Source organism: Callospermophilus lateralis, chromosome 2, assembly GCF_048772815.1.
Source record: "Callospermophilus lateralis isolate mCalLat2 chromosome 2, mCalLat2.hap1, whole genome shotgun sequence".
Lineage (NCBI taxonomy): Eukaryota > Metazoa > Chordata > Mammalia > Rodentia > Sciuridae > Callospermophilus > Callospermophilus lateralis.
In genome coordinates this window covers 103,346,456-103,400,658 of record NC_135306.1, presented here as the reverse complement: position 1 = coordinate 103,400,658, position 54,203 = coordinate 103,346,456, and the positions used below count along the sequence as shown (strand labels likewise).

Below are 54,203 nucleotides of genomic sequence, written 5' to 3'. Positions count from 1 at the left end.
GTATATTGTTTGCTTGGGTCCTGGTAATATTGGTCTCCCCCTTAAAGGTGAGGCTGGAAGCCTTCATGGACACTATAAGACTACAGCATAGAAACTGTACTGCCTCAGATTCATACAGCTAGATGGGAAGACACAAAAACAACATGAAAAAACAAGGCAACATGAACCTTAAACAAACCAAGATGTTCCAACAACAGAATCCATAGATGACACAGTAGATGAAATGTCAGAAAAGGCATTTGGACAATTCATAGATAGGCTAATTTTCTATAAAAAAAATGACTGGCATCTGAGAGAAAATGCAGGAAGTGAAAGTTTATTTCAATAAAGATGCAGAGATTTTAAAAAGGAATCAAGTAGAAATCCTCAAAATCAAGGAAATAATAAACCAAACTAAAATTTCAGTGGAAAGTATCACCAGAAGACTAGGCCACTTAGAAGACAGAACCTCACACAATGAGAAAAAATATATACACTTTTGAAAATAAAGTCAACCACACAGAGAAGATGGTAGAAAATTATGAACAGAACTCTCAAGAAATATAGAATAAAATGAAAGATCAAATTTATGATTTATTGAAACAGACAAAGGTGTGGAGATACAAACCAAAGGAACGCACAATTTTTTAAAGACATAATATCAGAAAATTTCTCATATCTAAAGAATGAAATGGAAAATCAACTACAAGAGTCATACATGACACCAAATGTACAAAATTACAGCAGACCCACATCAAAGCATATTATAATGAGAATTATTAACATACAGAATAAGGCTACAAGAGAAAAAATCAAATTACATATAGTGGGAAACCAATTCTGATTTTGGCAGATTTCTCAGCCTAGACCCTCAATGCCAGGAGGTCCTGAAATAACATATATCAAGCTCTTAAAGAAAATGGATACCAACTGAGAATTTTGTATACAGCAAAATTAAGCTTTGGATTTGAAGATGAAATAAAAACTTTCTGTGATAAACAAAAGTTAAAAGAATTTACAGCAAGAAAGTCTGCACTATATTATTCTCAGCAAAATATTTCATGAGGAGGAAATGAAACAGCAATGAAAATCAGAAAAGGGAGGGACTACACTAAAGGAAAAGCCAATGAAAGGAGAAACCAAGTAAGTTAAAAACCAAAAATAAACCAAAATGTCTGGGAATGCAAATCATATTTCAATAATAACCTGAATGCGAATGACCTAAACTCATGAATTAGAAGACACAGACTGACAGATTGAATTGTAAAAGAAGACACAACAATATGCTGTCTTCAAGAGATTCATCTCCTAGGGAAAGACATCCACAGACTTAAGATAAAAGGTTGGGAAAAAACATACCACTCACATGAACTGCATAAACAGTCCTGTATTACAGGGGTTTCCATCATCTTATCAGACAAAGTGGACTTCAAATAAAAGTTAGTTAGAAGGGATAAAGGAGGACATTTTATACTGCTTAAGAGAATCATACATCAACAAGATATAACAATAATGAATATTTATGCCCCAAATAATGGAGGATCTCTATCCATCAAACAAACCCTTCTCAATTTCAAAAATCAAATAGACCACAACGTAATAATATTGGGTGACTTTAACAATCTCTCTCACCACTGGATCTTCCAAACAAAAACTAAAAAAAAGAAACTATGAACTAAATAATACAATCAGTGATTTAGACAATGGGCATATATAGAGTATTTCATCCATAATTGAGCAAATATACTTTTTTCACAGCAGCACATGGACCCTTCTCTAAAATAGACCATATGTTATGCCACAAAGCAACTCTCAGCAAATATAAAAAAAAGTAGAGATTATACCCTGCATTTTATCAGATCATAATGAAATGAAATTAGAAATCAATGATAAAATTTTTTTAAAAAAGCTACTCCAACACCTGGAGACTAAATAATATGCTATTGAATAAACAATAGATAGCACATGACATCAGGTAGGAGATAAAAAAAAAATTCTTAGACGTAAAAGAGAATACCAGTGCAACATATTAAAATCTCTGGGACACTATGAAGGCAGTGCTAAGAGGAAAGTTTATTGCATTGAGCTCATTCATTAAAAGAATAAAAAGTCACAAATAAATGACTTATTGCATCTGAAAGCCCTAGAAAAAGAAGAACAAATCAATACCAAAAGTAGTAGAAGACTGGAAATAATTAAAATCAGGGCAGAAATCAATGAAATTGAAACAAAAGAAACAATTGAAAAAATTGACAAAATGAAAAATTGGTTCTTGGAAAAAATAAATAAAATTGATAAAACCTTAGCCATGCTAACAAAGAGAAGGAGAAAGAAAATTCAAATCACTAAAATTGGTGATGAAAAGGAAATATCATAACAGACACTATTGAAATACAGAAGATAATTAAAAGCTATTTTGAAAATTTATACTCCAATAAAATAGAAAATCTCAAAGACATCAACAAATTTATAGAGACATATGATTTATTTAAATCAAATCAGGATGATATACACAATTTAAACAGATCAATTTCAAGCAATGAAATTGAAGATGCCATCAAAAGCCTACCAAAAAAGAAAAGCCCAGGACTAAACAGATTCTCAGCTGAGTTTATAAGACCTTTAAAGAAGAATTATTACCAATACTCCTTAAATTATTCTATGAAATAGAAAAGGAGGGAAACCTTCCAAACTCATTCTATGAGACTAGTATCACCCTGATACCAAAACCAACAAAGACACATCAAGGAAAGAAAACTTCAGACCAATATTCCTGATAAACATAGATACAAAAATTCTCAATAAAATTCTGGCAAATAGCATACAAAAACATATTAAAAATATAGTGTACCATGATCAAGTGAGGTTCATCACAGGGATGCAGGGTTGGTTTAATATACAAAAAAATCAATAAACATAATACATCATATCATATCAATAGGCTTAAAGACAAGAATAATATGATTATCTCAACAGAGGCAGAAAAAGCATTTGAAAAAAAAACAGCACCTCTTCCTAGAAAAACTAGGAATAATGGAAAATACTTCAACTTTGTAAAACTATCTATGCTAAACCCAAGGCCAACATCATTCTAAATGGCATTCCCTCCAAAAAATGGAACAAGACAGGGATACTCTCTTTCACCACTTAAATTCAACATAGTCCTTGAAACTTTATCCAGAGCAATCAGACAGACCAAATAAATTAAAGAGACATGAATAGAAAAAGAACTCAAACTATCACTATTTGCCATTGACATATTCTATATTTAGAAGGTCCAAAAAATTGCAAGAGAAAACTTGTAGAACTCATAAATGAATTCAGCAAATTAGCTGGATATAAAATCAATACCCACAAGCAATGAAGCCACTACAAGAGAAATTAGGAAAACTATCCTATTCACGATAGCCTAAAAAAATAAATTACTTGGGAATCAATCTAACAAGAGAAGTAAAAGACTTTTACAATGAAAACTACAAAACACCAAAGAAAGAAATTGAAGAAGACCTTAGAAGATGGAAATATCTTCCATGCTCTTGGATAGGCAGAATTAATATTGGCAAAATGGGCACTACCTAAAATGTTATACAAATTTAATGCAATTCCTATTAAAATCCCAATGACATTCTTCATAGAACTAGAAAAAGCAATCATGAAATTCATTTGGAAAAATAAAAGACCCAGAAGAGCCAAAGCAATTCTTAGCAAGAAGGATGAATCAGGAGGCATCACAATATATGAAATCCTTAACTAGTGAAAGACATATAAGGACTTGTAAACAAATAGCAAAGTCTTATTGATTAAAGAAACTCTAGATAAACTGCATTCCTACATCAGAAGATTTAATACTATTAAGATGTAAAACTTTCTCCAATTTATTTATGGATTCAATGCAATCCAAATTAAAATTCTAATAGGCATTTTGTCAAATTTGATAAGCTGAAACTAGAGTTCACAAAGAAATGCAAAAAAAAAAAAGTTTAGAACAAGATAAAAGCAATTATGATACAGAAACAATACTGGAGAATTTACATGACAGGATCCAAAGCACATTATAAATCTAGATTTAAGAAGACACAGTGCTGTGGACATCAGGCTGCCCAAGAATAGGCCCACACTTTGAGGGTCAACTGATCTCAGCAAAATGAGTATTGTCAACATAACTGGATGGCACAATGCATGCAAGCATATGGGTGAATTTCAAAGTACTGTGCTGAATTTAAAAAAAAGGCAAGCAGAAGTATATTCTGTATGGTTGTCTAAATACAAAATTCTTGAAAGTGCAAATATCTGCAGGTGACAAGGGGGGATTCCTGATTGCCTAGGGAGGGGTGAAAGAAGGTTCAGAGCAAGGGACCACAGAGCATGAGGAAAGTTTTTTGGGGGTGTATATGTTCATTTTCTAACTTTGGGGGTAGTTTCATGGCTAAATACATATGCCAAATTTATCTAGAATCATACTGCTTAAGTATGCTAGTTATTGTGTGTCAATTATATCCTGATAGAGCTCTTAACATTTTGATAAAGGAAAAGACAACTCACAATGTATTAGATTGGCAAAAAAGTTAATGTCTGACATTAGATCTGAACTAAAAATTTGCATAGGAGACCAGAGCTGGAAAATTTCCATAGATACACAACATTTTGAGAAAATGCCTCAGAACCTGGTTATATTCACATTACAAAAAAGAAATTGGCCACTTATTCTTTTTCTTCACATATTATTCCAAAATGCCAGATGGGTTAGCAATTAAATAAATTGCTCCTATATTTGGAGAAGATCAAGTGAGTTTGGGCTAATTTACAGAAAATTTAAAATGCTAAGGAGAAAGTACTTTTTGTTTTTTTATTAATTTAATTTTTTACATGTTGACAATTTTCCTAACACTCGGGAGAAAATGTTGTTATCTTATGTTTTAAATCCTTGAGGGATTAATAGGAATGCTGCTATATTGACAACAAACACAAACTTTTGTAATTTTTTCCTTCCCTATAGCACCTAACTACTGGGATGAGAAGTCCCTAAAGGGACTATTGGCTCACAATCATCTCAGGAGGTTCAAACAAATCCAAATAAAATCTTCCTTTAATAATAGAAAACTAAAAGTCTGAAGAATCATTCTTCTTACTCTGTTTGGATGGATCTTAAATTCTTCATTAATAGTCCTTGAATTCTTATTCAGAGTCACTTCTACTATTTTTCCAGGATCTGAAAGGTACTTGGCTCTTAGTATTTGATGATAAAACTATTTGAAAATTGTATTATGGGTGTGTGCAAGTATGTACGTGGGTGTGTGTATTTATATATATATATGGATTAGGGTTAAAAACTCATAGAGGACCAGCAGCACTTTCCCTAGTGACAATATTCAGGTAAGTCAGAAAGTTCTACCTGGCTTTGTTAAAAATAGGTTGGTTAAAATTGAACTTCCAAAGATGGTTAAAAATTCTTCTCATCTATGCTGATAGGACTATGGATTTGTCCTTGATGGACAAAACTGAGCAGGCAGGCACTCTCTGCTTCATGGCAGGCAGGTGGGCACAGACTGCTTTCCTGAGACCATTTCTCCTTCCACTTACTTGGACACTGTCCTGATCTCAAACTCTTGGCTTCCTTCCCTATTATAAGTCTATTCCTATTAATATCTCTTATTGTATTGAACTTTGACATTTACATTCTCAGATGCATTAAATAGCGTAATATTACAATGCTTACTCTGATCAGAAATCTGTTACTAAAAGGATACTAACATTAATCTACTAATCCACTTTCTCTAAAAAATTGGTCAATCTATATATAAAAATTCAAGCTTCTGACTTCTAGCCCATCTCATTAACCACTACATCCAGGGTTAAAAAATGATGCTTTCTCCACTTTATGTTTTCCCAACAGTGAATTCAGAAGAGTCTGGAAAGCTAGCCTGAAAAGTGAAAGGGTGGCATCCCTGACATTGTCATTGTTTGCTCTATTCCAGATAATCTTTCTATCTGTTCCTCTGTCCCTTATTTATGAGAAACCTCTGCCAGGGTGTTCAGTAAGTTAGATGTTTTTCATCACAAATGATAAAAAACCTTTGAGGTTGACTCTTACTCTATTAGGAAAAGTCAAAGAATCTTTGTATCAAATAACTTGTCCAGCAAAATAATGTCAAATCATGTTTGTTAATGGCACATACTCTATATAGGAATATGTTTTAATATTTGTTAGAAGTACATCAACGTGAAAACATGATACTGTATTCAATCTTTTCCTTTATTTGTAACAATTGTTATATAAAACTGTCTAAAAATTAAACATAAAAATGTTAAGAACATAACCAATGCAAAGACAAAGAATTGAAAAAAATATGATAATTTTGTGTATCTTGGGATGAGTTACTTCCTTTGAATTTTGTAAGAAATTAAGAATTAAGAAGTGTGCAGAAGTCAATGTATACGTAGAAGTTGAAAGAAGATAGAACAGAGAACAAATAGGCACAGGGTCTCCACTAGGTCCCAGATTCTGTGTTCGAGGCTTCCAATCCACTATAACAGGTGTTCAGTTGGATTACTACTCTGGAACTACAGCAGTGGGGAGTTATTCAAGAAGGTAAAGGAGTAAAAAGGAATAGAAAAGAGAACAAAGAAGAGGCTCTAAACATCCTTCTATCCAGCACAATTTCTGATAATAACAGTAAAAATAGCAATGCTAAAAATTTATTGATGACTTGCCAAGTACCCACCATTGGTGTAGGGTCTTTGCAAACAGAGTCCCTGGGGGATCTCTTCCAGTTTCATAGTTTTAAATGCCATATATGCACTGATGACTCAGAAAAACCGTGTCCCAGATACACATCTCCCTTGAACTCTAGACCTATATATCAAATTTTATATTTAATATATGCATTTGGCTTTATAATAGGCATAAAAATACCTCCCAAACCTGCTTGTCTAACACCATTATTGGCCATCTTAAGTCCATATTGTTGATCCAAAACTTGCTACTCTTCTCAAGCACCATATTCAACATGTGCCACCCCCACCAGATTACTCTGCCTTTGTTTTCTTTGTTAAAGATGTTTGGTTAACATTTCCACCATTTCTGACTCAAGCAATCCTCTCAAAAATGGAGCACATTTTGTTTATGTGACTCCTGAATATATTCCTATGATTCTTCTTAATGAATAATCTTAATAGAATAATCAAAGACTGAGTGAGCCTTTGAGAAATATGAGTCACAGCACACAGTACTCTAACTTCTGCAAATTCACCAATAGTGCCTCATCACTTCTAGAACGAGATTTGTAGTTTTTCACCAAGACCAAGCTCCACTACTATCCTTCTCCTGTTTGTTCTCTCTGCTGCAACCACATTGGTCTCCTGGCTGATCCTCAAAGATGCCAATCACATGCTCTCTGAGCCTGACTGAAACAAGGAGGCCATTATCCTGAATTCAGGAATGCAACTCAAATGTCACCTCTTTAGAGTCCTCACCGGACTGCCCTCCCTAATTACCAACTATGCCCTTTACACTGCTATTTTATTTATAATATTTCCTCACTAGTTGACTCTAAATTCTATGTTTGTGCTTTTATTGATCTTCTCTATTAGAACATAGGCTTTATGAGAGGAGCAACTTGTGTCATTTAATATTGTATCTTCTGGACACAGAAGAGTCTCAGCAGCTTGGATAAATAAACAAGTGAACCATTTTAAAAATTAAATATGATAGAAATTATTTTTCTTTTGCAGATGAGGAAACTGAAGTTTAAACAGGAAAAATAACCTCTTCAAGGTCACAAAGCCAAAGCTACCTAAATATGAATCCAGTTTCATTCAACTTTAAAACCTGAGCTCTTTACCACTTCATATGACAAAAACACAACTCTAGTATATGTGTTCCTAAACAGTTACAAAGTAGCTTTGAGGAAAGAAAGAGATCATAGCAAAAGAAACTTCATGTACTCAGAAAACTCACCTGGAGAGAGAGACTTTTTACATAGCTGAGAAAGGTGAATGGTTGCCTGGGTATAAATGGGAGCAGGCACAGGAATAAGAGCAAAAAAAAAAAAAAAACAGAGAGAAAAGAAGGAGATCTGTGAAGCACTGCTGAGCTTGGCTTGACCAGAGGGAGTTGTTTTGAAAAACGTTAGAGATTAAGGTCACTCACATACTGCCCAAATATTATTTTTCACAGTCCTTCTTTGTACTTGCTCCAAAGTGTCACTCATGCCCCACCAGATCTTTGTATATTCAGTCGTGTTTTATCTAGTCATAGTAACCAGAGGTCTATTTTCTTTTTATTCCACTGATTCTTTTCAAAGAGACATGTTTTTATTTTATATCACTTTTATAATTGAAAAGCTAAAGAAAGAGTTTCCATGCCCCAAAGAGTTTGTCGTTATTATTTTATAATACATCTACATTGTAGGAAATTGAGGGGCAGGATAGCATGTGTATGTGTGTGTGCATGTGTCTATGTGTGTGTGCACACACACACACATGTCTTCCATTTCTGATTTTTTCACCTTAAGGGTATTAAAGGGACAAAACAATATTATTTTCACATGAGAACAAAATACTCTCAATGCTTCAAAAGTATATAAAACTACCCTGGTATTTTCTAACTTCAAGAAAAAAATTAAAGGAAATAATTTAGAACTAATAGTAATGAGTAACATAATAATGGAGTTGTGCAGAAGTTACCAAGTATTAAGGTACAGGTGGAAAAAAATGTTTTACCAAGCACATTGGTTTTTAAATAAGGCTAACTAGATGCAAGTCCTGGCTCTTGTGCTTACCAGGTGACTTCAGAAATTTCACATAAACTCGTCTGTAAAATCATAAAATAATATTACTTTCAAGCTTTGTGACATAGAGCAAGTGCTTACTTAATCTGTTTCTCACTCAGTACATCTGTGAAGTGGAGACAACAGCTCTATCTCTACCTTGGGTTATTTTGAAGATGCAATGAAGTGAACACCATGTTCTTCACCTTTGCCTGGCCCATGAGAGATCTCCATCCCTGCAGGCCCTTGCTTGGCTACTGCCCTCTTTCTCCACAGTCTCTGAGTACATGACAACAGCTCTCTTCTAACACTGCCTTCATCCCTTATCCCCAGCCTGCTTCACTCCTCTCACATCTGTATCAGAACATGAGTAGGAAGAAGGAACAGCAAATTCAAAACCAGGAACCCAGAGGAGAAGTGAGAAGTTTGGAGGAGAGCAAAGCCCTTTGAGATTAGAGTCAGGGCTAAGTGAGCTGGGTACAGATACTGAAGTCAAAGGGGGAAACTCAAGGGGCAGCAATAAGACATTAACTTCCAAGACATCAGAAGAGAACACAATTTAAAAAAAAATGTTTATTTTCAGATGGACACAATACCTTTGTTTAATTTATTTTTAAAATTTTTTATGTAGTGCTGAGGATAGAACCCAGTGCCTCTCACATGCCAGACCAGTACAATACCATTGAGCCATAACTCCAGGCCCAAAGAACACGAATTTTTGTAGAAATAAAACCAACTAAATGGAACAACAGCTCTGTGAAGATATTTTTCATTCACAGGAACAATTAGAGCTTTATTTGTAGAGATTAAATGAGTTCTTCTTGTAAATAGTATATGGGAGTAATAAAAGCTGAAGTCAAATGAAGCATCACCATCTTAATAAGAATTAAATTAAAAGTAGATTATAGCCTATTGGGTTTAGACTATGAAATCTGGGGGCAGTTGGAAATTAGGTCATTCCTCAGTTCTCAAACTGCTAAATGTTGCCAGATGACAATGTGTGTCCAGTGAGAACGACCCCCTTGTACCACTCTACCTATAATAATAGGGAGAAGAATGGGCACAGGAAATGATTCCTCAGCAACTGTGTTTGTCCTTGAGGGACTAACAGATATCCCGGGGCTCCAGCTCCCTCTCTTCCTTCTGTTTCTATTGATCTACGTGGTCTCAGTGCTGGGAAACTTGGGCTTGGTCATTTTAATCAGGATCAGCTCTCAGCTTCACACCCCCATGTATTACTTTCTCAGTAACTTGTCCTTCATAGATCTCTGCTACTCCTCTGTCATAATCCCCAAGATGTTGGTGAACTTTGTGTCAGAGAAGAATTTCACGTCCTTTCCCGAGTGCATGGTGCAGCTCTTTGTATTCTGCTTCTTTGGCATTGACGACTCCTACATGCTAACTGCCATGGCATATGATCGTTATGTTGCCATCTGTAACCCCTTGCTCTACAGTGCCACCATGTCCCACAGAGTCTGTGTGCTACTGGTCACCAGTGTGTATTCGATGGGGGCCTTTGGGGCCTTGGTTCATACCAGCTACATATCTAGCCGCTCCTTCTGTGGAACTAACGTCATCCCCCATTACTTCTGTGACATCCTCCCCCTTCTGAGTATATCTTGCTCAAGAGACTACACCAAGGAGCTTTTGGTGATGGTTTTGGTTACATTTAATGTATTTGCATGTGCTCTAGCCATCTTTATCTCTTATGCCTTCATCCTTTCCAACATCCTGCGTATACGCTCAGCTGAGGGAAGGTCCAAAGCCTTCAGCACCTGCAGCTCCCATCTTGCAGCTGTTGGGATCTTCTATGGCTCCATCATCTTCATGTATTTTAAACCAATTACCAGTGACACAACTCAGGAGAAGGTGGCCTCTGTGTTCTATACCACAGTGATTCCCATGCTTAACCCCCTCATCTACAGTCTTAGGAACAAGGATGTCAAGGAAGCCTTAAAAAAAGTTTTGAATGGTGGATGCTTTCCAGATCTGTGTAGAAAATAACATATTTAAAATGATAATTTCAAACATATATTTTCTCTTTTATTTTTGCTTGTTTTTAAGAGAAACTGATTTTCAAGTTCAAGTACAATATCAACTTAGTGCATTTAAACATTAAAATGTCTAAATGGTTTACTTTTGGGTAACTTCACTTCTTTTTATTGCCCCTACTCCCAACACCCACTGTTTTTTCACCCTTCCTAGCCTCTCTTGCCCATTGGTATAAGTTTAAGTGTGCAACAACATAGCTTAGTATGGTATATTAACCTGAATCTAATCTTCAGGAAAAAAATAAAAGTCAAACTGAGAGCTAATTTGCAAAAGACATAACTGTGATTGTTTTTAAATTCCAATATCATAAAACAAGAAAAAATCTGAAAAAAAGTTTTAGATTAATACATACAAATGGAAAATAACAAATATTTGTTATGCTGGTAAGATCTGAGACAAAAAAAAAGTAAAAGAACTTAAATCTCCATTGTTAAGCTGATCACATTTAAATATGGATTATATATTCTGTAATAAAATTGAACCAATGTTAAACCTCCTGAATGCTGTGGGGTTTTTTTTGTTTGTTTTGTTTTGTTTTGTTTTTTGTGGTTGTATAAGAATGTCTTCATTCTTAGAAAATATATGCCTAAGTATTTAAGGACAAAGTGTCATGATGTATAATCATCTTTCAAACAATACTAAGGAAGGACAAAGAAATAAAAGTAAGTTGGAAGGATAGAGGTACTGTAACCTTTTAGGTTTACCTAAAACCTCCCTAAACACACTCCCTTTCACCCCCATACCTGTTTACCTCCAGGCCTGAATTCTTTAAAGATCTAATGAACCTTAGAATACTATGAATCCAGTTAATTAGTGCCTACATGCTTTGTTAGTTCACAAAATGCATTTTTAGGCTGATTAAAGAAGACTAAAGAGAGATATTGTTAAAAACCCATGACATGGGTACAGTCCAAGAGCTGTACATTCAATAGATACAACATTGGTTATTATCACAATCTAGTACTTAATTGTGACAATAGCTAGATAATATTGTAACAAGGCAGTGCCCCTGGGGTCCTACTTGACAAAATTCCTGTTGTTTGCCTTCTCTTTGTCCTTCCACAAGATTATTGCCCTACCTCATCCTCTTGCAAATATTATGCCCCCTCCCTGTTGCCCAACATTCTAAATTCTAAAGAGAAGCCCACTTAAATTGTTAACATATTAACTGCTAATTCTTTATAGTTACAGAAACTACAATATTTGGTTGTTAGGTAATAGGTAACAATGAGCAGTGAAATGCAGGAAAGGTCACAAGTGTTCTTTAAGTTACTTTAGGGCCCTTCCTTAAATTATTTCTAACATAGACGAGAAAGCAAAGGGTGGTAGTTAATTTGTTGAAAATTTGTTGAAAACAGAAGCAAGGGAGCTAGTTGGAAATCACATCAAGAGAACAGGATTAATTAATTAATTCTTGGCAGGGTCTATTGCTATTATTATGAAGCTAGGAATTATGACTATGAGTGTCTCCTACTGTCTGGGAAGGAAGATTCCTTCAGGAGCGCAGCTAAACCAAGGTAACTTCTAACCAGGAATTGACCCCAATGCCCACATTAACATGGGATTGACTGAAGTCCCTTAAGTAGGACGGCCACCATGATATCTCCTCAGAGGACCAACTAGGTTCAAAAACTCCACTGCTTGACATGAAGGAGGAGTTAAACACTTGATTGGTAAAGAGTACAGAAGGTGGTCCCCAGTTCTCCTGGTAAACATCAAACAGTAATAAAATTGGAGACAACATTGTCTTCTTTGTCATTCTCTGTTTGGAGATGGCCCACTCTCTCCCTTGAGAGTGCTTTTTGTTGGCGACTCACTTTTCTTTGACTTTATTTTCACTTTACTTTCACCTATAATAAAGTTCTCTTGCACGAATTTTGGTGTCTGACTTTACATTTTCTTTCGTAGGAAGACAACAGCTGAGGTTTGGAGTTTCAGCTCCCTGCTTTCCTGTGACATAGTGACCTTTATAACTGCCTTCCTTAGTCTTTACAAAGCATGCAAATCGATGTGCAGAAAAGTAATGTTTGTCTAAAAAGAATTATCTAACTCTAGGAGGTCGAGGTGACTTGCAAGAAAAAAACAGGGTACAGGTGCCCTGGATCCTGAAGTTCTATCTTAGCAGGGAGCCTTCCTGCCTTGCTCCTCCTCTCCCCTCTGAAAAAGTCCTTTGATTTTCTGAGAAGAAAAAAAGTAGCATTCAGGTCCGTAGCTCCTCATCTTCCAAGATATTTGCCCTTGAATAAACTGATTCCTATTAAATAAACTGATTCTCCCAAATATTGGCCTTTGGGTGGAAGTTATCCTGGACCTTATTCTGGCAACAGTGTAAGTTCACCCATCTAGAATGTAAGTGCTAGGACATCAGTGGCCATGTCTGTCTTATACATCTTCTTTCCAATTCCTAGAGCAATAAATGATGTGTAGATGTTCAAGTATTTATTGGATGAATAAGTTTATTAATTCCTATGAATAAAAATAAAATAGAAAGAGATCATGTATGTAGTCAAACCCCTAGATACATGTATTTCTTCTCTGAGAGCACTGGACTCTGGTTTTCATGCTTTTTATATCCACCCAAAGATTTTACTCTGGTTTTATGAACAAAATGTTTCAAGGTTTTTCAGGTCATACTGGGAGGAAGAGACTGAAAGATAAGAAAAAATTATGTTACCTGATAATAAAAATGTAAATAACTAACTTATTAAGTATCACATTTGTAGAAATGGGCTACAAAAGCCTATTGGCTGAAGTCCCCTGCTCCTTCTCTCTCCCTCTCTCTTTTTCCCTTTGTATGTAAATGGGAAATTTTAGACTCAGAGAGAAAATGTAGCTTGTCCAAAATCTCAGCTAATAAATGAAGAAGCAAAGATGGATTCAAGTTTAATCATTCAGGCTCTAGAGCTCAAGTTTTTTATTACATTGATTAAAACATGGAAATTTTTATAAAGAATTAAAAGGGTTCTTATAAAATATTTAATTTTCCTCAGTTAAGTTACATGAAGAAATAATAGTGTAACAGTGGTCCACTTTATACTTTGAATGTAGCCCTGCTGCTCTGCCGCTGCAACTTATTTTTTAAATGGACATATTTATTTCTCTTCCTCTCTCTCTGCTCCTCCCTAAACTTTCCCCCTCCCTAATCTCAGGGGAAATAGGATTACCTTTTTTCATCATCCTAGGTAGAATTCTCTGTTCTTAAGCATAAACCCACCACAGGAACAAAGTAGGTCTCAGAAATAACTACCTCCCAAATTAACAAGTGAATTACAACTCTGGACAGAAAACACATGGAATATAGCCTTTGAACCACCTCTTTAAAAGCCCCATGCTCCCCTGGCTGAGGAGAATCATAGTTTCTTGGACAGGAGTCCCCTGTATTTCTCCTTTGCTAGCAAAACATTAAAACTTATTTTTTCTTTTTCTCAAAACTGTATCCTGGCTATTGGATTGGCATCAGGGACAAGGACCAAGTTTTCAGTAAGAGTAGCATTTCTTTCCTAGGTTCTTACTCCTTACAAAAATACTTTAGAACTTCTTCCCTAGTTTATTAACCCTGATGCTATCAAAACCCATAAAATTCTAAAAAGATAAACTGAATCTCTTATTGGCAATGAAGTAAGTCTATCTAACTCAAACTATCATTTTCTTGATGACACAATGTGAAACTTAGAAAGATTAATGTTTTGTTCAAGGCCATACACTTAACAAATATTAAAATTAGTGTTACTGTTAGGGGACAGACAGACAAGGATAGTGGGAACACAAGGTTAAGAGAATAATTCTGTAAAATGGGCCCATTGTGCTCACCCTCACATGCTTTATTTTCCAAGAAACAATTTACCTGCATCCGTGCCTGGCCTAAGTGCACAGGATATGTCACATTCCCCAGCAATCTGTTAACTGCAGAAGAAATGCAGGCCCAAGATATTATCAATGGGAGGAACCCGGAAGATTTTTGTGAGTAGATTCTCAAACTCTGGAAGATAAAAGATACTTCCTCCTAACCATAAAATCTGTAAGAATGTATAGTTAAGAATCCAACTAGAATTGGATTTAGAACTCTAAGTTACAGGACAAAGTGACTTAGAGTTACTATGATGTCATCCTGCTGTCAGTCAAAGTTAAGAGGTGGACCTGGGCTGGATTCTCTGGAAACTTTCCCAGAATCCCCAATTAAACTGGAGGGCAGGAGAGACAAATAAGAAAACTTCTGGTCAATTTAGGGAAACTATTGGAGTTAGGAAGCCTGGCTCTTGCCCCTGGCAGCACCCCTCTTTATGATACTTTTAGGCCTGATATTTGTTTGCATTTTAAAATGCCTGCATCTGGTTTATTATGTCACACCTACAGGAAATAAAACTACGATGGTCTTAACTTCTGGGCCTACCTATGAGGCAATAGAACAGGAAGACCTTAAATATCCAGCCTTATAAAGGTTGATGCTTTATATAATATAAACAGGCATCAAAAGGGGGGGAATGAAGAGGGAAATATTACTTTATAGCTTTGGTCTTTGTAAGTGGGTTACTTAATTACTGTTCTGTGTAAGGGTGTTATTTAAACACTCATTTAAATCATAACACTTCTATGCTAGGTTTGAATTACACCTCTTAGGACTGTAGACTTGTAGTTATCTTGAGAAACTGCTACCTGTGATAAAGGCCACTTCCAGATATCACTTACAGATGTTTCCCTGTCTTTGATCTTCTTTGGTAAACTGATTGTCAGAAGAATTTCCTCTCGTGGTCCTTGGTCACATAGCCCAAGAGTTCAAACCTAACAATGTTTTAATGGTTAAGAAATAATGTCAAGGGGCTGGGGATATAGCTCAGTTGGCAGAGTGCTTGCCTTGCAGGCTCAACGCTATGGGTTCAATCCCCAACACACACACACACAAAAAAAAAAAAAAGAAAGAAAGAAAAGAAAAGAAAAGAAAGAAAGAAAGAAAGAAAGAAAGAAAGAAAGAAAGAAAGAAAGAAAGATCAAATTCCCTATAAAAGCCCTGTGTAACCTCAGCTCAGGGTCCAGAGTTTCAGAGCCATAGATCATTTGGGTCTGGTGGTACAAATAAACCTGAGTTTTCTAATCCTCTGAGTGGTGCTTGGTCCCTTGCTCACTGGGATTTCCACATTACCAAGTGGAAGAGTTATTGGGGAATGGTGATGAACTAGACTCTACTGCTCATCTTGTTCTACAAATACCCTTTGAGTCAAATTGGTATGAAGGAAAATAGAGAAAACATTTCTTTTCCAAACCTTCATCTTCAGAAAACTCAGGGCAAGAAAGTTTTTATAAGAGAAAAATAAAGTGGGAACAAGTTAGGAAATATACATACACAGATTTATCCCAGCATTAAACACAAAATTTTTCATCACCACCTGGCTGGTCCAGGAGTAGCTTCTATTCTCAATGTGAGAAGCTTAGAAGTTAAAACTATTTGGAGACCAGGCATAGTGTCACACTATAATCCCATTGACTCAGGAGGCTAAGGAAGGAGGATAAGTCAGGAGGATCACAAGTTCAAAGGCAACCTCAGCACTTTAGTGAGATAATTTTCAACCTAAGGACTGCAAACACACAAGGCATACTATTTTCTGATCCCAGGAAAATAAATTGGAATACTCAATGGAAAGATTTTACACATTTACTACTCAGGTGCTCCCAGCAGTGGCACTGTGCTGGAATACAATGGCTGTCCTACAAGCAGGGGGATTACATAGAGAATAGGTTATTTATATAGAATAGGTTGTATGCCCATGGCGCAGGTAGATTTCTTCAGATGCTTTTTGAGTACATTCTTTTCCTTTACAACCAAGTGTTAGCTAGGACTTCAGAGACACCAAGATGGCAGACACAGGGTATTAAAAAGAAGCTGCTACTTCTGCCACTGAGACTTATCACCATGACAATTCCTGCTACCGGTTCACACTTTAAAATGACCAATGAGGGTAAAGTGGACAATAATCTTATTAGGTTTTCTAAAATAACCAACAGGGGTGGGGGATATTGGAAAATATTCTAGTCAGGTATTATAAAATAACCAATGGGACCAACTGGGGTAAGGTCTTCAATCAGGTTCATATAGGGAAGAGAAGGCCAAACAGCTCAGGATATAACAGCCTCATTTTCACACACTGGGGCCGTGAGCTTTTCTTTCTTGCTCGACCCACTCCATTCTACCTAATAGAGTGCTACCTTCACCTTCAATAAATCTGTACTCTGTTACTCTGTCTGGGCTTCCGACACCTGCTTGCCCTTTCTCCTTGGCTTTATAGAAAGCCTTGCATGAGAATGCTCAGGGATTCTTGTGAATTATTTTGATCATCTCACCTGTTGCAATCTTTGTAGTTTCCAAAACAAAAAGAAGGAGAGGGTTTCAGCAAACCACATGTACCCAATAACATCAAATATATAGAGATTTCCAAGAAAATAAGAATATAAAATGTAATTTTACAAGAAAGTTCTTAGTTGAGTCAAAATAGATGTTCATATAAAAAAGTTCTTTATAAAACTCACCATGTGAAGATTCTCAGTGGTAACTATTGAAGGTTAGTAAAGTCCAGTTGTTAACAAAATGCAGTCTTTGTCCCCAGTGCCAATCCGGTAATAAGAACATGATTTAAAGAAAAAGTAAAAGAATTATTTAACAAAAATATAAATAGCATGTATCCACCATTACAGTATCATACAAAGTTGTTTCATTGCCCTAAAATTCCCCTGTGCTCCACCTATCCATTTCTGTATTGTGGGTACATCTTAGGACACTGATGAAATTAGGAGAAAGAGGAGACACATCTTTCTATGGTTCCACCCATTGTACATCACAAGCAAGAGAAAATTTGTTTCCTCCAACTTTAGTTGCATTTGGTGAATTAATATCCACATATATTTGAGCTAGATAGTTTTATTGGAAAAGAAATTTGCAAATATCCCAAAGTAGTTCTATTTTACAGCAAAACTTTAAGGAAGTGAGGCCTTTCCTATATGAGCACTTACTTGAATGCTCCTATATGGGTTATGTTTGCTCTCTTATGATGTGAGATGAATTCACATAGTTGGCTTTATGGAAAATATGCCCCACCTAGTGCCTTGCTGATCTGGTTTAGAATGTGGGTTATGAGCATTAAAAAACCCCAGAGAAACTATTAGAAATGAAGAAGAAATAGAGTGCCAGGTGATCATCTCTAAAACTTGCTTCATGCCACAGCTATGTTCTAATTCACTGTGTAACTTTTGGAAAGTCACTTTACTTTTACTTTTTTATGAAAGCATATATTAGGAGAGAGGATCTTCAAGGTCTCTTATAGCTCTAGGATTTAATGACACTAGATGAGAGAGAATGAGATTCCTTTCCATCCCATATCCTGATCAACCCCTTTTAAGCAAGGGAATACTCTACTTATTGATTGTAGGTCTTTGACCTCCAAGGAGATGGATGAGTAGAATATTCTCCAAGGAGCACAAGATTCAGAGAATACTATCAGAGATGAAATTATTCTGAGAACAAGAAGGACAGTAAGTGGTCTTTGCATCTGCAGTTATAGTATACAAAGATTTTTAGCATTTCCAATGTACAAAATTAAATTTTTAATTTTACTTTTTGGAGGAAGAAAATCTTATGCAAGTTATACTTTTGTGCAAGGCACCAAAAAATTGCATGTGTATTGCATTTCATTATTAAAAATAGTTGAAGGCAACCAAGATGCTTTAACAGATGGACGAATAAACAATGCAGTACATCTATACAATGGCATATTATTCATTGATTATTTTTTAAAATGAGCTACCAAACCACAGAATGACCTGTAGGAAATGTAAAAGCATATTTCTCAGGGAAAATGCTAAGTAGATGAAAATATTGCTTAACTCCAATTATATGACATTTTAGCAAAAATAAAGCTGTGAAGACAAAAGATTAGTGATTTTCAGGGACTTGGGTAGAGGGAACTTCAGATCAATTTGAAAACCTTCTTAACTTGGAGCATCAAGGTTGCTGTGCTTGACCTTGAACCCTGACCTTATGATATGCATTGTCTCCCAAGTTCTTTTTCAGTCTACAGTAAACAATCATCCAGTGCACATGCAGGCTTATTATTAGCCCTGAAGTTAATTTCTTAACAATCAATTTAACCTTGGTGTGAAAAGCATGGAGGATCCCAGCAGGCACTAGCCATGGAAAGGTCAGATGAAGTTCTAGCTCTAGCTGTAACTGCCTGTTTGTTCCAGACATCAGTATGCTCTCTGAAGGTTAAAAAAAAAAAAAAAAAACCAGAGGTAGGGGAGGCAAACTTGACCTGGTCAGATACGTCCCAATTATTTTAAGATCATATTGTACTTCTTCTCTATTTCTGTATAACATACAATGATAATTTACTAAAAGAAACTCAAAGCTTACATGAAAAAAATTAATTCTCCAGCTTAAAATTGACAATCATTAAACTGTTTTCATTTGATAATCAGGCTTTCTTTTCTTCTGTCACACAAGAAATAAAAGAATTTCCCACCCTGCCAATGGAGCTTTCTTACTTTCTGTGACTTTTCCCTTTTCTTAGGTTCATGTCCTATTTCCTGAAGGAAATAACCAGATGCAATTTTAAAACTATAAAGTTCTTGCTTAGCATCTTGATGGTCATCTTAAGTAGCAGCTGCCATTTTAAGGAAAAAGCATCACTTTCCTGCCCAGGGGCATTTCTGAGAAATGCTCACCACTCCCTCATACCAACCCAAACCCTAACCTCCAGCAATAGGACCTGCCTGGCTCTGATTCCTGAGCCTGCCCCATAGAAGTCCGGAAACCCAAGCCTTTTTGCCTTTCTCCACTATAGAGAGATAGCTTTTATTTATCAGCTCTGACAAATAAACTCTCTCGTGTGTTACTCTGCCTGGTCTCCATCTTTTATTTCTTGCTTACCTATCTCTCGTTCTTCACTTCAAAAACTATGACTAAATTTGTCCTTCAGGGATTAACAACAGACCAACCAGAGTTCCAGCTGCCCCTCTTCCTCCTGTTTCTAGGGGTCACTGTAATGGGAAACCCAGGTATGATCCTGTAAGCTTCAAAATTCCACATACAGTTTTCTTTGTAATTTGTCATTCTTAGATATCTTCTATTCCTCAAATTTTGGAAAAACTTTATATGGGAACAAAATGTTATTTCCCATTCTAGATACATGAGATAGCTCTTTTTCTATTGCATTTTTGCTGTTGCTGAGTGCTATATTCCTGCAGTCATGGCATATGAGAGATATGCAGCTGTAATCCACTGCTCTACAGTGTTACCATGTCCCAAAAGATATGCAGTGTGCTGGGACAGGAGTCTGTATCATGACAGGCTTTAGAGCTATGGCTCCTCCATGATCAGACTTTCCTTCCATAGGGACAATGACATCCATCACTATTTCTGTGACATAATTCCCCTCCTACAGCTAGCTGTCCCGCTCTAGCACCTCCTCAATGAGCTTCTGCTGATACTCAGGTTGATTCAACGTGTTGACACAAACTGGGCCCATCACCATCTCTTATTCCCTAAAATACCCCAATATTCTTTGAATACCTTCAGTTAAGGGCAGGTCCAAAGCCTTTAGTACTCTTGGCTTTCATCTGACAGTTGTAGGGGTCTTCTATAGATCCACCATATTTATGTATTTCAAGCCAACATGCAGCAGCAGCATGGTCCAGAAGAAGGTGGCCCCTGTGTTCCACACCACAGTCATCCCCATGCTGAATCCCTTCATCTACAACTTGAGAAATAAAGATGTTAAAAATGTTCTCAGCAAAGTATTTAGGAAGAGATGTGGCCTACCCCAGAGTTAGTGGTCACCATGATTAAGGGTCATGATGATAATTTGACCTCCTCTTTTTCTTAAAACTAATTTCCAAGTTTCTTAGAGTTAACAACCAATTCTCACTCCCCATACCACAGCTGCTTGTTACCCCTTTCATTAAAGTTTATGCAAATACTCTCTCTCTCTCTCTCTCTCTCTCTCTCTCTCTCTCTCTCTCTCTGTCTCTCTCTCTCTCTCTCTCTCTCTCTCTCTCTCTCTCTCTCACACACACACACACACACACATACACACACCCCTTGAGGATATCATTAGCAGCAAAACAACTAGCCCAAGGTAGGCCAGTGAGACTGTTTTATGAGAGGATAATTTATTCTAGCAAAATGCATAGACAACTGACAATTCTACCTTCAATTTAATAAATGATAAACTTCCCTTCAAAGTGGGAATGGGAATACCTTTATTTCAAAGGATTGTTTGGATCAACTAAAATAGTGGGTATAAATATTTGTTATCTAAAAGCACTCTAAAATTTAATCATATTTTAAAAATATGATTTAATATAGAAAGGCACATAATGTGGGAAGATGGAATTGCCACCTTTGTAGGGGGAAGATGGAATCCTATCTCCTGTTTATCCCAAGTCCTTCACCATGGTTTGAATAATAAAAATATGCTAAACTTTTGTGGGTGGCCAGGCTTTTAAACATTTGTGTCTCCATATTTGAAAACTTTGAGACAGATTAAAAATGTTGGACTTTTTCGGAAAAGATGAGACATCAAGGATATTCCTTTCAAAGAGGGTACTTCTAGCAAAGGCATGAGAGACCAGTAGCAAATGAACAATGGCTACTTGGGATGAATGGATCCTTTTTGTTTCCTATTGTCTAAACAATATTCTTTCAAGATAACGAGAAGTTAGAATCTTATGTTTAACATTCTGTGAAAAAATGAACACTCGGGATCATATCTTCCCTTGTTATTTCTTGGAAAATTCTATGTGCAGATTGGTGCTCAAGAAGACAAGGAATACCAATGAATGCAAAAACCAGGATTTCAGGGAAGCACACAGTTCAGAAACCCAGGGAGATGTCTGCATCAGTGTTGCTTACATTTAAACCTGGAATCATTCCCACAGATTCTGTGACCCAAGTCATAAAGAAGTGACAAGGCAAGATTGCTAGAAAAGTAGATGGAAAGACATGACCAACTGGAGAGGACAGTGGAGAAAATGCTCCCAATGTTGCATGGGGGTGGCACTGTTGCTGTCTCCAACTGCCCTCCTATTAGACATGACACAGTGCCATAAAAGAAGCTGGACACTTATCTGGATCCTGCACAGAGACTGATGTTCTTAGAAACTGCTCACTTTGCTAATGTCACAGATCCCCCTTACAGCTGACAAAAAAACAATGCTTTCCTACTGCCTGATGCACATGTTTATATGTCAAAGACAGAATTCTTTAGTTGGCTAAAACTAAAACATCAAACTATTTATCCAATGATAGAAACACTCAAGTAGATAACACTTAGATTCCCAGTCTGAAAAACATGAGGTGGTATGAAAAGCAGTTTTTTCTGAGATTTAGTGAGCTTAGGGAATTCATTAGAAATATAAAACATATATAAATCCCCCAAGACTACAGAATCCAAAATTAACAGAGTGATCAGTATTTAACAACCCTCTGTAAAAATCATCTTATCATGCTCTTAGCTCCCTGTTGATGTATGTCTCAAGAGAGGTGAAACAAATTCCTGATTTTATATTCTGAAGTTGTTGATGAGAATTCTATAAGGCAGAGAAAACAGATTGAATCAGAAGTCAGTTGCTGGTTCTTGACTAATATTTCACCAATTAGTTTTAAAAAATAGATGGGATTGAGATTAAGAATACTATAAAATTTTCTTAAACCTGAGTTTATTCAATTTAAAGACGTTTCTTCTTTGAGATTGTCACATTATTTTTTTAGAAGTCTTATTTATTTATTTATTTATTTGTTTGTTTGTTTGTTTGTGATGTGGTGCTGAGGATTGAACCCAAGGCCTCGCGTGTGCACTCTACCACTGAGCTACAACTCCAGCCCTGTCACGTTACTTTTAAAAATGTTTTCAAGATACAAAATATTCTCTCATTTTATGCTATGATCCTAATGAAGATAGTCATATATTTTGTTGCTCACATATTTATTTGTGTATTGTGTTTGAATTAGTTAGTTGGCAAATACAATTTTAGAAAATATTAGCTCTTTATTGAATTTCGTTGTCTTGGAAAATCTAAATTCTGAGAACTACAGAGTGGTTAACATAGGACACAATGGTGAACAGAGGAAAAGATATTCAATTAGCCCTTCCCATCCAAGGGCTTGGGTCAGAAATCTTCTAGGACCTTTAGAAAAGTTGTTCATGGACTCCTTCCTTCTGAACCAATCTTACTAGAACCCAATAACCCTTCTGCCTCTCTTCCTATACCATTTCCTGTGACTGCAATTTATGTCATTCAATGAGTTAAGTACTTGTTTTTGTTCTTGAAATTGTACTGGTGTTGGTCATAAATGACAGATGGGCTATAAATGTCTTTAACCATGATTCTCCAAGATGAAGAAAATGAATCAAAAAAAGATACTATTTTTATGTAATGACAGAAACTGATAATAACTTGAACTGAGCATATGATAATTTCTGACATTTGGACATGTATCTTAAAAGAGTTGAAGAAATGTGTCATGATTTTAGGACTAATAGAATCATTTTCCTGTGCCCCAGGCAATACTTTAAAAATCCTAGAGAGAATATGTAAATTTATTTTATTTTTACTTATTTTTAATTGCTTTTATTTTTTAAATACATGACAGCAGAATGCATCACAATTCTTTTTTAAAAAAAACAGAGAGAGAGAGGGGAGAGAGAGGAGAGAGAGAGAGAATTTTTTAATATTTATTTTTTAGTTTTCTGCAGACGCACATCTTTGTTTGTATGTGGTGCTGAGGCTCGAACCCTGGCCGCACGCATGCCAGGCAAGTGCACTACCGCTTGAGCCACATCCCCAGCCCTGCATCACAATTCTTATTACACACATAGAACACAATTTTTCATATCTCTGTTTGTATATAAAGTATATTCACAGCAATTCATGTCTTCATACATGTACAATGGATAATGATGTCCATCACATTCCACCATCATTGCTAACCCGTGCCCCCTCCCTTCCCCTCCCACTCCTTCCCTATCTAGAGTTAGTCTATTCGTCCCATGCTCCCTCTCCCTAGCCCACTATGAGTCAGTCACCTTATATCAGAGAAAACTTTTGGCATTTGTTTTTTGAGGATTGGCTAATTTCACTTAGCTTTATCTTCTCTAACTCCATCCATTTCCCTACAAATGCCATGATTTTATTCTCTTTTATTGCTGAGAATATTCTATTGCATATATAATGCCACATTTTTAATCCATTCATTTACTGAAGGGCATCTAGGTTGGTTCCACAGTTTAGCTATTGTGAATTGTGCTGCTATAAAAATTGATGTGGCTGTGTCCCTGAATTGTGCTGTTTTTAAGTCCTTTGGGTATAGACCGAGGAGAGGGATAGCTGGGTTAAATGGTGGTTCCGATTCAAGTTTTCCAAGGAATATCCATACTGCTTTCCATATTGGCTGCACCAATTTTCAGTCCCACCAGCAATGTATAAGTATGCCTTTTTCCCCACATCCTGACCAACACTTATTGTTGTTTGTCTTAAAAACAGCTGCCATTCTGACTGGAGTGAGATGGTATCTTAGAGTAGTTTTGATTTGCATTTCTCTAATTGTTTGAGATGATGAACATTTTTTCATGTATTTGTTGGTTGATTAAATATCCTCTTCTGAGAGGTGTCTGTTCATGTCCTTGGCCCAATTATTGGTTAGATTATTATTATTATTATTATTTTGTGTGTGTGTGTTTAGTTTTTTGAGTTCTTTATATACCCTAGAGATTAGGGCTCTATCTTTTGTGTGAAGGATAAAAATTTACTACCAAGATGGGGTCTCTTTTCACCTCACAGATTGTTTCTTTTACTGAGAAGAATAAGAGACCCAGAATAACTAAAGCAATCCTTAGCAGGAAGAGTGAAGCAGGTGGCATTGCTATACCAGACCTTAAACTATACTACAGAGCAATAGTAACAAAAACAGCATGGCATTGGCACCAAAACAGACTGGTAGACCAATGGTACAGAATAGAGGACACAGAGACTTACCAACAAAATTATAATTATCTTATATTAGACAAAGACACCAAAAACATGCATTGGAAAAAAAGGTAGCCGCTTCAACAAATGGTGCTGGGAAAATTGGAAATCCACAAGCAAAAAAATGAAATTAAACCTCTATCTCTCATCATGCACAAAACTCAACTCAAAATGGATCAAGGACCTAGGAATTAAACCAGAGACTCTTCATCTAATAGAAGATAAAGTAGGTCCTAATCTTCATCATGTGGGATTAGACCCCAACTTCTTTAATAAGACTCGTAGAGTGCAAGAATTAATACTAAGAATCAATAAATGGGATGGACTCAAACTAAAGAGAATATGGAAATTTAAATTGATCTCAGAGGTGTCCCTGAAGATCTATGGTAGATTGGGGGAAAAAAAAAGGGTCTCCTTAAAGATATCCATACCAGTGTCCCAATACCTGTGTCCCAATACCAGTGTCCCAATACCTGTGAACATTATTTGAATGTTACTTTATATGGAAAACAACAAGAAAAGACTTTTGCACATTTGAGTACATTATGGATACTAATATGGAGGCATCATCAGATGTTATTCAGATGAGGCTTACATGTAATTAAAGGTGTCCTGATAAGAGATAACCGACACTACATGACAGAAATTGGAGTGGCACACCCACAAGCTAAGACAGCCAGCAGCCTCAAGAAGCCAGACAAGGAAAATAATGGATTCTCCCCTGGATATAAAAAAACAGACAAGAACAATGTAGGCTCACAGTTTCAGAGGTCTGAGTCCACAGATGGCTACTCCACAGCTCTGGGCCCAAGGTGAGGCAGAACATCACGGCAGAAGGGCTTGGCAGAGGAAAGCAGCATGGCAATCAGGAAGCAGAGATTGACAGCTCTGCTCACCAGGGACAGAAGAGAAATCCCAAGGTATGCCCCCAGTGACCTACCTCTCCAGTCACAACCTACCTGCCTATAGTTACTACCTAGTTTATTCTCATCAGTGGAGTAATCCAATGATTAGGTTAAGGTTCTCATAACGCAACCATTTCACTCTAGAAACTCTTGCATTGTCTAACACATGAGTTCTGGGGGGATACCGCATATCTAAACCATAACACTTCAGAAGGAATGAGGCCCAGCTAAAACCTTGATTTGGGCCCAAAACACTATTTTTAATACTATTATTAATACTACTATTAAAACTATTCTGACTTCTAGCATTGTAGGTGAATAAATATCTATTGTTTGGAGCCACTACATTGATAGAAATTTTTACAGCAATGTTAGAAAACTAAAAAGTCTAAGACTATGATCCATCATTAGCTACCTACATGGAAGAGCTTTCCACTTTTTCCACAGGTACAGGTTTAGGCCATGTGCAGGTCAAGAGACTGACAAGCTGAGACTGGAGGCAGAATAGGGTCTCATCCCACACACTCATGGTCATAGTATGGAAATGTAATAGGGTAGAAAATGATAGAGGAATAAAAATGGGAATGTCACCTACAGTCATACTTGTCTAACCACTGAAATAATTGTTTCACTTACTTACAAGGAAGAATATATATTCCATTGATCATCTGGACTTATAGTCTTCAAATGACATTTTTTTTTTTTGGTACTGGGTGTTGAACTCAGGGGCACCAACCACTGAGCAACATCCCTAGCACTGTTTAGCACTGTTTTCTCACTGAGTTGCTTAGCGCCTTGCTATTACTGAGGCTGGCTTTGAACTCAAGATCCTCCTGCCTCAGCTGCCTGAGGCATTGGGATTACACTTGTTGCCACTGCCCCTGTTTGCAATCTGACAATTCTATCAAAGAGTGTCTAACTGAAAAAAAAAAAAAAATATATATATATATATATATATATATATATATATGTGTGTGTGTGTGTGTGTGTGTGTGTGTATAATGATTAAATTTAATCTCTTTTTTAAAGATATGACACCATCAAGGCTAATCATTCCCCCAAGACAACTTAGCTAGATAGTTCTGTACAATGTCTCTTCAGGCTGGATAAACAATATATAAAAAGTAGTAGTTTGAATTCCACAGATACTGGATGATTAACTGAATTTGCACATAATCTCCCATCTACATAATTTTGTTCAAACACTCAGACACTCCTTCCCATATAACTATATCATTTCTAGTTTCCAAGAGAACAGTATTGTTTTCATGATAATAAACTTCATAATGTTTATTTGTCTTCTCTCTTCTGCCAACTCCTCTCTCTCTGAAACATATCAGAAAACTGAATTGCTCAGTAAGATCCAAAAATCTCAGTCATTCTCAAGTATAGACTCTGTAGTTTGTAAATAAGAATGTTTTCTCTTTGGAAAACAGAAAGAAATGTCAAAAATCCTTTGACCCATTTCATCTGGTTCATTTCTTCTTGATTCCTTCAAGTACCTGCTTCATCAGGATGACTGCCTCCCCCCAACCACCCTTCTCAGTGCGTTCTTCACATCCTTGTTTCTCAGGCTGTAGATCAGGGGGTTCAGCATGGGTATCACCGTGGTGTAGAACACAGAGGACACCTTCTCCTGGTCCATAGTATTGCTGGAAGGAGGCTTGAAATACATGAATGTTATAGACCCAAAAAAGATGCCTACAGCCATGAGATGGGAGCTACATGTGCCGAAGGCTTTGGACCGGCCCTCAGTGGAGCGAATATGGAGGATACTAGAGAGAATAAAAGAATAAGAGATGAGGATGGCCAGAGTAGGACCTAACGTATTAACTCCTCCAATAATAAACAGCAGTACTTCATTGATGCGGGTGCTGGAGCAAGACAGAGTCAGCAATGGCAGAATATCACAAAAGTAATGACTGACAATATGAGACCCACAGAAGGACAGCATTGACATGCGGGAGGTGTGGACCGTGGCCCCAAACAAACCCAGGGAGTACACCAGAGCCATCATGATGGAGCAGACCCTGTGGGACATGACAACGTTGTAAAGCAGTGGGCTACAGATAGCAACATAACGGTCATATGCCATGGCTGTTAGAAGATAACCTTCTGCAATAACAAAAAAAAGAAAGAAGTAAAGCTGAGTCATGCACTCCAGAAAGGAGATGATGTTCCTCTCTGACACAAAGTTCACCAGCATCTTAGGGGTAATGACAGAAGAGTAACAGAGATCAATGAAGGACAAATGATTGAGAAAGTAATACATTGGAGAGTGAAGTTGAGAACTGATGGCAATTAAGAAGATCATGCCCAGGTTCCACACCATTGTGACCACATATATTCCAAGAAACAGGAGGAAGAGTGGCAACTGGAGCTCTGGGCGTTTTGTTAACCCTTCAAGGATAAAATTAATCATCAAAGAGTGGTTTGAAGTAGCCATTTTCTTACAAAATATTATCTGTAGAAAGAGATAGAGAAAAGTGGAACATTAAGCTTATTTTCTGATTTCCAAATTAGAATTCCATGCTCTTTTTTGTGATTTGCATTCCTTTTTAAAAAAATTTTTTTTAGTTATACATGGGCACAATATCTTTATTTTGCTTCTTTCTTTTTATGTGGTGCTGAGGATCGAACCTAGGGTCTCATATGTACGAGGCAAGTGCTCTACCACTGAGCCACAACCCCAGTCCTTGTGATTTGCATTTCGACACTCTCATGTGAACATAACTTAATCCTTTCCAAAAGGAAGCTGGATGGAAGTAGGCATTTGCTGAAGATCATGCCAGTGTGAATAAATAAGGGGCATGTGTGTACCCTGAATGCAAAAGCTCTTATGAGCCAGTCTTGCTTGTGGCAGTGATTGGCTGCCAATGAGGCCTATGTAAGAGAACAGGGCAAATGAATAGCCCAGCCCCAGGGGCTCTCTAATATTCACTTCCTCAGAATCTTTTTTAAAAAAGTTTTCATTAGTGCCTTATAGTTCCACATAATGGTGGGTTCATTTTTACATAATCGTACAATATTAAACATATTAAACAACACTCAAGGACAAAGACTCTGAATGAAACCCAGAGCCATGGTTCCACCCAAATCCAACCATGCTGAAAGTACCTCTTAAAGTCAATGTCCTTTTTTTTTTTCTTCATTCTCAGGTTTAAGCCTTCAACTACTACACTTGAGAAAAAACAAAACCAAAAACTTTCCATAAATAACTAGTCTTATGATTATACTATTAAAATAAGACATATTACCCTCTTTATATGCCAATAGAACCTTCCAACTTTGTGACCACATGGCTTTAGACCTAGCTGTGACCATGTGAGAACCATTCATTTCAGTTCCCAACCCACATCTATGAATCAGCATACTTAGCATCTCTAAAACTGAGGACTATGAAATGTAGAGAAGTCTATGAACAGATCATGAATACAGAAAAGAACTTATAGAAATGGCTCTAATCCTTTCTGACTCTCATTTGCTTACGTCATATTTCTGAAGGGTAAACCTGAGTGGGATGGTGCATTTTTCCCTTTCACTGGGGATTTGATTGTCAGAACAGTGGTGTCAAAGGCCATCCTTTGACTATAATTCAGATCTTTCCTTTACAGAAACAGCAAGATATAGTGTTAACATTCAGGTGTAATACTTCAGCCATCAAGAAATCATTGCATCTGTCCCTGTACCTACACTCCAAATTATCTTTCAAAGCTAAATGCTGATTAATATTTCTTTCAAAAATATTATATCAGAATTGCAGGTCTTCCTGTTCATTGAAGTTGTTTCCCCCAAACTTCAAGCAGAGATGAAATATTGATACTGCCTAAGGAATCAAGATTGATAATTTTTCATAGGGACATTTTAATATTACAACATGTTATTTTAATTCATGACTCTTAAGAGAGAAACATGAAAAATCAGAACCAAGATATGGCTTTAAATTTCACTTTTCCAAAATGAGAAAAAAAATATAAATAAAGAAAAAAATCCTATACACAAATGATATATTACCTTGCTTTATTTTTCACAACAAAATATTGTTTTCATTATCACAAACATAAAAATTGTGAAATTTGCTGCAATGTAGTTTCACTATATACCTACTATAGCATATTAATTGTATTCAATATATGTGCTGATTTAAAGGTTAAATTAGGTGGAATGTTATCTCCAAGAACACAAGAAGAGACCCAAGTCTCTTAATTTAGGAAATTAGCTAATATACTAAGAGAAAGGGAATCAGAGTTGCCAAAATGAAACAACAAGAAGCCCCATTGATAATGCCCAAGAAATTGGACCATCGTCACATGGAGGCTGTGAAGCTTTTCAATAAATTGTTCAGATGGACACAACATTTGTGATACTCTCAGAGAAACCAACAAACTGTGAAAGTTAGTAGAGACAGAGATGAAGCAGTTTGGGTTCAGACCCATTTCTTGGGTACCATAATTTTTGATAAGCTCAAATAGAACTAAATTTTATTTTGTAATCTCAGATAATATAGAAATCCTTTCCATTAGGAAGGCTTATCCACAAATCAGAACACCAGTAATCCTATCTCTCTGTGACTGAAAAAATGTTCCTGCTGATTTGAAGACGAAAATTGCTGATCTGTCAGAGTAAACAAAACACATTAGTTTATGCTTTGACAGTGCCCAGCAGATTAAGGAAATCACAGATGGGCAGGAAAACCTCATCTATTTGTAGATATCTACTCAGTGACTTAAAATCTCATTGTCACAAAATAACTGAATGTAAGTAAAACGTTTTTTAAAAAAATCAACTATAATTATCACATTATCCATTTATTAAAGTTCATTCACTTATCAGTCTACATTGGTCATCTCTTAAAACTATATCACCATTTTTGTTAGGAAATTATTTAGCATACCTGAAAGAGAGCAGAATGAAGGCACCAAATTTGAAAGGGGTAGGCAGACATGAGGAAGATGTCAAACAAAATTGAGGGTGGCAAAAAAAAAAAAGAGGCTTCCAGAAAAAAAAAGAAAAATCCTCAAACTGCCAGGCTATCTAAACATCCAGAAAGTTGGGTCAGGTGAAAAAAAATGAACATGAATACACAAAATAGACTATTTGCATAACCATCATTGCCCTGAATCATCAAAAGATTTTTTCTTTATTTTTAATATCTTCAACTCATCTGGGGAACAATGAATTGCAATATTTAAATTTCCTATCAAAGTAATTTAGTAGGTGAATCACTTTGAAAATGATTAAAAATAAAGTATTTTCATGTGTGAGATTTCACTGAAAATGAAATGTCATTACATCAAAAGAAAGCAAAAATAAGTGATTACCATTTGCATGGGTAGACGCTGTCCTAAAACATAGATAACATATGTGATATGGTTTTCTATAAGAAGGTACTGCTTTGATTCTCTACCAAATTTTTCCTATGTTTAGTGACCTACAATTCTACTGCCTTAAAGCTTTGTAAAACAGCCATACTGAAAGAAAAGTGCCTGCTCCTCCCATTGAGAAATATAAATGCATATCCAAGAAAAGTATCTGGTTGTTTATACCATCAGATATACAAGAATGTGAGAGTCCATGCAGTTTACCAAGAGCTTACAAGTTACCCATAGATTTGTCAGTGTGTACATGATTAAGATACATGCAAACATAATTATATGTGAGCCTAATTAGAATTAAAATGAAAATTTGAGTTTAGCTTCTTTGACTTAACATAGATGAACAAATTTATAACAATCCTTCTTATAAATCTCTACTTTTAAAATATACAACTATGTAAAGTAGATATTGATCTGTTATTTTCTTCCAGGGAAAATATGGTATTTAATAAAAATTTACCTAAACTAACCTGCTGAGTGCTACAGAATATAGAATACAGTTGTTGAAGAAATCCTGGGATTCTCAATTTGGGGATGTAATTTTATTCAATGGACATAACTAAATAATATTGGCTAGACATCAGAATCTCAAATGCCATTGCAGCTGAATCTTTGGACTCTGATAAAGCTGGTATTTTAACCAAGAGAACAGGGTTCATAAAGTTCAGTCTTCTGGGTTGAGAATGAGATCCATCTTTTCCAGTGATTCAAATACAATGAAAAGGAGATCTTCCAATGTTTATTAACTTATCTCAAGCAAATGTTACAAAACATCTGTATGACTTTCATCTGAATGAAATATTTGTTCATTTCACATCCTATCCCCTATGACTGAACAATGACAGAGGATTCTTGTTTGGGGACAGAAGAAGAGGCTGAAAGCAGGACTGTACTCCTTGGTGTAGAGTCTGTATAAGAGGTGGCAGGTCATTTACCCCTGAATTTATTTCCTCATCAATAAGAAGAGTCATTGTGAAGACAAAGTCTATATCAACATCTCCAAGTTTTAAGCCACTGTGTGACTTTGAAGAATTATTTTATTGTTTTTTATTAATTTATAATATAGTTTCTGAATTTGCTCTCTGATTGACTTGAATTCTCCCCAAAGGAGCGAGTAGCCTCAACCAGGGATATAAATGGGAAAGCAGGTGAGAGCATGTGCTGCTCAAGATCAGGGGGAGAAGCAGGTTTGTTCCTGCCTGTCACAGAACTGATCACATTCAAAACAAAATGCAGAAACCTTAGCTTTTATTTCAAGAAGCAGAGAGATCAAGAGATTTCTGAGGTGCCTATAGTGACATTGGAAAAATTATCAAAAATTTTTTAGCATTTTGCAGACCATGAACAGCATGACATTATGATTTACGATTTAAGAAGGAGCTGTTTCTGCTGTTGGGACATCTATGGCAGTAAGCTGCTCTAAAAAGCACTGAGAACAAAAGGAGAAAGAATTGAATGTCGTCAGCTTGGCCAGGCTTGTGGACCTTCCATCTCTAAAATAATACCAACGGTGTCTTGAACATTACAGTGATGGTTAGGAGCCCAGTCACAACTCAAGATTCATAATTGAGCATCGGGGTTGCAACTGTGCCTTTGCTGGAACATAATTTAAATAAGAAAAGTCATCAACACAAAAAAAGAACTTACAGGTAGCCTAATGTAACCAATTTTAGGGCAGCAGGACATTAGAATACTGAGCTCTGCAAGATTTGTTTCACTCACTTGTGGTTCTGAAAGAAATGCTAACACTGAAATGCAGATAATGGGAAATTAAATTATCCATGGTACATATGGACAAAAAATAAGCAAATGAGTATATGTGAAATTGTACAATAGTTGGTCTTTTTTGCAATGTATGTTTTGGATTCATATTAAAAAAAATAAGTGAATACAATCTAAAAAAATAAATGAATATAATAGCATAGTGCTATAAGTTTTAAAGCCACTCTATAGCCAGAATAGTCAGAATTGAATGACTTTCCTTATTAACAGTTGGGTGACTTTAGGAAAATGATGTTATCTGTGACTTAATATCCTCAACTATAAATCTTATCAGATAGGATTTATTTTGAGAATAAAATGAGTCACTAAAACTTGAAAAAAATTTAAATGGCCAGTACACGTGAAGCATGGTGCATTATCTTGAAGAACTAAATATTAATTACAGCATTAAAATACACAATTCAAACACCTTATAAGTCTTATATGACCTGGTGAGAAATTGATATTTACTTACCTTAAGGTTTTTTCTATCAGAAACCAGAATCCTGTATTATATGTAAGTGTTGCAATGGGGCTTAGAAATATACAATTAATTCCCAAAGGGTTACAAAATCTCCCAAGATTTGGCTTCACATACAATAACACAATTAACAAAAAAATAAATAAATAAGTTAGAGTACCATATGATCTCAAAAACATTTCATTACCCAAGGGATTGATCTCTGTTAGTAGATATCAATCATAAAATACATTTTGTTCTTCAGTAATACTTTAGAACTTACAAAGTGTTTTACCAAGCACTGTGTCCTTCCTAACAATTTTTTTTTGTCTGAGCCTCTATTCTAGTTGATCTCAGACAGCTCCAAAGAATTTGTAGTCTTGGGAAAGTTCCCATTTTTTTTTTCCTATTTCAGACACTATCTGTCTGTCATTAAATTAGTAAGGGAACATAGGGTCTTAATTACAGTTATTACTAGAACAAATTCCTATGAAGAATGACTTTAATATTTTAATTAGTTTAGGAAACTTCAAGTCTCAACTCTCTCCCTTGTTACCTAATACAAGATAATTTACATATTTCAGTAGTATAATGATGTGAATAAATCGTTGGCCTCATTTCATTGAGATGTAAGTGCTATTCATTAATTGAGATAGGATCTTCCTATGTTGCCCAGGCTGCATATGAACTTGCAATTCTCATGTTTCCATCTCCCTAGCAACTAAGATTACAGGCTGCACTGCCATCTCCAGATTTTACAAGTGAAATTTTAACAAATCAAGGGAGCTATTTCTACTACATACAAGTTTTAACATAAGTTACAAATAATCTCTTTTTTTTAGTTTCACTAGAATTTACATATAAAAATATCACAAGCATGTTTGGGGGAAGAAGGATTTCAAACTAACAATTTGATTTTTTATTGATTATAAGTTTATTCAGAACATTTTCAACCAGTTTTTGATGTTATGCTTTTCCAAAAAGCTGCCCATTTCATATATGAGTTTTCAAACTCAAAGTATTCTCAGGATGTATTTTGCTATATCTGAAATTCTGATTCATGTTTCCATTTTCTAGTCTTAATATTTATTTAAAACTTCTCATTTGTTTGATTAATTTTGCTAAAATACTTGTCTATTTTATTCATAATTTAAATAACCAGGTTTTAATTTTGCTTTCTTCTCTTTTTCTCATGTTATACAGCTGATCTCTGGATCTTACTCATTTTGTATAGTAGTAGCTTTTTCCTTATTAAACAAGATCCACATCATCCCCCCCTTCTCCCACCCTCTTGTAGCCACCATTTAATTGTCTACTTCTATAATCTAATTATTTTAGATGCCTCATAAAAGAGGAATCATGCAATATTTATCCTTCTTCAACTGACTTATTTCACTTAGCATAGTGACTTTCATGTCCATTCATGTGGTGAATAGGTTTTCCATCCTTTGTAATGCTGAATTATACTCCATTTTTGGTATGTGTTACATTTTGTTTATCTACTTCTCTGTGGTTGGACGCTAGGATTACTTCTACCTTGTGGCCATTGTGAATCATGCTGTAATGAACATGGGAATTTAAATTTCTCTTTAAGATTGTGGTCTTAGTTATTTTGAATATGTTCCAAGAAGTGGGATTGCTGAATCATGTGGCACCTTTATTTTTAATATTTTTACGAACTTCCTTGCAGTTTTCCATATTTTATATCTAGCAAAGGCCTATGTCATTCAAATCCCTACCTAGGCATTGTCATGCTGTGCTCTGAGAATACAAAGCATATCTTAGCTCTGAGACAGAAATTTACAAGTGAATTGTAAATTGTAGATATGATCAGTCACATTGGATGGGATTACTATGATAGACAACAAGACATAGTCTCTCACTTCACTTTCCTCATTTGTTATTCTCACAACCCATTTCTCTTCTTCATGCATCACCGTATCAGTTGGGTGGTGTCAAGATCTGCTTTAGCAAGTAGCTACTTGATGTCATATTTAATAGATGGAAAGAGACACTAAACAAGGAAAACAAACCAATAATAAGAATCTACTATAAATTAAACAAGATAGGCAAATATGTACTCACATGATCAAGTTCCTGATTAGATAGTAAGATTAGCATGAGTTACCAATAAAATATGTACAGTTTGAAATAAATATTCAGTAGTTTTATTGTTTACAAAAATATTGAATCCCATATCTGTATTTTAATTTTTTGATTTTTAAAATTTAAAGTTTAAAATTTTTTATATTTTTCTCTCTTAAATTCTATATGCAGAAGAACTTAAAACATTTTAAGGGACATAGCTTTGAAAAGGTTGAGCAACAACTGCTACCTGGAAGACTCTGGGAAGGCCAGGATAACATAGCTTCCTTATTTACCTTTGTATCACAGTACCTATCTCCTCAGACATTGCTATAGAGACACACAACAAGAAGTTCTGCAGGAAAGTGCAGCACATTTGTAATCCCAACTGTTCCAGAAACTGAGGCAGGAGGACCTTAAGTTTAAAGCAAGACTGGGCATCTCAGTGAAACCTTGCCTCAAAATAAATAAACAAAAAGGTCTGGGGATGTCCTCAGTGCTTGCCTGGCATGTGGGAAACCCTTGGTTTAATCCCAAGTAAAGAAAGTCCTGAAGAACTTATTTTCTTTCTTGATGGGTATTTTTTTAAATTTTTTTTATTAGTTGCTCAAAACATTACAATGATCTTGACATATCATACATTTGATTCAAATGGGTACATAATCTTATTTTTCCACATGTACAGATTGCAGGATCACATTGGTTATACAGCCACGTTTTACTCTGGACTCTGAAGAACTTATTTTTGACTGAATAAATGATACATTTTGGAATGCTAATTTATTGAGATTTTTTTCTGAATCTTCTTTTGTAAATGTACTGATGATTTAATTGTCCCTTATGTTTATTTTGGGTAAATTATTCTTTTTCTATTTTATGTAGGTAGAGAGTCACAGTCATAAATTTCAGGAATAAATATGCAGCCAGGTTACATCTTGTGACAGCTCAGGTTCACTAAATAAGAGGGAAAAATATGAACACCGTTGAAATATGAACTATGCATCAGGAAATAACAGGATTTCAAAACATTTGGTGACAGATGGGCAAATGGAGCAGTATGCTGTCTCACACCCAGTTTTTAATTGCATACTTTGGTTTAGTATCCTCTGAAAGCTATAGTGGGTCTAATGAGTCCCCATGCTTCCCAATCCCCTTGCCACCATAGCAGAGCCCTAATTCATCAGCATATAACACAAGGCATCCCACAAGATAAGACTTCTTTGTGTCCTAAAGGAAATAAATACTTTATGGATTTATTAAAAGTTTTTGTTTCCTTTGGGAATTTTTGAAGGTTTTTCTCTAAATGATACCAGATATAGAGAAAATTCATTTTCAATCACCACTTCCAAAAAGATTTCATTGTAAGGAATTATACTCAGATTGTAAAATTGCTAATTCTAGTTCTCAAAAGAAAGGAGTTCAAGAACTACTCTATTTTTTACTTCCAATGAACAATCTCTTTTGATCAGATTCTTTAGTTGTTTTATTTTTAATTTTCAAAATACCTAGAAGAGAAGGCTCTGAATATTTTCACATATTAGTGATCAGTCATCTGAGGTTATAGATGTGCCAATTATGCTGATTTGATTATTACATATAATAAACATGTATCTCTTTTGAAATTATTTTCTTTCCTAAATTCTTCCTCTGTCTCTCTTTTGATGTTTGAATGGTACTACTGTGGTTGGGCAAAAGCCAGAGAAGCAGGAAAAACATTCTATCTTCAAGAGGCGTCTATGTGAAGTGCTTTCTGAAGAGTTATGAAAAATAATATTCCTACAAGACAGCCCCCAGGAGACACAGAAAGACAGTATGGCTCAGGAGTATGGAGGGGAGCTAGCCAAACTTTAAACCTCTCCCAGTAAATGCTTTTCCAGGAACAATGGGTCCTGAAGGCAGGAGGTAGATACTGAAATGCTGGGCCCTGGACTTTTATCCTTCCCCATTGCTTATGAGTCCTGGAAAGAGAAAAGCAAATAGTGAAGCTCTGGGTAACAATGGGTCCCAGAGAAAGTGGTTAATAAGTGAACACAGAGTTCTGAACTTTTCCTGGTGACAATGAGTTTCAAACTTTTTACAACTGCCTGAGTTAAAATTTTAACCTACGCAACTAGGTCCCGGACTCTCCAAACCAGATGTCCACAGTCTCCAATGATTAATTCACCCTCATTGTAAACTATAAAACAGACTCCTTCTATAACCCAAGGGCCATTTCACACCCAGAAGATGAGCCCTTTCAGTGCCTGATGGATTGACCCTGCTGTGGAATAAAGAACAGCTTGCTGATCTGTTTGAGATCTGCTTCCACCTAGTTATTTGTGTTTTCATAATGATACCAAAACCATGTTGGTTATGTTTGCCTTCGCTCTCATGTTAAATAAGATACGAGGGTCTGTTCCTTAATTTTCAGAACTAATATATTCCATTTTTTTGGAAATGCACCAAAAACAGAAAAGAAGCTCACAGTTACTTGAATCATAAGAGACTAATAGGCTAAAATGAGTAGTAATTTAACATTTTTATTGAGAAATATAGCTGACATGTAGAATTCATACTATAAATGGTGATAATAATGCAACCGAGAGAAATAAAATAAATATCCAAGTCCACACACAGATAATTAGGCTGCAGATGGATTTCGGGTTCAGATTATACAGCATTTTTTCCCCACTATAGAAAATAATGTTCACCCTGCCATGATCCCCTTACTCCCCACCCCCTTTATTCAGTTTGCTATTGACTGGAAAATGAAATGTAAAGTTTAGCATTTAGAATGAGCTTGCAAAAAAGGATAATGTTGCTCTGAAATAAAGTACAGGTGTGTTATCATACCAAACACTAGTTATAATATCATGAAGTTGCTTTAAGTGCTTTAGTATATAGTCCATTGAACACTGACTGATGTCTATTGTGCACTGAGCTTATTTTAGATATTAGAACACAGTCTTTATACCTGAAGTGGCTGGGGAAATGCATAATAGCTAAGTATTTCATTTTATGATATGTTGCTTATACAATTTTTTATTTTTACTTTTATCAAATATATTTTTCTCACAAAATAGAAAATTCTCTTGGAGACATAATTATTAGGCGTGACATGCTGGGAAAATGTTGAGATGTGTGTGGGTGTGCGTATATGAGAGAGTAGGAGATAGAGACAATCCAAATACATGGTTAAACAATTAAATTTACATTTTATAGTTACATTTTGTCATTGCACAAAATGGATTTAAAATAAACTTTTATTAACTATAACCAGTAATTAGAAAACATTTACTGCCAACCAACATCACACAAACATGCAAAATCATTTAAGTAATTTAGGAAAACCAAACATTGCATCATGAAAAAAGTCCCAAATTCATTTCTTATTGAGTTGTATTATTACCATATGAATGGAATTTAAGTTGCACAGAGATACAGTTCTACCTTCAGCTTCCTGACTCCATTCCTCTCTTCATTCACACTCCATGAATTCTCAGTGACTTGCTTACTATTTTTGAGAAGCCAAGAGTCCCTTTGCTAAATGAACATCCTCCTGAAAATCAATTTCTTAGATTTCTCTTATAATTGAATAAATCGAATCAAATTATAAATATGTATTAACTGCTTGTTTTGTCAGGGATTTGATACCCTGCTAGGTTATAGAGATAAAATAGTGAATGGGATACATTCTACCCATAGACTAGTAGGGAACACTTTCAAGAGAAAAAGGAAATTTGCTAGCATAACTGCATCCTAGTGTATGCACATAGAGGGCTGTGAGAATGTACCCTAACATCCTCTAACCTGTATTTCTATACAGGAAAGACTCTCCATAGGTTGTGGGTAAACTCATTCCTGGAGGATGGATAAAATGAGCTAGGCAAAAATGACTAAGAAAGTGTTTCAGGCCAAGGGGACAGTAGTGGAAAAGTGTTTAATAGGACAAGAATGACTATATCTGGGCAAGGACAGGGAGTTGCAGTTGGATCTGGCTTTGTTCATATAAGGAAGACAGGCTCATGGGAGTTTAGTGATCACATCTGGAAATATCTGGAAACTGCTCAAGAGATAGGAGTTCCTGTAACAGTAGCACCAAGTGCTGGGCAAAAAGGTGTGAGCAGTGATAAGTAGCATGAGAAGGATGGAGGTGACACCCACCTGGGGTCTAAACAATTAGGTAGGAGATGATGCCTTCACTGTGATGATGATAGTGGGAAAAGCAGGGAGCTAGGCAATAATGGGGCTGCTGCTGTGATAAAAGAAAATTTTGATGTTTTGAGTTCAGGTGCATATGGAGAATTCAAATGTAAATATGAGGCAATTAAATGCATAATCTGAAGTTCATACGTTAATTCTGAGGTTATCTAGGAAGGGATTCTTTATACAATCAGAATATTTGAATCTGCAATAAATTAGTAAACCTATTTGAAAAATGCATGAAAATTATCTCTAAAATATAAGTGGGAAACAGTAGGGGAAAAGACAGAGCAAGCGTAAGGAAAGGAAGAAGGAAAGGAGATAAAGAGAGAATAAGGTCCCAGTGTTGAGCTACATATTAAATTGCATTAACTTTTTTTTTCTAATAATCCTATGAAATAAAATGATGTCCTTATATTTCAGAGGTTTCAATCCAGGCTTTCTGATTCCAAATCCAATGCTATTTCTGTTATGCTTCATTTCTTTGGATATGAAAAATCTCTAGGGTTATGTTGGAGTGAGAGAGTGACCACCACAGGGGCAAAGACCAATGCCTCCTGGGCCTAAAGGATAGGATCTGTGTTTTCTTTGCTCTCCTGCCTTAACTTGTAGCCTGTTAGTATTAAAAGCTTGCTGCTAAGTGACTTACCCATCCCCCTCAAACAACCTTATCGGCTTCAGAGTCCAGGTGCATCTTTAGCGCCAGGAAACTCTTGCCATGACTTTGTCCCAGGACAAACTACACAAAGGATAAAAATTATTGAGGAGACATCAAAAGGGAATATTCCTAGGGCTTCACTAGCTCCTTGCCAAGGTTTGTGTTCTCTTCCATTTCCCATCTCTGTGTTCTCTTCCCAGGTACAACTCATCCTAATCACAAGATAGAGATGTTGCTACAGAACGCAGCATCGTATGAAAAGCCAACATTTGGATCCAGAATGACCAACCTTGGTCCGTGAAACATCCTGAGTTCAAGTGCCCTCAAAGAAAAAAAAAAAAAGATCTAATGTATCTAAAGCTAATTAACATAACAGTCCCCTCTCTCCCAAGAATATCCCTTTTACTTGAATAAAACCAACTCTCTCCTCTTGATGAGGGAGACAGCCTAACACTCCCATGTGGGTGCTGTGTCTCTCTTCTCTTAGGAGCAGCCCTGAGAAAAGCCTGCCCTGTATGTTCTCCCCTGACTTGTTTTTAATAAGTACTGTCATCACTCAAAGTCCTTGTGTCTATTAGAAAGAGGGATGGTTTAAAGGGAAATCTGGTTTCTCCTATAGTAAGTAATACTGCTCAGAGCTCAAGAAAATATTTTCCTGCTCAAGGTTTTTTTCAGGGCAACCTTTACCTCCTTGTTCCTGAAGCTGTAGATGAGAGGATTGAGCATGGGTACCACAATGGTGTAGAACACGGTAGACACCTTCCCCTGGTCCATGGACAAAAGAGAAGAAGGATGGAGGTACATGAACGCCCCCGACCCAAAGAAAACAGATACCACAATTATATGAGAACTACAAGTGCTGAAGGCCTTGGATCTTCCTTCAGTGGAATGAATGCGAAGAATGCTGGTGAGGATGAATGTGTAAGAGACAGCGATGGTGACAGTGGGCACAGCAACATCAAAGCCCACGACAATAAATACCACCAGTTCGTTGATGTGAGTGCTGGTGCAGGAGAGCTCCAGGAGGGGAAAGATCTCACACATATAGTGGTTGATGGTGTTGGCCTTACAGAAGGTCAACCTCAGCATGCACCCTGTGTGGGCCCAAGCACCTATGAACGCTCCCACATATATGACCACAGCCAGTTGAGTGCAGAACTGAGGGGACATGGTAACCATGTACAGAAGGGGTTTACAGATGGCCACGTAGCGATCGTAGGCCATGGCCGTCAACACATAGCACTCTGCACTGACCAAGAGGCAGTAGAAAAAGAGCTGAGTCATGCATCCTGCATAGGAGATGGTGTTCCTTTCTGACACGAAGTTTACCAACAGCTTTGGGGTAATGACAGAAGAGTAACAGAGATCAATACAGGATAGGTTGAAGAGGAAGTAGTACATGGGAGTGTGAAGGTGAGAATTCAATCCAATTAGAGTAAACAAGCCCAGGTTTCCTGCCACTGTGACCACATAGATTCCCAAGAAGATAAAGAAAAGGGGGAGCTGGATCCCTGAATATTCTGTTAAACCCACCAGGATAAACTCAGTGACGAAGGAACTGTTTCCAATGTCCATTCTCTTCCAGCAGGTTCTGAAAGATAGGAGAGCAGAGTCTCATTTGATGTAGACCCAGATTTGCCAATGCAATGCCAAGCCCATTCCTTCTGGAGCCAGGGAGTCCAAAGACTCTGCTGAGGTTCAGCTATTTGAGAGAAAGTGGAATACCACATAGGTTGGAGACCGTGCACACTACATCTATGGCCGAGTTAGGGGAACAGAGACTCACAGCCGCTCTTAAGGGTTCCTGAGCATGCACAGCAACAAAGTCAGTAATCTGTCATGGGTCTCCTTCCTAAGAAAATCTCTATGAGGCAGAAAGGTTGGAGGCATGGCAAACACTGTCATCTCAGCACCATTTGTGATCTCTACTTTCCTCCCACTCAGATACTTTCATCACCGGCACCTCAGACCAGAACTGAGAAAAGCAGAAACTGCCATGGAAAAGCCAGTCCTGGCAGCCCATGCCTTTAATCCCAGCCATTTAGGGGGCTTAGTCAGGAGGACAGCAAGCTTAAAACCAGAAGGCAACTTAGTGACACCCTGTCTCAAAATAAAAATAAAACATTCAGTGGTAGAGTGCCCCTGGGTTCAATCTCCAGGACTGAAAAAAGGAAAGATGATAAAGAAAGTGAAGATAAAGGAAAAAACGAAGGAAGGAAGGAAGACAGGTAGGGAAGGGAAGGGAGGAAGCCAGCCGTGGAAGGCTGTAAAAACAGAAGATTCAATGCTCACCTTCTAGAGGCAACCAAACTATCCTTGTGGTCTCCTCTCCAATACTGTTTTCCAAACAGAAATGGCTCCCCTGTAGAGGTAATAGATCTGAAATAAAGCCTTTCTCTTCCTCCTGTGTGGAAAGGCTAGGGGCATTTATGAATCTATCTTTGACTTGCTCTGAAAGTTAGTCAGACGAAGATCATGATTTTTTATTATATTTTTCCCTCTGGTATTTATTAGACTACAAAATATCATAAGTGCACACTTTTTTCTTCAACATAATAACAGGTAGTATTGTGTAAATTATTTTATTTTGAGCAAAGATCTTTGGGATTTGATACTGAGGCTTTCCCAGGAGCCCCTCCATAATTCAAATCCTTTAGGAAAGGTGGATTTAACAACTTGTTTATACAGTGAAGATGCTTTTACCCCAGTGTCTTTGAAGGTGATATTCAATTCTATTTTTACACTAGGGATTGTACAATCCCCAGGGTAGATGAGGTAGAAAACTTTCCACTCCCCTCCACTTTTTTCTTCTGCTTTGATATAATTGCTAACCAAGCTAATGGCATTTAAAAATATCTCTCACAACTATTCCAGGTGCATACACACCCTTCCACACATATAATTTTATGTTGACATATAATGAGTATATAATGACTATATGATGCATAATGCCGAATATCTGTCTTATGACAAATCACCTTCTTTTCCTTTTTCTTAGGACTGCCTTTCCCTTGTCAGCTCCCCTTGTATCCCCCAGTCATTCTTATATTTAACCTAAGACACACATTCCCACATTTTCCTAGTAGTTTGTATAATCAAATGCATTTATTGGGACTTTGCATTTAAATTATAAAGTGCATATTTTTTCTATCTAATGCTTTTGTTATTTAAAAACACTTCATTGAAATATCTCCCATCTTCTAGGCTGTAGATATAGCATAACTTGCCCTCCCAGTCCATATTAATGGATTCACTCTTTTTCTAGTTTACACCAAAAACAATGCTCAGATAATCATCATTGTACACACATTGTGATATCCTACTTCTTTTATTTCAGTGGGATAAATTCCCAGCATGTCTTTTTTTGTTTGTTTTTGAGGGGGGGGGATTTTTTAATATTTATTTTTTAGTTTTCAGTGGACACAACATCTTTATTTTATTTTTTTTATGTGATGCTGAGGATCGAACCCATCACCCCGCGCATGCCAGGCGAGCCACTTCCCCAGCCCCCCAGGATGTCTTTCAGTTTCCTATCAGATGGGTTTTACAAAGGTAATGATCATATCGCCACAGGCAAAGTATAAAACTCCTTTTTCTTCTCTCAGCACTTCTACCAGCAAAAATGACATTGGCGTTTATTAAATGGGACAGTCTGATGGGTATAAAGTGAAATACCACTGTTACTTTAAGTTGTGTTCCCCTTTCTATTACTCATTTGAATATCTTTTCATTAACTTGTAATCCTTTTGCATTGTTTTTTGGAGACTTGCAGGTTTATGTCCTTACCCTATCCCCATGGGGTTGTTCTCTGTTTTCATGTCCAACAGAACAATATAATGGATGTTAATCTTGTTATCTATAATCTGCATTTGAACTGTATTTTTTCTAACCCATTGATTTATATAATATTTCTTTTGGTAAGCAAAAGTTTTAAAGCTTTATGTTCAAATATCTTCTTCAATATATGTAAGTCACAACCTTAACTTGACAGATCATTGTCTCTTACTTGCATTACTACCAGGCCCTCATAACTAAATTATTTCTGCACTCATTGCCCCCTACAGTTTTCTCCCAGAACAGCAGCCATGACTCTCTGAAACACCAGTCAGATTGTGGTTTAAGCTCCTATACTCCATTTCACTTAGAGAAAAAGCCCAAGTTTCACAAATGTCCACAGGATTCAACATGAACTTGTCCCTTGTTACAACGCTTTCTCCATCTCCTTTCTCTCCCTCACTACTTTCATTTACTACATGAGTCCTTACTGTATTTCCATCATGTACAATGCATCACCAGTCCTGTGGGGACAAGAGCATAGAGTACTGCATGCATGGCATACGTTAAGGGCATCAGAGTGGCAAGCCACTCCCCTTGTGCTAGGCGTGTGAGTGGCAAACTACTTACCTCTGTTAAGCACAGCCCTGGGTATGAGGCCATGTGTTGCAGTCTCTGTGCTTGCTCCATGGCCTGCTCCTTGATTGGTCTCTAGAAATTGTATTGGTGGCTACCTGTAATCTGCTTAGCTACTGTCCAAGTATATATACATGGTAACTGCACATTAAAATCAGACCTGCTTCCTGGTCTTGATTAGCGACTCTGCAGCCACACTCTCTTCTACCCTGTTCTGTGGACCTCCTGGCTGAATGAGAGAGAACCCATGCACAGTCCCAGTTCTACTACTTGTAAATTGTGATTTGGAACAAGTCATGAACATCTCTGAGCATTAGACCCCTCATGTGTGAAGTAGGAACTAAGATTCCCTCCCCTGTTCACCTCCTAGTTTTTCCCTTAAGATCACAGACACTGGCAGAGAGTACAGAGGAAAGTGTTCATGACACTCCTCCTGTGGGCAATGGTAACATTTGTCTATGTCTCTACACTGATGTTGAAGTTGGCTAAATCTACTCAATGACTGAGACTTTAAACAGAACAGCTTCACACTCTCGGAGAAAGACAGAGGCTCTTCCCTCAGAGTGTAAAACTTCCTCATACTGGTGAAATTTTAAAGTTTAAAGCAACATACATTACACAACAAAGCACAGAAAATAAACGTCCTCCTTCATCTAGTGCTCAGCTTAATTAAGAGTGAAATATCCCAATGCTAGAGACCAAAACCAGCTGTGCCAGACTTATGGAAATATTCTGTTAGTCTCCAAGATGGCCATTATGCCAATATAATAATTTTTCAGAGTAATTTTGGCTAAAGACCATTTGGAATTTATCCCACATAGGATGTACCTCTACACTATGGCATTCTTGGAATTTGCCTATATATCTTTCTCTTACTGTGCCACATTTATGTTGGTGACATATAGCACATTGTCACAAAATGCTAACCACTTAATTATTGCAAAATGCTTGCTTGAGAGAAATATGTGTGTTTATATAAATAAGTGAATAATTCAATCAAACATTTCCTCTTGCTAGATTGAGCAAGTACATCCTGATGAGCCTTATCTCTCTGGAATTAAAAATCAGGAATCATCTCCCCAAATGTGCTGGCAGAAGGAAGAACTGGGATCCTGTACCATTTAACTGATGTCAAGCAATATTAAGCAATCCTTTCATAAAACCTAAATCTTGAAGTCATTGCATGTGTGTATCTGTATGTGTATTTGTGTATAGAAATTCAGTATAGAAGTGAGTAGAGAGAGGGGTTCAATAAGATTGGGTTTGAAGAAGTAAAAGATCTAGAGCTCAAAGCCCATTTTATTTCTGACTTCATTAGCCTTCAACCAAAATTAATCCTGAGCAGATTGTGTAGAAGAAACTTACAGTAATAAATTCAGGGAATCATCAGGAAACTTTCTTTCTGACTTCAACTAAAAGGACTATTTTCTGTTATAGACCAAAAAGTATAAGCTTTTTCTCTAATGTAGAGAATATTCCTTTTCTAATACATTGGTACAGGTGAATCTTATGGTTTCCAGTTTAACTTTCAGCTGTGACAACTTCAAATTTTATTTTTCTCATAATTTTTTTAGCATCATCACATAATGAAAAACAAAAGATAACTCTGTGTAGTGCAGGTAAATATCCAGACTTGGTTGCCTTCTTTTGGAACAAAATCCAAATAAATGGAGCTTTAATTGCTAACTAAAGCAACTAAATTGCCTCTTTTCAAACTTTGCTGCCCTTAAATTTTATAAAGTGTATTTAAGCTTTTAAAATTAATTTTATAAGAAAATAGAAAATATGGGACTAAATTATAAAGAAAGTTTATATTAGGTATGGAAAATGACTAACTCCAAAATAGTGTGGCCTGGGAACAGAGAGTTGGGGAGAAGTTAAATCATTAATAACATTGATCCTTTGCCAATATATTCTTTCCCAGTGAGGAGTCAGACAATCCCTAGAAAGGAAGTAAAAATCACACAGTAGCAAGACAATCCCTGGGGATGATATATCCATCAAAGCCTAGAAGGGCCATCTCTGGGAAGAAGCCAAAGCAGTAATCCTTCCCAAAATAAATTCTTTCCCAGTGACAGTACAATAGGACCCTAGAGGGAAAGAGATAAATACTGACCGTTGTTCCTCCATCTGGCCCACTGACCACTGACCTGAGACCCTCCATCTGGCCCAGTAAAAACAGACGTATAGCCCAAACTGAGACTCTCATTAATCAAGTCACCTCTCAGTGTAACCTATATAAAACAGACTCTCCCTTTGGCCAGTTTTTCTCCCACTTTTCACCAGGAAAGCGGATCCTTCAGAGGCGTGAATCCACTGCTGAATAAAGGCTCTGCTGATTCATGAAGTTTGCACCCGGCTTGGTCTTTTGTACTAACAGTTCATCTTTTTTAAAAAATGAAACAGACTTTGTTTTCTAAGGTTTTTCAAATGGAGGATTAGTGATCTGGTTTAATCTATTCTTGGTCAGTTCAAACAATAATCAAAGGGTTGGACACATCTCTGCAATTCTACAAAGAGTACCAAATAACACAGATATTATTTTATTATTCAACTATACTTTTTTTCAGTAAGATAAACAATTTTATTAAGAGGGACTCTAAGTAAAAGAAAAAAATGAAAAGAAGCATCCAACCAAGTACAAATATTTCATACAGGTAGAAATTATTGGGTAAAAATTAAGCAGTTACTGTTGGAGACATCAGGTGAGGAATTGATATCCGACTTGTGGAGACCGGGACTGGGCTCTTGTTCCTCAGTGTTGAAGAATAAACACCTGAGAAACACTGAGGCAAGTGTAGAGAGTAAGTTTTATTTTAAAAAGTGAGAGACAGACTCCCCTGAAAAGAAGGGGACCTGAAAGACAAAACCTATGGGAGGGGGTACAACTTTCTTTCTTTATATACATACGTATATATTTGATATCTCTTTTGGAAGACAGAACTGATTAAACACTGAATTTTTGATATATTAACATATTCTCTCTTGACAGTTCAGTTGTTAGTCTAAAGCTTTTTCTTTGCTATCTGTCTCTTATTTAGTTTCTTCTCAGTACAGTGCACATGGTTTCACAACTCCTGAATACAGTATATTAGACAAGAAAATGGAAATTCATAATGCACCATTGTAGAGGATGATCCATGTTTAAGAGATAATTATAATTGTATAAACTGAAATTAGGAATGGGCCCAGGAAATTCCACAACTACTTATGATATTTTACAAGATACGCTAGTGGACTCTATTTTTCACCTTTTATTTTGACTGATATGTTTCAATTATACATATTAATGGAGTTTAGTGTACTATTCCCACACATATATTAGCATCCATTGATGAAATCCAGCTTCCCTTTATCCACCTTTCCCTGAACCTACAGAGATCACTATTCTACCTTTATTTCTACCTTCATGTCAATATTTTTAAGTTCTATATAAAGAGAGAACATGTAATACTTGTCTTTCAGTGTCTGCCTTATTTCATTTAACATAATGTCCTCCATGTTCATCCATTTTGCTGCGAATTGCAGGATTGCATTCTTCTTTGTAGCTGAATAACATTCCATTATATGTACACACCACATTTTATTTATTCATTTATCCATTATTGGGCACACAAAAGATTCACTAGTGGGCTCTCTTCAGTAACACTCGTGTACCAACACCTACTCCCCCTTGTAAAGTATTACTACAGAAAATAAAGCCTTTAAATGGAAATTAGGAAATATTAAGAGCTACCTAATCTAACCACTTCTCCCCAAGTCCCTGAATAAACATGGAAAAGCACAAATAAAACACAAAAAGCACAAATAAAACACAAAAGCACAATCCAGCCAGGTGTGATGGTGCACACCTGTAATGCCAGCAGCTCAGAAGACTTAGACAGGAGGATCACAAGTTCAGCTTACCAAGCAACTCAATGAGACCCTGTCTCTAAGTAAAATATAAAATAGGGCTGGGGATGTAGCCCAGTGGTGGAGTTTCCCTGAATTCAATCCCCGGTACCAACCTCCCCTCAAAAAAAATAAAATAAAATAAAAAAATAAAACCTCCAATCCATAATTTATGTGATTAGTATTTTCAGTGTCCACCTCTCATCAAAAATATGTGGCCACAGTTGAGTGTTTTTCTTTCCTCAAAGTGTGCACAGTTTCAAGTTTCTGAACAGATGAGAAATATGGAGGTAAAAGGTAATAAATAATAATATTTCTGAACATTACAACTCAGAAACACCCACTAACAATTCCCACAATGTGGTAGCAGATGTATTCAAAGAAAAGCAGTGCACCAATCTAGGCTGTATACATAAGAAAAATGACTTCTCTCTGACAATTTGCCACACCATAAATTCTCTACACATTTTAGAACATAACTCATAGCAAAGTATGTAGGGACATTGGAATCTTTGTGGTAAAGCCTTCTTACAAATTTCAGTTGTCAAAAACTAAAAATTATCTTCTGTACCAAAACTACTATGGTGTGAAAAATAAACCTATATTAACTCTGTATAAATTAAGAAAGACAGATGTGTGATCTAAGTAAGCCCTTGTTGTAGATGGAAATCTCATTTAAAAACTAATGTTTCATGGAATTTGCAGGGAAATGGATAACATTAGAGCAGATTATGCTAAGTGAAGCTAGCCAATCCCTAAAAAACAAATGCCAAATGTCTTCTTTGATATAAGGAGAACAACTAAGAACAGAGCAGGGAGGAAGAGCATGAGAAGAAGATCAACATTAAACAGGGCCGAGAGGTGGGAGGGAAAGGGAGAGAGAAGGAAAATTGCATGGAAATGGAAGGAGACTCTCAGGGTTATACAAAATTACATATAAGAGGAAGTGAGGGGAAAGGGAAAAAAACAAGAGAGAGAAATGAATTATAGTAGATGGGGTAGAGAGAGAAGATGGGAAGGGAGGGGAGGGGAGGGGAGCGGGGATAGGAAGGGGATAGGAAAGGCAACAGAATACAACAGACATAGTATGGCAGTATGTAAAAAAGTCGATGTGTAACCGATGTGATTCTGCAATCTATATACGGGGTAAAAATGGCAGTTCATAACCCACTTGAATCAAATGTATGAAATATGATATATCAAGAACTATGTAATGTTTTGAACAACTAATAATAAAAATTAAAAAAAGAAAAAAAAAACAATAGCCTCAAAAACAATAATAAAATAAAATACTTGGGAATCAACCTAAAAAAAAATTAATGTTTCAGTGGTCATCTAGAGCACCATCTCTTTCTAATGGGAATTTTTGAGATAGCCAATATTTGAACTTTGAAATTTGCTCTAGAGAATATGCCAAATGAAAGCTTTGAAGAGAAGATTGCAAAATCAGATTGAAATCCTTAATATATCTTAGTATAATTTTTATAACTGCATAAAATTCCAATGATAATGTGGTAATTATTTTGCACTCTTATTTCATTTCCCATTAACTCAACTATGAGAGCCTAGAAGAATGTTAAGAGCTAAGAGAAGCAATTGTTTCAAGCAGTAGTTCAGGAGAGAAAATGTTAAAAGATTTTTCTCCCCTTTCCAGTCCATTTTCAATTTTCTTGCAGGATCACAATCCTATAAGAAATAACATGAAAGCATTCAGTGCCATCTCCACCTTTGCTTTTAACCCTTAAAAAAAAGATTCATAAAAAAGTGATGCAGTGTTTTAAAGAACTCACATAAATGATATGTGGAAAAAAAGTGTGAGTGCATAGAGACAAGTCAATCACATTTAAATACATGACAAATATAAATAATAAACGTATTTTTCAAATGAACTAGAATTGGAAATTGAAAACAAACCCTCACATTATGGTCACTTGATTTTCAACAAGAATATGACGATGATTCAAGGAGAGAAAATAAGTTTCTTAACAAACAATGCCATAACAACTAGAAGGCCACATTCAAAAAATAAATTGCCTCTCTAGAATGCAGCAAGGAGTTTCCTCAAAAAGTAGGAATGGAACTACCATTTGACACAGTTATCCCAAGGGATTTAAAATCAGCATACTACAGTGATACAGCCACATCAATGTTTATAGCCGCTCAATTTACAATAACTAAGCTATGGAACCAACTTAGATGCCCATCAACAGATGAATGGATAAAGAAATTATGGTATATATACGCAATGGAATATTACTCAGCCATAAAGAAAAATGACTTCATGACATTTTTCTGTAAATGGATGGAACTGGAGACGATCATGCTAAGTAAAATAAGCCAATCCCCCAAAATCAAAGTAGAATATTTTAGTTAATATGTGGAAGCTAAATCACTATAAAGGTGAGGAAGGAAAAAAGATAATCCAGAGCACTAGACAAAAGGGGATAAAAGGAAATGAGTGGGGATAGAAATAGGAAAGACAGTAGAATGATCTAACATAATCTTCCTATGTACACATATGAAAACACCTAATTGAATCCCACCATCATGCCCACCCACAAGAATGAGGGTCCCAATTAGAACAAGATACATTCTACGCTTGTAAAATTTTATCAAAATTCATGCTACTGTCATGTATAACTAAGAAGAACCAATAAAAAAAGTAAAATAAAATAGGCAAACAATTTGAACACTCATTTCTCCAAAGAAGACATGCAAAAGGCCAAAAGACACTGTGAAAGAGGCTAAAAATCATTAATAATCATGTAAATACAAATCAAAACCATAAAAATTACCTCAGACTCACTAAGATGGCTATAATTAAAGAGATATTTAAAAACCAAATGTTAGTGAGGGTGTTAAAAAAATTGGAATGCCCATATAGTACTGCAAAAATGTCAAATCACTGCAGCCTCTTTGAAAAACTGTATGGAGTTTTATCAGAGGTTAACTAGAGAATTACTGTGTGCCTCAGCATTCTTCTCTGAGGTACAAGCCTAAGAAAAATGAAAATATATCTCCCCATATAAAAACCTGAACATGAATGTTTATAATATTATTTATAATAGCCAAGAAATAGAAAAGTCCAAATGCCCATCAACTGATGAGTGGGTAAGTTGAATCTGTTATATTCACACGATAAATGGCATGCAACCAAACCATTAAGAATGAAGCACATTTAGATTTAACAAAGTGGATGAGTCTTGAACATCTGCCATGGAGAAAGGCCAGTCACAAAGAATGTGTCTCATATTAATTTTACATGGAATGTCCAAGAGAGGCAAATCTATGGATAGAAAGGAGACCAGTGGTTGAAATTTGTGAACTTTAGGTCAATAAAGATATTATCATCAAGAAAAAAAGAAAGTTTTCTATAGTTTTCAGTTTAAAATAATAAGTAAGTCAGAAAACATTTGAAGTATGAAAAATATAAAGACAATATGTTAAAATGTGTGTAATATAGATAAATACAGTGCTTATTGGCAATTAATGGCACTTAAGTGCTTATGACTTTTTAAAAAAGAGAGGCCTCAAATCAAAGACTTCACCATATTATAACTATATAAGAAAAATCAAAGTAAACATAAACAGAAAAAATTGTCTATAGATAACAGAAAAAGTAATAAAATATATATAATCAGTCATATATATTTAATATATAATCTGTTAATCTAAAAAGTTGCTTTTATAACAGACACCAGTATGGCAATATGTAAATCAATGGATGTGCAACTGATGTGATTCTGCAATCTGTATACGGGGTAAAAATGGGAGTTCATATCCCACTTGAATCAAAGTGTGAAATATGATATATCAAGAACTATGTAATGTTTTGAACAACAAACAATAAAAATTAATTTTAAAAAAAAGCATAGGGTAGCATCGTGGTTACAAGAAACTAAAGAGCTCTTGAGATATGTTAGTCAAAGTGTACAAAACTTCAGTTAGAGGAGTAAATTTAAGAGGTCTAGTGGAAAACATGGTACTCTCTTCATGACAACATATTATTGAAGATTGCTAAGAATACATTTCAAGTATTTTCATCACAAAAAAATGGTAAATATGTGATTTTATGTTATAATCATAATAGAATTTATAACATATTTTAGTAACACCACAGAATATAAGGTCAACATTGATTTTTGATTAACAATGAAGAGTAGGAAATTGAAAGTTTTTAAAAGTATTACTATTTAAAACAGCACCAAAAAATCAAAAACCTTTAAGCATAAGCAATAAAATATGTACATATGAATTAAACAGACCAATTAAACAGGTGGAAGACATATAAAAATAAATAGACTATTTTTATGAATTGGAAGCTTCATGATAGGATGCTCATCATTTCTAAACTGATGTATATATTTAATGCCTTTATTTACTACATGGCAATCTTCATTTCAGAACTAATAGCAATAATTGCACTACTCAGGTTTCTGTGATTTGTAAATTATTACTGTATGAATTATAACTGTTTTAGCCTAGGAAACTCAGAGTTCAAAATCAATAATTACTTTTAGACAAATGCATCAAAATAAAATATTTTCCTTAACTTTATTAAGAACTATGATTTCTTCTGCTCTAATATATGAATTTAATGTTACAAAATGCAATATTTTTGCCAAATAAAATGCATGATTTTATTCACATTTTAAGTAAAAATAAAAAGAAAAAAAGATAAATAAATCACTCAGTATAACAGAAGAGAGTCCAGAAATAGGCTATCTTCAGATGACAAAAAATTTAATCATAAATATAAAAAATAGTTGTTAGATATTATCAAAACCAAAAACATTACTCTGAGAAAAACAATATTTAAAATATGTGGTGAGAAAACAAACATTGGGAAGTATATTTAATGAGCATTTATCTAATAAGTAACTAATCTTGTATATATAATAAACATTTAAAACTCAAAAATAAGTACTTAAACAGTGAACTAAATAAATGAGAAAGTGATGTGAACAGACACATCTGCAAAGAAGATACATGAATGAAAAGCAATTCAGGAACAACAGAAAATCTGAACAGACTGAAAAGTCAACAAGCTTTCTTGCGTCTGTAGAGAAAAGCGGGGACACAAGGAAATCCTCTTCCTGATTAGACAGTCAATTACAAGGAGTCCTGGCTTACATGAGTGGAAAATGATGAACAGAAAACATGCCGGCATCTATTTCCAGTGGAAACTCAGCATGAACAACTGAGAGATTTAAAATCTCTTAGGGACTGAGTTACAGAATGCCCCAACACCTCTGTGAAGTTTATATCCAGGAAATCAATCATGTTCTCACAGTAAATATCAAAAAGTCACACTGACCTTTAGCAATGCGGGGAGAGGGAAAAGCAATTCTACAATTTTGTACTTTGCCCTTCTAACAGGTTCTGCTTCAGGATGAAACTGTTTTACCCAAAATTATTATTATTATTGGGGGGGGGGGCGAATGTTACTAAAGCCTAACTCACCAGAGTGAAGGAAAATAGCAGGCTGTAGTCAACTCTAGTCATCTTGCTCCACCAAAGGGGAGTAGGAGTAGCGCACACCTGTCATCACTATAGCCACGCCCCTGTGAACCACTTCCTCTAGCCTCACCACACCTGCCTCCAGTTACCATCCAGTTAATCGCATCAGAGATCAATTCACTAATTAATTTAAGGCTATAACCCAAT

The 54,203-nt window shown here is 36.0% G+C and overlaps 3 protein-coding genes across 3 annotated transcripts; 1 reads left to right on the top strand and 2 right to left on the bottom strand.

Annotated features, from left to right (window-relative positions):
- The first annotated feature begins 9,803 nt into the window (after positions 1 to 9,803).
- LOC143386889 (olfactory receptor 8D1-like) lies at positions 9,804 to 10,751 on the top strand. The gene has a single exon (XM_076841681.2). The coding sequence runs from the start codon at positions 9,804 to 9,806 to the stop codon at positions 10,749 to 10,751; it is 948 nt and encodes a 315-aa protein (XP_076697796.2).
- A 16,473-nt stretch (positions 10,752 to 27,224) lies between these two features.
- Positions 27,225 to 28,169, bottom strand: LOC143391067 (olfactory receptor 8D2-like). Its single transcript, XM_076843627.2, has one exon. It carries the CDS (start codon positions 28,158 to 28,160, stop codon positions 27,225 to 27,227), a length of 936 nt encoding a protein of 311 aa, XP_076699742.2. The 5' UTR covers positions 28,161 to 28,169.
- Positions 28,170 to 40,874: 12,705 nt separating this feature from the next.
- On the bottom strand, positions 40,875 to 41,813 carry LOC143391066 (olfactory receptor 8B8-like). Its single transcript, XM_076843626.2, has one exon. It carries the CDS (start codon positions 41,808 to 41,810, stop codon positions 40,875 to 40,877), a length of 936 nt encoding a protein of 311 aa, XP_076699741.2. The 5' UTR covers positions 41,811 to 41,813.
- Between the last annotated feature and the right edge of the window lie 12,390 nt (positions 41,814 to 54,203).

Excerpts from the sequence above, each read along its gene's own strand:
- LOC143386889 (XM_076841681.2), top strand. The coding sequence starts at position 9,804 with ATGGGCACAGGAAATGATTCCTCAGCAACTGTGTTTGTCCTTGAGGGA.
- LOC143391067 (XM_076843627.2), bottom strand. The coding sequence starts at position 28,160 with ATGGCTACTTCAAACCACTCTTTGATGATTAATTTTATCCTTGAAGGG.
- LOC143391066 (XM_076843626.2), bottom strand. The coding sequence starts at position 41,810 with ATGGACATTGGAAACAGTTCCTTCGTCACTGAGTTTATCCTGGTGGGT.